The sequence below is a fragment of the Metopolophium dirhodum genome, chromosome 1, assembly GCF_019925205.1.
Source record: "Metopolophium dirhodum isolate CAU chromosome 1, ASM1992520v1, whole genome shotgun sequence".
Classification (NCBI taxonomy): Eukaryota; Metazoa; Arthropoda; class Insecta; order Hemiptera; family Aphididae; genus Metopolophium; species Metopolophium dirhodum.
The window spans coordinates 31,345,830-31,417,918 of NC_083560.1; the positions used below are offsets into that span (position 1 = coordinate 31,345,830).

The 72,089-nt window shown below is 28.1% G+C and overlaps 1 protein-coding gene and 1 long non-coding RNA gene across 2 annotated transcripts; one reads left to right on the forward strand and one right to left on the reverse strand.

Annotated features, from left to right (window-relative positions):
- Positions 1 to 4,513: 4,513 nt before the first annotated feature.
- Positions 4,514 to 11,573, reverse strand: LOC132935186 (staphylococcal nuclease domain-containing protein 1-like). The gene is made up of 15 exons (XM_061001658.1): positions 10,723 to 11,573; positions 9,962 to 10,071; positions 9,075 to 9,250; positions 8,852 to 9,003; positions 7,541 to 7,708; positions 7,226 to 7,369; positions 6,993 to 7,157; positions 6,777 to 6,922; positions 6,492 to 6,701; positions 6,187 to 6,373; positions 5,986 to 6,127; positions 5,541 to 5,842; positions 5,215 to 5,461; positions 4,716 to 5,134; positions 4,514 to 4,648 (listed from the first exon to the last, which is right to left on the reverse strand). Exons 1-15 carry the CDS (start codon positions 10,795 to 10,797, stop codon positions 4,538 to 4,540), a joined length of 2,754 nt encoding a protein of 917 aa, XP_060857641.1. The 5' UTR covers positions 10,798 to 11,573; the 3' UTR covers positions 4,514 to 4,537.
- A 1,146-nt stretch (positions 11,574 to 12,719) lies between these two features.
- On the forward strand, positions 12,720 to 14,165 carry LOC132948702 (uncharacterized). Its single transcript, XR_009665316.1, has 4 exons — positions 12,720 to 12,834; positions 12,916 to 13,041; positions 13,749 to 13,828; positions 13,938 to 14,165. It is a non-coding gene; the product is annotated as an uncharacterized LOC132948702 (long non-coding RNA).
- Positions 14,166 to 72,089: the final 57,924 nt, after the last annotated feature.

Here is a 72,089-nt window from a genome sequence, read left to right on the forward strand (position 1 = left end):
TTGATTTTTTAGTTTGAAATTTTTCCTAATTATTATATTATTTAGAACAGTTATACAAATTATGTCTAGTACCTACCTACTTTATTATGTAAACACATTTTTTTATCAGCATAAATTAAATTACACAGGAATGTACCTACTATTAGCTTTGTTTTATTTGTAAAAAATAAATAAAAAACATTAATTTATTTTTTTTTAATTAGAAGATTTGTTACTATGAATATTGGTTGATTATTATTACTTGAGAGCGAAGCGAGTTAAATGGGGGCAAGTATGTTACTGATACATTTTGTACGAGGCGTTGAGGCCCCTCTTTTAGATTTACCAACTTTATTTGAAACCTTAAATCCGCCACTGAAGTACCCCACGCACTTCATTAAGCCAACTCCTATAAATTATAATATGTTTCAAACTTCGTTGAATTCGTCAGGTATCTAATATTCGGTGTAAGTGTGTAACGGTGTTCAAAACTTAAACGAAATTTCGCGGACAGGTGGGTACCACTCAGCTATATACTGTAGCTATATACTATATATTTTAATTCAATGATAAGTCATTGTATACGAATATATGATAAACGATTCTGAGCACACTTTAATAAATTATCGATAGGAGTCGGTGTATCAGCCTAGCATAGGTACTTAAATAAATAATTTAATTTAATAATTTAAAAAAAATATTAAAAATCAAAAACTTCTCATAGCTATTTTATCGTTATTTTCCGGTAAACTTAAGTTTTTATTAAAGGAAGATAACTAATGAGGAACCTTAAATTAAATTTTCAAACGTTAGCTATGAAAAAAACACTTTTTAACTAAAAAATTATTTGAACATTTTGCAATTTGGCGAATTCTGTCAAAACCTTAGCAATCATAGAAATGTATTGTGGATTTGCGATCAACTTTTAGATTCTGAGTGAAATGAAAATGTATAAAATGTTCAACTTTTGTAGTAAAGGATGGGAAATTTAAACCAAAGTTCCACGTAAGTAAGTTATTCTGGAATCAATAAACTAAAAAATATAAAAACTTTTTTTTTATAGTTATTTTATGTTCAAATTTGGACAAAATTAGATATTTAAACGAATTTAGTTATTTTGTTTTATTTTAAATATATTATTCGCGGGTACTTGAAACCACCATGACAAACCATATTTTGTTACACCTGAAAGATATTGTTAAAATGTCAATAATCTTCATAATATTATATTTTATGTTATATTGTATAGATTCTTAAAATAACAACCAATGTTTTGGAATCATATACCAAAAATGTAATAATATTATATGTCATGTATTATATGTAAAATATATTTATTGATATATATATTATGTACAAAAATGGAGTTAGTAATACTTCCATACGATATAGGTATAAGGTACAAGTCAGTGCTCGGAACATTCACTAAAATACGAACTCGTTCATGTTCACGTTCAGTCCTTAAAAAAAGAACTCGTTCACGTTTACGTTCTTTTAAAAACGAACGCGTTCATTGGGTCGTTCATTTAATTTTTGTTTTATGAATCGTTAGCCTGCAGTTAATATAAAAATTAAAACCCATAAAAATATACGACTCAACCAAACAATAAAAATACGATTTAGACTTTAGAGCATATACAATTTATAAAGTATCTGAATTAATTTTAATATCTGACACGTTATTTGTGTTACATTTTGATAAGGATTTCTAGCGATAAAATTAAGCGAATACTAAGGTACCTACTTATTATGATAAACCGATTAGGTATTTATTACAAATTCGTGGAAACTATAAAATTATTGTTGTTGTATGTCTAGCCGAGGACACTGGAATTTCAGGTATTTAATTTATATATTTTGCAATTAAATAAATATTTTAGGAATAATTATAATGGGAAAAATGAAAATATTATTATTTTAATATAATTAATTAATATATTTTATACATATAATATTTATTAAATGGTAGATAAATTGAACGTCTTAAAAATCGATCAAATTCATTAAAAATATAAACGTCGTTCACATTTACGTTCTATTTGCAAAAAACGAGTGACGTTCACTATTTATGAACAATGAACGTGAACGCGTGAACGACGTTTTTTCCAAATACTGGTACGAGTTTAAATTGTAAATAAAAGCTCAAATAAACTACTACGCACTCATTCAAGTACATCCAAATACCCGAATAAAAAAAAAACCATAGTTATACTGTGATAAGTATATTATTTATTAACGTGATATTAAGAATATTATAGTATTATATTATCAGTTTAAATACTTACTTATGGTTTATAGATAAAGCATAAATGATCAAAAAAAAAAAAAATATGACGATTGTTAAATTTATAAAAATAAGTGATTTTGATCTAAGATATTTCAGTTCTTCAATCCCGACTGAAGGGGAGATTTCACAATCGAAGTTTGTGTACCTTTATCAAAAAAAAAAAAATAAATATTAACTGGAAAGTCAAATTTTAATTTTATGAGTGTTTGAAGTTTCTGAAGAAATTTCTAGTTTCTACAACATCAGATACGCACTCAATTTCTCATGTAACGAATTTCTCATCTTGACGTAATTCAAAAACGAATAACTGTAGATACATGAAATTTACACCATAATAATATATTTACTTTGTACATTTCTTTAGGTAGGTACTTGATAAATTTTAAAAATATTTTTACTTATTTTGAGTTGTTTACGGACAATTTAATTTTTTTTTAGACCTTGACTTTGTTTTAAATGGTAACCACTATATTTTTTGATGGATTCTGGTAAAACTTTTTTTCTGAATATTTTGACAGTCAAAATTTGACATCATTTAATGATCAATTTTGGTTCGCTAGGTTATTAACTATGGTCCTCTAAACTCTAAAGCTTAGTTTAATATGCATTAATATTTTTAACTGAAATACCTAATTTACAAGAGCTAAATATTATTTTCTTATAACTACTTTTTTATACTTAAATAGTTAAATCGGTAATCTAAAATGCTCAAAAAAAAAAAAAAAATAACAAAATTGTTGGCAAACATAGTTCATTATTTATAGTAATTTTTCGTGGTATAAAATGGAGAACAATTTTTATTTTATAATCAAATAATTAAATTATATATAATTTAATTAAATAATTTACCTACTATACCTACCTACTTAAATATTTATTTTTTTTTGAAAATTGTATTGGACGCGTTAAAAAAATATATTTTTGGGATAAAGATGGGTCCCGGGACCGTGCCCCCTCCCATAATCCGGGCTTGTGTAAGCGGGTGTACCCCCCAACTACACTATATACGTTTCAACGCTGTAGAATAAAAATACGTGTAATAATAGTACAGTGCACGCACGACGATTTTCTAAACAATACCGTTGACGTGTCAAACATGTGTATTCGAAGTTGATTAGAATGGATCGGTTAATTATTTATTATAAAAAAAATCAATTGTTTACATCAATCATTGGTATAATGGTATGTGAGTAGGTAGCTGGTGCAATATGAAGCGCACTTCTTACATTTTTACCAGCAAAAAACACGAGACACGTGTTGTGATTGCGGACAAAAACGATTTGGGTGTACCTAAATAAATCACCGCGTTATATTTCTAAGTAATAAGTATAGGTTTACAATTAGGTACGCAAATGTGATATTTTGTTTTCACCGCATTTGTGGTACGCAATATGTATGCATTTTTTTAAATGAATGCGACCATAAATAATTGAAAAATAGTACATTTTCGAAAGCTTAGCAGTAAACTGTGTTGTTGTCATGTTGTTACCTAATAAAATGTAAAACAGATTTTTAGGCGTGATTACCCTATAACATAGCGGTCCTCAACCTTTGTGTAGTTGTGACCCAAGATATTTACCAAATTTTTCATGTGGCCTTTTTATAAATAATGTTCAATGAAACGATTAAATGTGATAACTGATAAGTATTTTACTGAGTACTAATTCTCAATATTCTGAATGACTTTTAATGGTAACTCTTATAAAAGAATTTACAAAAACTATTAATTTATTATTTAAAAAACTATTTCATATAGGTAGCCTGACTCAAAAATATTTTATCAACGTTTTAAATTTTTGCCAACCCATTTCACATTATATGGTTAAGAACTGCTGCTATAACAGGTGACAGATAATTTAATGTGAAAAAAGCGATGTTTTTATAATAAAATCACCACATAATTTATAATAAATAAGCATAATATTATGGTAGATACCCATTAAGTAATATTATTATTTGTTTGTCTGTATGATGCTACGTTTGATATAAATTATGTTATTTATGCAATAATTTTATTTTAGTATCTATTTTATTTGATCTCTAAGTTTTGTTTTATTTAAAGTTGAAATCTTTTTTAATCTGTACTCATTTAATATTAGTAAAAGTAATGAATATATCTTTTGTAATTTATAGTAATTATAATTTAGAAATATTATTAATAAAAAAAAGTCTATAATTTGATACATGATTTATAATAAGTACATAATAATAATAATTGTCAATACTTAGTATAAACATGATGATTAATGATGATTAAAACAAAAGGAACATTTATTTAGGAAAACCAAATTCTTTAGCGTCATCTTCTGTGATGTCACCATACTCCCACATATGTAACCGATTCTTCTTGGCCTTTTCTTGAACCTCAATGTACTCAGACATCTAGATAGAAAAAAGTTGGAATGATTTAATACAAAGAAAATTGATCAATAAATATTATTTCTATTACCATATTGTTCAAATATCTTTCCTGACGTCTTTCAACCAACAAGAATCCTTCTTCGACCAATTTCTTGACGAGATCCTCTTTTTTGTCGGCATCTTTCACAGTAATGTGAGTAAGATTGTCGTAAGTATACTCTTCATTGATGCTGATTCTCTTGTTAATGAACTCATCACGTACAACGGCAATGGAATCTTCTTGATATTCAGGCCACTTAGGTAGTTTCACAAGCGCAAATGCATATTCTTTGGCAAACGGTCGATCATTTTTAAAAGTTGGTGGCAAAATAGCACACTCTTCAGCAATTACGATGTCTCTGTTACCATAATCAATATAGAAGACATGAATACTCGAGCCAGCAACCTTTTCTACTTTGGCACGGTACCACTGTTGATCTTCCTTAAGCTTAGCTGCACACATTTCTCCTAAAATTATATAGAACAAACATGAATATTAATTAACCATCATATAAAAATTAATAAATTACAGATATTCAAAATATTACCTTGTTTTGGACTGTAAGAACCAACAATAGGAGGGTTAGAGTTAAAGTGTTTCCCCAAGTTGTCAGTAAGACTTTCTAATTTGGGTCCTTCTGATACAGGTTGTACGTAGACATGCAACTCAGGACTGACCTCAGATACAAGCACTTCATCATAGTTGGTTTTTCGTTCCTTTACAACTTCTTCATGAACAGGTTTGTTGCTGTTATTGTTTGCCTCCACTGATTCCTCAACATAATTCTTCCATAACTAAAATAAATTGTATAGAACAAGATTAATCAGTGTAAAAGAATAAAATATATTTATCGTTAAGTATTGTTATGTGTACGTTAATTTTCTTATCCTTTGCATATTTTTCTGCTTGTTGCAAAAGCTTGAAGTATTTTGAATGCTCAGCTGACTTGTGTAATCTATACAGTCCTTCTTTTACAAGCGCCACTGATAGATTAACATTTCCCACGAACAGCCATCCAATCATGTTTCCACGATTACTACAGGATTCTACAGTGATTTCTACTTCACGGTGCATTATCTTTTCTTTCGTAAACGCTAATGCTTTTTGATAATATACTTCAGCTGCTGAAGGTGCTTCACCGTGGATAGCTCGTTCGTCACTTAGGCTTGTAATACCTAAAAATTTAAGTTTTAATTAAATAACACATATCAAAATTCATATAAATGTTAATTCAAATAAATATGAGGAATTAATCAACATGAATTATAGATAATATTAAATCAATCAAACGTAAACAAAATGTATACTAATTACTAACCAGCCAAAAGGAAGGTAATAAATGAGTATTCTTTTCGAACGTGAAGACGCATTTTACAACCGCTTGCAACGTATTCAACCACAGCTTCAAACTTCGGAAAACGTTGGAGACTAGGCAAAAGTGCCTTGGCACGAGCAAACTCCTAAACATATAAATAATTATTACATTTATTTCTCCTCGAACAAAATCAATTTTATTTACCGCAGCACTAGAACAATCAGTAATATGTAGTTTAGGGGGAGGGGATTTTGAGTAAAGCCCTTTTTGAGATTGTTTGGCGATTTCTTCTGCCTTCTTTAATTTATAAAAGCACTGGGACATTTGGTCATCCCGTGGGTTGTTCATAACAGTTGCCAAACCTTCTTTTACTAATTCTTCACCAAGGTTTCTAAACAATTAAATAAACAAGCATATTAAATAATAATAATATGCTAAAAAATTAAATTATCCGTTAATTATACTAAACAATACTTTAATTATTGATAAAAAAATAAAAAGAACCTTACATTTCATCAATTGTAACAGTGGCACAGATTTTTTCTTCAAGTTTATCAAATTTGGGTTGTATGTAATCTACAGAAGCATTTACTTTCTTTCCAATGCAACGTGTCCTTAAGAACTCACGAGCTTCATAAGCCCAAGGGATCTCGTAAAAATGTTTACTTAAAGTCCGCGGGGCTTGTGTAGCTGGTGGTTGACCGTTGCCAATTGGTTCACTGAAGAAAACAAATCAAAAATTGTTCACATTTGTGTTATGTATGTAGAGAATTATAAAATGTAGAAATAAATACCCTCTTAGTACTTCAACTCTTAGCCTGGCCGGCTTGATGTTAGAAAAGTATATTCTATGGAGTTTGTTGCTATGGGAAGGCTTAACTATCAGACCTTCTTCTCTTATAATTTCAATTACGGTTCCAATTATTTCCTTTTCAGCAATCTAAGCCAAAAGAACATTCTCAAGTAAACAATAATTCTTAAACACCAACTCTTTGGCTAATTAATAATACCTCTGGCCCCGTGTATGTATACGATTGCCAATGCCTCAATTTATTTTCCTTGGCTTGTCTCTCAGCTGTCCAGAGCTTCTCAGAACTTTCGTGTAAGTACTTCATACTATGTTTTTGACAAGTAGCGAAACCTTGTTTAACCAATTCAACAGCAATTTCACCAGCCTTTTAAAATAAAAAAAGTATAATCTTATAAAAAATAGTTATTACACAAAAATAATTTTAAAATGTACCGGATGATGGATAGTTCCAAAGAATGATGGATCTTTCCTGTTAGAAAGAACTCCTTCCAAAGTAACCTCGACGTCCTTTTGCAGTAAACGAACTTCAACAAAGAACTTTGCTTCATCTCCCAATTCTACATCTTCTGGTAGACACTATATAAAATATATTAGTATTTATATTAGATATAAGTAAATAACCAATTCAACTATTTGTCACATATAATATAAATAATAAAATATTGTGTAATTTAGAGAAATAATTATGTATACACTAAACAATATAATACTGTATTGGCAAGTATTTTATGAATAAAAAAATCTTACCCTGATTCCCGAAAGGTAAAGACGGATCATGTTTCTTTCAGGCAACAACAACAGCTTCATCGTGGTTCCGTCAATAACAGATTCAACAACAGCCTTAATACGTCTTTTAGAATTTTCCTTAAAAAATGATTTAACGTCATCAATGGAACTATATTTCTTTGCAGTGTTCTAGATCAGAGGAAAATATTTTAATAATTTGAAAACACATGCTTTATTAAAATAGTAGGTACAACAATACATTATTATAATACATTTTGTTAAACATAGGTGACAAATCATAATACAACAAAACATGGGCGGATCGAGGAGAAATTTCAGCTTAGGAAAATACAAAAGTACCGACCAATTTAATTTCACCAAATATTAAATTTTAACCGAAATATATAATTGTTATTTTAACATAACTAAAATACATTTTATACATTATTTTTTGAAGATCTGACTATTTTAACAGTTTATGTAGGCACATATTTTACAAGTCTTAATTTATGTATTTGTCCTAAGTATCTATACGACATAAGAAAAGTGACTATAGTCGGGGATATGAAAACTGGCTGCTGATTTCAGCGTCCCCAGTGGTATTTTTTTATTAGGGCTATCTACTACTACAAGTGCTAACAAAAAACAGATAGATGGAGGTTACAAACGGCCGTTGTTGGTCTGCGGCCCAAAAAAAAACTGGTCGCCACCGATTATGTTTCTTAAGAGGACGTTACACAGATATTTGTTGTCTTCATCTTACAAGTTCGTAACATAGAGAATTTACGCACAGCAGATCACCTTTAGCTCTGTTAATTTAAATTTTAGGGTGAATTGACCTAACCTAACCTATTATGAAAATGTAAGGTAAGAACATTATCTGTGTGCATTTTTTAATTTACACTATATTATATACGCATAACTTGTTAAGCAATTGAACTATCATAAACACACATAATTTTCTTACCAACAAGTTTCATGATAGGTAGATTCACTCCAATTTTTAAATAAACAGAGATAAGACATGATCTGCTGAGCGTATATTTTCTATGTTACGCATTTGTAAGACGGAGAAAAAAATAGATGTGTAAGGTCCTCTTTACTTGAACAGAGTATATATACTTCTATAGAAGAAAACAAATGTAAAATTTATCATAATTTTATGATATAAAATGGTTTTTTGAAGAAGCGGCCCACCGTCAAAACTCCCAAATTCCTGATGGCCCAGCAATGAAATAATTTTCATATTATATTGTAATGGAGAGTACATTAAAAAATGTTAATTTGATATTTGCTTTTACTGTAATTTAAGAACATAAAATAACATAATACCTTAGCATTGGGGTCCCATCTTCCTACCATAGCAGCTTTAGCCTTGTTCTGAAGGTCCACTAGGTTTTGAATATCAGGAGTTCGGTTATTTGACTTTACATTTTTTACAGTTACTAGACCATTTTCAACAAGCTCATTTACTATATTGTTGTCTAAAAGCATAAAATATTGGTTTAGTTATTCATTATACATATTATACACATTAAAAACTAAATTTGCTCACCCAATGTTGGGTAAAAGATGTCACCATAGTATCGAGTTGTCTTTCCAACACCACATACTTGACCAGCTGTTTTCAAAAATACCTTTTTTCCAATAAGCTTTTTACGAAGAAACTCACGAGTTTCCCATGAAAACGGCTCATCATCAGTACCTTTGGATGCTGTATCATTTTTTGCTCTAAAAATTATAAAACAGAATATATTATTTATCTCGAGTTTATTCCTTTGTATATTGACACAATATTTTATTTTATATATTGGAAACACCTTACAATTTTTAGCAACAAGCCATTAAGTACATCAATTTTTAGATTTTAAAAATCTAATGATTAAATTACTCAATTTTTTTTTATCACTATCATATCAGTTTTGAACCTTAGTTATACGAAACAACACATATTGACAACAAATTACATATATTATAATGAATAGGTTATTTTTTGGTTTTTTTAAGAGTTCATCAAAAATTACATTAGGAAGTTTCAGAATTTTCATGTAAAAATAGTTAAATAATAGATGATAGGACTTAAAAAAAATATATTAATACATTGGAGATGATCATAAAAATAAGTATATTTATCAAGTGAGTTAAATCATGAGATCTTTGTAACATGTTTATAATTGATTTACAAAAACCATTCACTGTAAAAAAATATCCATTCATTTTGTTAAAAATATGTGTAGGTAATGTTGTTTTAGTCCAAATTTTAAATATAAATTCAAATATACAGAATACTTCAGCTTAGGTATAGAAAAACATTTTGGCTAATAATTTTTAGGCACTTAAAAATAACCAAACGATTTCGGGTTAAATGGAAAATAGAGAACAATTAATAAATTAAATGTCAGTTTAAAATTCTATAAAATATAACTATAATCAAATACTCACGCATAACGGCCAAATTTGGGAGCAATGATGCTGTTTAAAACAATTGTTTTTGTTTTTGGATAACCATTAGACACTTCCTCGCGGATAGTGATAGAATCACTAGAGTTCACCTGTACAGATTAAAATTATAAATGGATAGAAATTATTAGTACCTAATAAAAATTGAAATACTTTTAAAATGTAGGTACCAATACTCTGTTATAAAAGAAAATATACCAGTTTTGAGCACTATTTTTACAATGCCCGGCTAGGTGTCAGTTACGACCAACCGGCAGAATTCTATTTGTAACACAAAAAATATTGTCAGTAAGGGTTATTAGATACTTAACCAGACATTGTAATAACGGCCCCAAATGTATTAAACATTCATCAAGAGTTAACACAGTTGGGCACTATTCATAACATTTTTAATAATTACATTTATAACAAAATTAATATAAAATAATTGCTTACAAACATTGATATAATCTAGCTATTCTAACTGTTTGTCACCCATTGAAATAAAACTTAATAGATAATGTTAGTAGTATGTACCCTTTAAGTACTCAGTGCCTTACTGTAATAAATCAAAACCTCCAGTACCTGGGAATATTTTATGTTAAATAAAACAGAGTAGGTAGGTTAGGTACCCAATTATATCTCAAAATACCAGCTAACACCAATATCAGAACTAAAGTCACAGACGAATCGGTTGGCCGAGAGCGGTCCGCGACACGTGTAAGTATGACACAAGACGTTGTCTTGGTCTTTTGATGACGTACCTGATGGACGATTCCCTCGAAGACCCTAACGGGTTCCTTTGAGGAGGACAAGGCATCGGCTGGCTTTTTCGTCATCGTGGCTGCGATAGACAATATTATTGTTGAGTGAAGATGGTTCGCAAAATGGCGGCGGCGAAACGGTGCGATCCGTCGGGTGTCTTAGCGGCGCCGACAGCTCGCGAGCGCGTTGTTGACGACGACGATTAGGAGATAGTAATAATATTCTGATGGTCTGTATAATACGGAGAGTTGGCGTTGTCGCACTGTACGACGGATGGATGTGATAATCGGTTTACAATTAAACGGGCGATATTAATTGACTGGCGATCAGTAGCGGTATACGATACCGCGGAGTTCGGCATGTGCGGAAAACAATACGTCCGGACGTGCTGGCGGGATCGACGAAAACGGTTAGAAAACACAAGATACGGGACCTGTAGATCGGCAACGGCGTCAACGTTATGGTCTCGGAATGCGGTAGTGGGCGGGGAACTGGCCGGGCAAGCCGCCGACTCACTCTCGCTCGCTTACGGTCGGCGTCCGTCGCTGTTGTAATAATAATAATATGATGGTCTCAGGTCTGTGTAAATATGGTGGTTGGCGTTGTCGTGCGGTCGACGACGGCGGCGGTTTAACACAAGAATCGGTTTATATTAAACGGGTGATATCAACTTACTGTGGGCGGCGATCAGTAGCGGCGTTCGACGTGTTCGGAAAACAATACGTCCAGCCGTCCGACGTTCTGGTGGGATGAGGGTTGAAAAAGTGGAAACAGTATAAAAAAAAGGAAAACTACGCGTCACATTATTTGTGGTTAGCAGCCGATTCTGAAAGTAATTTCAAATACCATGTGATATCACTTGTGGCGACGGGCAACCATTACGTCTTCTTTAATCGTGATACGGATCCAGCGGTTTGTCTGTTGGGAACACTTTTGTATCATTACAAAACTGGTTGGAACTGGTTGGTTAGGTTAACCACTAAAATGTTATCATATTATCAGTTTTCTTTATTTTATTCCTTATCTAAGATTGTGTATTATATAAAATTTTTAAGTTTTTAATTATTATAATTGTTTTTCATAACTTTAATAGCAATTAATACCAATGTGTTTGAGTGCATTTTGAAGTTCACTGTTTGTATTTTTTTATTAATTTATTTTAGTATTAATTAATAAATATGGATAGTAATTTATCAAAATTAGTTTTGTTATTTGGCTTAAACCACCTTCAACGTTTAAACGAATCTTTAGGCTCAAAAAAAAGTAATCGTTTGTCGTTATTTAAAAACATCAAAAGTGCGTATAACAAATTTTATGTTGATACTTGATTACTAGGACTCGGATCTTAAAGCATAAAAAATAAAAGCACAAAATTGTTTTAAAAAAGTAAAATTGAAGCATATTTAATTTTTTAAAAAAGCAAAAAAAAAGCATGACCAAAAATTAATATGAATTAGTTATAAAACTGAATAAAAATTGAAAAATTAATTTAAATTAAAAAAAAGAATTCACTACCATGCATCTGGCAAGGTTTTCGTGTCTTTTAACAGCTTGCACATGTTTTTCTCTCCGTACATGCTGTTGTACATTATATTTTTTTTCACATGACACTTCAATTTCACAAATAACTTAAGGTATTTTTATAAATTATAACTCTATAAAACCTAAATTTTGAACTGGTCGATAACGATGTTATACAAGTACTGAGCGTAGGTTCTACAGACTATATGAAATAGCCGATAAGCTATCGACCTGTCTGTAGATCGATAATGTACAATAAAATCTATATATATAATATTATATTATACATAGATATAAAATCATGCCGATAACAAAAACTATAATAATTCAATACAACCATTTAGTCCGTATTCCGGATTTTCACATTTCTTATTAATTAAACAAACATTTGTTTAAGTGAAAACTCTCACTTCAAATTCTACAGCTAGAATAACTGAAAAAAGCATTTACACAAAAAAAAAAAAACCAAAAATAGCTAAAATTAAATCGTTTAATTAAATCGCTTTAAAATCCGAGCTCTATTGATTACATGTTTATACGATGGCATTGACTTCAAATGTTATTTCAAGCTCACAAGGAGGTCAGTTGTGGTAGGTACCTAAGCAAACTATTAAATATTAGGCACTTTAATTTATTAATTTTACTTTACTATTTTATTATTTGCAATACAGATTTTGATGTGCAAGGTAAAATATTTACAATGGAATGCTCAAGTTGGAAGGCCTCCAGTCGACTACAAAAACGCAACTTTGATGACTGTGTGCTGTATGGTATTTGAGCAATACTGAAAAATTTCGGTAGGTAATTTAAATTAATCAGTTTCTGAACTATATACCTAACCACAAGGTTAAATTTGTATTTATGTGAGGACCGGCTCAAACTAGACAAAATCAAATTTTGCCGCCCCTAACAATATAATATTATCAGTATTTTGAAAATGGCACCCTCTTACTAAATTGCTGCTTAAGTGCCGCCCTAGGCGTGGGCCTATGTAGCCTACCCCTTGAGCTGAGCCTGTTAATGCTTTTGTAAGCTAAAACATCTATGTTATTACTATTATTTAAATTATTAGAATATTCAATATCCGTCATTAACAGCATTTTCGTCTTTGAAAATGATGTCTTTACTTTCTACTAAGTGACACATTGTAATTATCTTTATACCAAATTTGATTTCCTTTTGAAGTTTCTGAATCTCTGACAAAATATTCTTTTCAGTTTTCGGCTTTTTGCATCCCATTTCTTTCGTTGTTGTTTTGGTACTAAACTATATTATGCATTTAATCCAAATTCTAGGAATTTTTCAATCTTAGTAAGTTAACCAAATCATAACTAGTAATCAGATGTACATAATAGTAAGGATAATCATACGATGTACAATAGTGTTATGAGGCGTAATATAAATCAACGACTAACTGTACCTATACCTTAAAAATGTATACTAAACATCTCCTGTACTACAGTGTGGATAAATTACTTATAAACTATATGGTATTATGATGTAGGGTGTCTTGTAATATTCCAACAAGTTTGTTTTTCGCAATGGGAGGATGAAGTTCTCAATCTGGGTACCAGTGGTTGACATGTTAGTGAGTTGAAAAACTTTAATGTATTAAGTGATTGTAATATATATAATAGTTATCCTGATATTTTACTTATTTTGTATTATAAATAAACATAATTTTAAATTTCAGGTTGGTCGACGGAATGGCCTAATGATTTTAATTGTGCAGATGTTTTTGATGAAAGTATTCAAAAATGAAGAATTGTAATTAGTAAGACTACTAACCATGATCAAGTGAACGCTACACAGGCATTAAAAATAAGAGTGAATTGGCCCGTTTTACAATCATAGTTTAAACCTCGGTCACACTTAACCCACTGATTTTACCGGTTGAATTTGGTGGTTTAACCTTAGTTTATCTATTGTAATACAGGCCCTTATAGAATTTAAAGGTAAAATTATTATCTAGGGCATCTCATAAGCTTTTTGTTATATTTTAATTTTAAAGCAAGTTATGAGTATTTTAAGATGTACAATCAATTTACAATTTTGAAATACTCATAACTTGCTTTAAAATTAAAATATAATAAAAAGCCTATTGGATGCCCTACATAATAATATTACTTTTAAATTCTTTAAGAGCTCAATCCACTCTAATTTTTAAACTATTGGAGCTAAACGTGATCTGCTGAATGTAAAATTGTCTATGTTACGCAATTGTTTTAATAGTGTGGATGCCTATATATCAAGTGATGGAGTATGGTCCTTTATTGCTTATATGCATTTATGCTGTAACAAACCTGGTGACTATAATAGTAAATTTTTGATAATAGCCTTTGTAAAAAAATATTGTATTTGTATAACATTTTTATATTAGATTTGTCTTATTGTAGGTTTATTGTACGTTATTTGTGGAGATTCTATAGAAGTTTACAACACCAATAATACCTGGTCCATGGAAATATTGTCAAGAAGTGACAATATCTTTTACAATATCTCAAGTTTTTAGAGGAATAGTCCTTAAAAGCTTATAGGCCACCACATTACTGTTGTAATGTTCTATTTACTATTTATAATGGTCTCATTATTGGTAGTTATAATACACACATATTTTGTAACAAAACATTTATTTATTCTATCAATTTTCGTTTTTGTAAAAAATATTTAATAATAAGATTTTTTATAATTTAAATCAACTATTGTATTCAAATTAAATAAATACAGTTTACAATCAGTGTAATCATTAGTTCATAACAGTATAAATTATAATTGTTTTTTTTTTTTTTGGCAACAATACTTTGTTTTATACTTTATTATATAATCAGAAATAGTAGTACTATACTCCGTGCCACGAGAGAAGTAATCCACTACGTGCATGCAGACTGACGGCAGCGACCGTTCCGAGGCCCTGCTTCCCCCACTTTACAACATGATACATACTAATAGTATTACTATATAACGTTGCCGACCGTTGATGGTCGTGATCGTGCAACGTCAACGTCAAATAAGTGGGGATGCGCGGATTCAACCGCGATTTGGTCTCTCGTGGCATAGAGTATATACACAATAAAATGGAGCTAGCTGCAGCAGGATAGCCAGGATTTTAAAGGGGGCAAAGCTAAATTATTAAAAAAAAGATACTCAACAATAAATAATAATTTATTTTTATGTTGTTTCAATGTTTTGATATGTTTAATGAGGGGCGAGCATGGTGAACTGCTCCCTAGAACCCATAGCTGTTGCTTCTATTATGTTCTATGCCAATCAGCAAGCTGTATAACAAGAAAATGACTGCAACTGCACTTATGTATGATGTATACTTATTCAATGTTGTATTTACTCTTTGTACGATCACCGTAAGAAATAGTGAATATAATAAATAGAAATTAGATATTTATAAAGTATTATTTTCTAACCTTAAACAGTAATAAATTCCTACATTTCAAAAAAATAGGAATAATAAAATGATAGCTATTCAATTTGTTGTACATAAATTTTACATACTTGTAATTCAGTAATTATTAGTAAGTATTTTTCACAATAATTTCAAATTATATAAAAATATTTTTGAAAAATTTATGTTCAACTTAAAAATTGTTATAGGTACTTGTAATGTTACAATAATATAATATTTAGTGTACATTAAAGAGTCCCAACGTACAAAATAGATTTCCTACTTGAAAAGTTATTAAAATTGAAGATGACATAATTTTTATTGCTCCAAGTTTATTTTGATATAATACGGCGGATTAATGTAATCAATTAATATATAGTCCTAACCTAACCTAAACGTACTAAATTCCGACGAATAAAAACCAAATTTAACTCTATTTAAATTAGCCTATCTTCTTCACAGAGATCTGCACACAAACGTGTATATTTTAATATAGGCTATAGCTGATCCTGCACACTTTGTAACCCGTAAAAAATGACAACTCTTAAACAAACTGTGATTGTTCATCTCCTTTTTGGTGTAACTCACTGCAGTAAGTACAACTCAGCCACCCTGGTAGGCAATGTGTGAAAATTCGATTTGATGCATGCTTGTACCTGATCTGCCCGATTAACCAATAGCAACCAATATTAAATAAATGCTATTAATTATTTCTCCTATAACCAATAGCAATCATTTATAAACAAATATTTCCATCATAAATCTCAAAACCTCTGTTTGAGCACTTCTATTAATTGAATGTAGCGTGATGTTATATAGCCTCTGACCTTCCTCAATGAATGGACTATCCGACAAAAAAATAATTTTTCAATTCGAACAGTATAGCACCTTACAGCCTTTTTTTAGTAATAAAAAGTAGCCTATGTTTTTTCTCAGTGTCTAAACTATCTATGTACCAAATTTCATTTAAATCGGTTCTGTAGTTTCGGAGCCTATTCAATACAAACAATCAAATCTTTCCTCTTTATAATATTAAGTATAGAAGTATAGATTATGGTGATGATTATTTCATTCATTCATTTATTTAATTATTTTTTTTGTAATATTATAATACACCATCTCTAAATTATACTTTAACAATAAGATGTGAGAGTGATTTATTTTCCTATATAGTATAATATTTAAATATTTTTTAAACATCAGTTCATCAGTCGATAACAAAAACTTGTACCATTCGTGTATAATATTTTTATGTATATTTTTTGAATAATATTCTTTGATAATTGATTTGATTATTTGATAATTATTCTTTGAATAATATGGGACATGCAAAAGTACTTTCCCGTTATTTTTTAAGTAGGAATTAGGTGTCTATATAATAAGTTAATTTCTAAAAAATGTAACAATCAAAATCTATATTAAAGCATTTAACATTTGTTAACTCTGATCAGAATAAGTCGGTGATCTGTTTAGATGGGTCTTTCGCAGCGGTTAAACTACTATTTTGGGTATTTAAATTGGAACGTTTGATTGATTATACGATGACATTTACACAATGTATTATGTAAGTATGACTTTTTATGTCCTAGAAAACATTCCGTTTTGAGAAAATTAAAATAGTATAAGTAGATTTATTTTACTATATAGTATAATATTTAAATATTTTTTAAACATCAGTTCATCAGTCGATAACAAAAACTTGTACCATTTGTGTTTAATATTTTTATGTATATTTTTTTTTTTTACATATTTTTACATATTTTCCGCCCAATTCCGTGTAAAAAAACGCTAATTATAAAAAAAAAGTCTCTAAGAGTTGTGATATCATTTTGTAGCTAAGTCCACGAACTATAATAGATATCGTTTATGTTTAAATAATCAGCTAAATAACATAGCTTGGTTTGACTTAAGTTAAAAATTTAATAGTACTATAGCATAATGAGTACATAGGTGATAACTCATCAGCAATACATTAAGTCAATTTTAGTTGAACAAATTATTATTAATCAATAAGTAAAATACAGTAAACGGCCGTAATGTTTTTTGGTAGGTAGTGTATTATACCAACGAAGTAGCGACAGAAATAATCTTAGTCTTGTATACCACTTTTAACAATTAACAAAATGTATAAAATGTATTTATCTATTATCAAAAACAGAACATTTTACCATTTACGGGACGCGCTTGGTATCACTAATGACTAGGTAATTGGTTAAATGAACAATAGGTATAATAATTTAAATTAGTCATACCCTATGTAAAATGTGTATTTTAAAAGCAATATATAGGTACAATATCATCTATAACTACTGCTACTTAAGGGCGCTGGAGCGTGATTCATTTTCGGTCGAAAACGTCATAGCTCACGACTTCAATCACTACGGCCAATAAAATGTTCCGATATTAATTTTGAAAGCATATTTGAATTTGTCAGTAAATTATCCATGCTTTGACAATTTCATTTTTCTGATTTTTATTTTTTTTTTCCTTAGAAATTTACTAACAAAAAGAGTGAAAATAGATCATATTCATAATTCAAATTTAAATACATTGATATAGAATATTAAAAATGTACGACAACTAAATCATAGCAAATTTAGAGGAGAATTCAAATCTGCTTTTAAAATTTAAATTGAAACATGCTACAGAGTGTAGTGATTGAAGTCACTGGCATCCAGTCAATATGATGCCCCTGTACAACGTGATTACTGTACTACGAATTACACACACTAATGTTCATTCACAAGACCTATATAGTCTGAAATATAAAATGCCTAGTTTTTACTCTTTAGAATGCATTATGCTCCAGCCCTCTTAAGTGAATGAAGTCTATTATTTTTACACAGAACATAAAATGTTCTAATAAAACGTATAATACTTATAAAAAATATTAAAAAAATTAAAATAGGTACCTAACCTATTTATAATAAAAAATTTAGATTTCGATAGTTCTCAAAACCAATAATTTGATTATTCTGCAGTGTAATTAAAGAATATTGCATTTCCATAATATATAAGAATATAACAAGTTTCAAACCCTGCTTATAAGCGTTTTTAAATATTGTCATTTTTTATCGACATTTTTGATTGACGTCATAACAACAAAGGTTAACTAGGTTATGTATGATATGGATTTTCGATTTTTAGTATTGTTTAATTAATATAATACAAATTAGTTTAGCATTTATATATAGGGTGTAACAGAAAGAACTGACCAAAAAAAAAAAAATGATGCTACTTAAACGTATGACAAAAATTGATAAAATTATATGATTAGTAAATAGTTTAAGAAATATACCCATGTTAGCAAATTTCCAAAAATAGTATTTTTAAAACAGTTATTGCGTTCCAAATAAATTTAATCAAAAAAATATAGATATTTTAAAAAATTCTAAAAATTAAACTACTTAACTTAGATAAATGTTTTTACCATTCAAATCGTTCATATAGTCAGATTCACATTTTTTTTACACGTGTAGCGCAAGTGTCTATAAATTATATATAAACAAAACAATTTTAAAATATTGATTACAACAAAAGTTATTCCAAAAGTCAGTTCTTTCTGTTACACTCTGTATATGTATATTTTTATTTTCCAAATTCTTTACTTTCACGTTTCAAAAAAATAAAAACAGTGTAATTATTTCCTAAAAAAAAATCATCTATCACGAACTAAACAAGATAATAATAACTGTATAAACAATAACGGCACCCAAATACAACTATATGGCAGGGCTATAGCCTATAACAAACATGGGTGGCGGGGAGATACATTTTTCTACGGTGTACTGGCCGAGTAATAACGAACAAGTACCCACGCTCTTAAAGAGTTTTGATAAAATACGTTTTAGTGAAATAATGAGAAATATCGTGTCGTAGGCTGTAATCAGTGGCGTATCCAGGAATTTTGTATGGGGGGGGCTAAGTATACAAATACAATATGTCTTTTATTTAAACTTTTTATTTATTTATTAATCTTGATAAAATTCTAAGGTCAACACAGTTGATGGGGGGGGGGGGGGGGGGGCTAGCCACTGCCTGTAATTAATTATTTATTTATTTTTTTATAACTAAAAAAAAATATTGAAGTTTTCAAAACATCGAAATAACTTATTTTAATTGGTTAAATTGGTTATAAATGGAGAAATGGGAATAAATAAATTGAAATGCATACCTACCTTTTACACCCTAATGGTTTTGGTTCACATAGTTCTAACCAATTATGAATGTGATTGTTTACTTTATTTTTTTCATGATTTTCTCCAATATTATCTTCATTAAAAGATCTTATTGTTATCTTGATAAATTTTCAAAATATTTTGATTTATATTGAAATGTATACGGACATTTTCAGTTTCTATTTTTTTAGTTTTTATTTCTATGAATGTCCATAACATTTTATTTGTTGGGTAAAAATCTTGAAAATTTAATACAAGGCTTCTAGAAATTAACAAAAGCGTCGAAAAACAAAAAAATAATAAATTAAAGAAAATTGGGAATTTTTACGAAAAATCTATTTTTTAATAAAATTGACTTTGTTTATTTTGTGTACCTAAGTAAACAAAGAACCGTATCTAATAATTTGTAATTTGTTCACCCAATGTTTAGATTATCATTTTATATGCACAGTTTTAAAATAATCATTAACTTGCTTTGAAATTAAAATATAAAAAAAAATTCTTAGAGGTTCATTAGAAATATTCTTACTTCTAAATGTTATAATTTTTTTTATATGTTCAAAATATCTTAAATCGTTTAAAGTTTTTCTCTATTAAATTTTGTTCGTTTTTTTTTGTATAAATGTCAATACAATTTTATTTATTGTGTCAAAATAGTGAATATTTAATACAAGGCTCCTGATATATTGTTAAAATAATAGTCGAAAAATATTGAAAATACATATGCACCATTATTTTTAAAAGTATTTAAAGATCAAATTTTGACAAAATGTATAAAGTTTAATTAACATTTTAAAATAATTTAGTAGTTAAAATTTTAAAAATGTTCAACTTTTATAACTTAGGACTGAACATTTAAAACAGTGTTCATGTAAGTAGTAAATTCTGTAACCATAAGACTTATATCATAATATACTATAATAGTGATAAAAATAACTATAAAAAAGGTGGATAAGTGGATGTCGCTCTGCTGTACAGTAGGTTACAAGTGGGTCACTATAATGGATGGTGTTAAATTTGAATTCAATGATATAATATCATTGTATAAGAAAAACGATTCTGAGCGAAAACGGTCAGTCTGCCTATGATATTACTAAGTATATTTGATGATATTATTGTGAATAAAGTAATTTATATATAACCTATTTACGTGAAGCCTTGTTTTAAATTTTCAATCCTTAGCCATAAAAGTTAAACATTTTATACATTTTTAACTACAAAATAATTAATAAATTATAAATTTGATAAATGTTGTCAAAATTTGAACTTAAAATGCTTATGAAAAAAAATTGTGCGTATGTATTTTTAATATTTTTCAACTGCTATTAGAACGATATAATAATTATCAGAGGAGCCTTATATTAAATATTCACGCTTTTTTACCCAACAAATAAAAGTGTATTGATATTTATAGAAAAAAAAGCTAAAAAAATTGAAAACTGACAATGTCCGTAAAAAGCTTCAAAAGAGTCAAAATATTTTCAAAATTTTATCGTGTATAGAAAATGCTAATATAAACATTCAGTGAAATTTTCAAGTATCTACAGTCATTCGTTTTTTAATTACAATAAAATAAGAAAATTGTTACATGAGAAATCGAGTAAATATCAAATGTTGTAATAATATAAATTTCAGACGCTCATAAAAATTTAATTTAAGTTTCTTGTAGACATTTTTTTTTGATAAAGGTAGACAAACTTATGAGTAATCTTATATTACATTTTCAAATCTTAGATTTAAAAAGAAACATTTTTATGAATTCTCAACTCAAAATAATTTGCTAATTTTCGTGATTTTTCCGTATTTTGTCAAAATTTGAACTTTAGATGCTTATAAATAAAAACTGTGTCTAAAGATTTTTAATTTTTTTCATCTGCCTTTGAAAAAATAACCTATGAGCCTTCTATTAAATTTTCAAATTTTTTTACTCAACAGATAAAATTTTATTGACATTTATAGAAAAAAAACTAAAAAAATTGAAAACTGACAATGTCCGTAAACAGCTCAAAAAGTGTCAAAATATTTTCAAAACATTCAGTCAAAATATCATGTCCCTAGGGTCATTTGTTTTAGAGTTACACCAAAAACTAAAATCGATTTTCTCAAAAACAGATTTTGCGTAAAAATTCGCGTTTTTCCTTAATTTTTCTTTTGTTTTTCACGTCACTTTTGAAAACTACTGGGAAATTTGATCCCTGAAAGTACCAACTAGATTCACTTTCCTATCAGAAAAGGTACTGATGAAGAATATCCAAGCACTTTTACTGTCCTAAAAGGTGATGACAGACACAAAAATAAAAAAAAAATAAAAAATAAAAAAAAAACACACATTATTGTAAAATCAATACATTTATCGCTTCGCTCTTAATCTAAAAACTGTGTTTATGTAAATGTTTTAGATTTTTTGGTTTAGGTCATAAACAATACGTAGTATAATAATTATACTATTATACTATTATTACTAACTATTATACTACGTTATTGTTTATGACCTAACTACCTAAGCCAAAAAATCTAAAACATATACACAGTATACACATATACACAGTTTTTTATAGTTATTTTCAAAGTTTATAATAGTTATTTTATGTGCACATTTGACGAAATTACATTTTAAAGAACCAAGAATAACGATTTTAGTTGTTTTTTTGTAATTTTATAAAATTAATTCAACATCCGACTACCTTATTAACAATAAGTCATAAGTAGGTAATTACAATATAAATATAATATAACATATCCTAGACTGACAAACCAACTCCACTCAGAATCGTTTTTTGTATACAATGATATTATATCATTGAATTCAAATTTAATACCATCCATTATAGTGACCCACTTTTAACCTACTTTACAGCAATACGACATATCCACTTAGCCGCTTTTTAAATTTATATTTGTATCTGTCATCACCTTTTGGATAGGTAGTAAAAATCTTTTCTGGTAGGAAAGTGAATCTAGTTGTTTTTTACCTTATATTTTTACGCAAAACCAGTTTTTGAAAAAAATCAATTTTGTTTTTTAGTGTAATTTTATTCTAAAAAAATTTGCGTATTTAGAATTTAGATGGAATTTTCACTGAATTTTTAAAACTAACGCATGTTTAAAACAATATTTCTTATGGTGAAATGTCTTTGATTGGCCATGAACATGCGAATACAATTTCAAAATGATCCATTGGCAAGAATATTTTCTGAGCAATTGCTGGATATTGGAAACTGAAAAATGGAACTTCATCAAAATACATTATGCATCAAATTGACAGACAATTTTTGCACTGTTTTGCAGACAAAGAATGAGAGTGTCTTCCCGGATATACTGAATTGGATCAAAATTGGATTAGTGAACGTGCTATTTTAGCAGCAAAAAATTATGATGTTGACAAAATTAACTTTCAGATACAACAGTTATTACCAAGTTTTTTGATGTCTTTTAAATCAATTGACACTACCGTCGACGAAAACGAAATAGTTAATTTTCCTACTGAATTTTTAAATTCTATGGATATACCAGAAATGCCACCACACAATCTTTGATTGAAGATTGGTTCACCAGTTATTCTTCTGCGTTATTTGTATCCACCAAGATTATGCAACGGTACACGTTTGGTGATCAAAAGGATAACCGAAAATGTTCTTGAAGCAACTATTTTGAGTGGAAAGTTTAAAGGAGAAATTGTCCAGTTGTCACGTATTCCAATGATACCATCCGAATCTCCTATACCAATTAAAAGACTTCAATTTCCTATTCGTTTGGCATTTGCAATGAAAAAAACAAATCTCAGGGATAAATAATGTCCATTTGCGGCTTGGACTTGAAACATCCATGTTTTTCCAATGGGCAACTATATATTGCATGCTTACGTGTGGGGAAGCCATCAAATCTATTTATTTTAGCAAAAGACAGGTTAACCAAAAATATTGTGCACCAATTAGTTCTGAGTTGAATTAGAATTATTGTAATTCCTATAAATTGTTATAATTCAAAATATTATGTCATTATTAAAATAATTAAAAATGTATATCATTTATAAAATTATATTTAAAATTAAATGCCAAAAAAATAATACGCGGGCAAATAACGAATTGAACAAAGTTTGAGTCATATAGAGTTGGTACATTTAATGGGCAACGAAGTGCACGGGATCAGCTATAGTGTTTATATATTATTAATAATAATTATTAGGTATTTTATATTATATTATCTTTATTATGCACCTTATGTATAATTTATAATACCTTATTAATTAATTTAAAAAGTTCTTGATATACCATATGAGTATGGCATTTCAATATAAACAATAACATAAAATAAATAGTTGAATAAACCTAACTTTTCAGATATTAACATTATGTTATTATTATACTCGATCAACGATTGTTGGTGGTTTTTGGTAGTCTCACAAACTACCAGATTCTCACATATGGTGACCTTGACAGGACTCGATGTCCCAAAATCAAAAGTACTTTCCCGTTAGTTTTTAAGTAGGAATTTCGTTGTCTATATAATAAGTTAATTTCTAAAAAATGTAACAATCAAAATCTATATTAAAACATTTAACATTTGTTCACTCTAATCAGAATAAGTCGGTGATCTGTTTAGATGGGTTTTTCGCGGCAGTTTAACTACTATTTTGGGTATTTGAATTGGAACGTTTGATTGAATATACGATGTCATTTAGACTATGTATTATGTAAGTATGATTTTTTTATGTCCTAGAAAACATTCCGTTTTGATATAATTATTATATTATTAGTGGATATAATGTTATAGTAATATTTTAATATGGAAATATGTTTCTGGGGTAGTGAGTAGGTAATTAAGGATACATTTTAGACAATACTCATAAAAAATCACAACTATTTGTAAATACTTTTTTAAGTTGAATAATTTGGGACATGCAAAAGTACTTTCCCGTTAGTTTTTAAGTAGGAATTTCGTTGTCTATATAATAAGTTAATTTCTAAAAAATGTAACAATCAAAATCTATATTAAAGCATTTAACATTTGTTCACTCTAATCAGAATAAGTCGGTGATCTGTTAAGATGGGTATTTCGCGGCAGTTTAACTACTATTTTGGGTATTTGAATTGGAATGTTTGATTGGTTATACGATGACATTTACACAATGTATTATGTAAGTATGACTTTTTTATATCCTAGAAAACATTCCGTTTTGAAAAAATGAAAATAATATTAGGGATTATAATGTTGTAGTAATATTTTAATATGAAAATATTATTTCCGCGGTAGGAAGTAGGTTATTAAGGATTCATTTTAGACAATACTCATAAAAAATAACAACTATTTGTAATGACTTTTTTAAATTGAATAATTAGGGACATGCATAAGTACTGTCCCGTTAACTTTTAGGTAGGAATGAGGTGTCTATATGCTAAAGTAAGTTATAAAAAATGTAACCTTCAAAATCTATATAGAAGTATTTAACATTTGTTCACTCTAACCAGAATAAGTCGCTGTTTAGATGGGTTTTTCGTGGCAGTTTAACTACTATTTTGGGTATTTGAATTGGAACGTTTGATTGGTTATACGATGACATTTACACAATGTATTATGTAAGTATGACTTTTTTATATCCTAGAAAACATTCCGTTTTGATAAAATTATTATATTATTAGTGATTATAATGTTATAGTAATATTTTAATATGGACATATGTTTCTGGGGTAGGGAGTAGGTAATTAAGGGTAAATTTTAGACAATAATCATAAAAAATCACAACTATTCGTAATGACTTTTTTAAATTGAATAATTACGGACATGCAAAAGTACTGTCCCGATAACTTTTAGGTAGGAATGAGGTGTCTATATGCTAAAGTAAGTTCTAAAAAATGTAACCTTCAAAATCTATATTGAAGCATTTAACATTTGTTCACTCTAATCAGAATAAGTCGGTGATCCGTTAAGATGGGTTTTTCGCGGCAGTTTAACTACAATTTTGGGAATTTGAATTGGAACGTTTGATTGGTTATACGATGACATTTACACAATGTACTATGTAAGTACGACTTTTTATGTCCTAGAAAACATTCCGTTTTGATAAAATTATTATATTATAGTAATATTTTAATATGGACATATGTTTCTGGGGTAGGGAGTAGGTAATTAAGGGTAAATTTTAGACAATACTCATAAAAAATAACAACTATTTGTAATGACTTTTTTAAATTGAATAATTAGGGACATGCAAAAGTACTTTCCCATTATTTTTTGAGTAGGAATTTCGTTGTCTATATAATAAGTTAATTTCTAAAAAATGTAACAATCAAAATCTATTTTTAAGCATTTAACATTTGTTCATTCTAATCAGAATAAGTCGCTGATCTGTTTAGATGGGTTTTTCGCTGCAGTTTAACTACTATTTTGGGTATTTGAATTGGAACGTTTGATTGAATGTACGATGTCATTTAGACTATGTATTATGTAAGTATGACTTTTTTATGTCCTAGAAAACATTCCGTTTTGAAAAAATGAAAATAATATTAGGGATTATAATGTTGTAGTAATATTTTAATATGAAAATATTATTTCCGCGGTAGGGAGTAGGTTATTAAGGATTCATTTTAGACAATACTCATAAAAAATCACAACTATTCGTAATGACTTTTTTAAATTGAATAATTAGGGACATGCAAAAGTACTGTCCCGATAACTTTTAGGTAGGAATGAGGTGTCTATATGCTAAAGTAAGTTCTAAAAAATGTAACCTTCAAAATCTATATTGAAGCATTTAACATTTGTTCACTCTAATCAGAATAAGTTGTTGGTCTGTGTAGATGGGTCTTTCGCAGCGATTAAACTACTATTTTGGGTATTTGAATTGGAACGTTTGATTGATTATACGATGACATTTACACAATGTATTATGTTAGGATGATTTTTTGTGTCCTAGAAAACATTCCGTTTTGATAAAATTACTATAGTATTAGTGATTATAATGTTATAGTAATATTTTAATATGGAAATATGTTTCTGGGGTAAGGAGTAGGTAATTAAGGATACATTTTAGACAATACTCATTAAAAATAACAACTATTTGTAATGACTTTTTTAAATTGAATAATTAGGGACATGCAAAAGTACTGTCCCGTTAACTTTTAGGTAGGAATGAGGTGTCTATATGCTAAAGTAAGTTCTAAAAAATGTAACCTTCAAAATCTATATTGAAGCATTTAACATTTGTTCACTCTAATCAGAATAAGTTGTTGGTCTGTGTAGATGGGTCTTTCGCAGCGATTAAACTACTATTTTGGGTATTTGAATTGGAACGTTTGATTGATTATACGATGACATTTACACAATGTATTATGTTAGGATGATTTTTTGTGTCCTAGAAAACATTCCGTTTTGATAAAATTACTATAGTATTAGTGATTATAATGTTATAGTAATATTTTAATATGGAAATATGTTTCTGGGGTAAGGAGTAGGTAATTAAGGATACATTTTAGACAATACTCATTAAAAATAACAACTATTTGTAATGACTTTTTTAAATTGAATAATTAGGGACATGCAAAAGTACTGTCCCGTTAACTTTTAGGTAGGAATGAGGTGTCTATATGCTAAAGTAAGTTCTAAAAAATGTAACCTTCAAAATCTATATTGAAGCATTTAACATTTGTTCAATCTAATCAGAATAAGTCAGTGATCTGTAAAGATGGGTTTTTCGCGGCAGTTTAACTACTATTTTGGGAATTTGAATTGGAACGTTTGATTGGTTATACGATGACATTTACACAATGTATTATGTAAGTATGACTTTTTATGTCCTAGAAAACATTCCGTTTTGAAAAAATGAAAATAATATTAGGGATTATAATGTTGTAGTAATATTTTAATATGAAAATATTATTTCCGCGGTAGGGAGTAGGTAATTAAGGATTCATCTTAGACAATACTCATAAAAAATCACAACTATTCGTAATGACTTTTTTAAATTGAATAATTAGGGACATGCAAAAGTACTTTCCCATTATTTTTTAGGTAGGAATTTCGTTGTCTATATAATAAGTTAATTTCTAAAAAATGTAACAATCAAAATCTATATTTAAGCATTTAACATTTGTTCACTCTAATCAGAATAAGTCGCTGATCTGTTTAGATGGGTTTTTCACTAAAGTTTAACTACTATTTTGGGTATTTGAATTGGAACGTTTGATTGAATATACGATGTCATTTAGACTATGTATTATGTAAGTATGACTTTTTTATGTCCTAGAAAACATTCCGTTTTGAAAAAATGAAAATAATATTAGGGATTATAATGTTGTAGTAATATTTTAATATGAAAATATTATTTCCGCGGTAGGGAGTAGGTAATTAAGGATTCATCTTAGACAATACTCATAAAAAATCACAACTATTCGTAATGACTTTTTTAAATTGAATAATTAGGGACATGCAAAAGTACTGTCCCGTTAACTTTTAGGTAGGAATGAGGTGTCTATATGCTAAAGTAAGTTCTAAAACATGTAACCTTCAAAATCTATATTGAAGCATTTAACATTTGTTCACTCTAATCAGAATAAGTCAGTGATCTGTAAAGATGGGTTTTTCGCGGCAGTTTAACTACTATTTTGGGAATTTGAATTGGAACGTTTGATTGGTTATACGATGACATTTACACAATGTATTATGTAAGTATGACTTTTTATGTCCTAGAAAACATTCCGTTTTGAAAAAATGAAAATAATATTAGGGATTATAATGTTGTAGTAATATTTTAATATGAAAATATTATTTCCGCGGTAGGGAGTAGGTAATTAAGGATTCATCTAATCAATACTCATAAAAAATCACAACTATTCTTAATGACTTTTTTAAATTGAATAATTAGGGACATGCAAAAGTACTTTCCCATTATTTTTTAGGTAGGAATTTCGTTGTCTATATAATAAGTTAATTTCTAAAAAATGTAACAATCAAAATCTATATTTAAGCATTTAACATTTGTTCACTCTAATCAGAATAAGTTGTTGGTCTGTGTAGATGGGTCTTTCGCAGCGGTTAAACTACTATTTTGGGTATTTGAATTGGAACGTTTGATTGATTATACGATGACATTTACACAATGTATTATGTAAGGATGATTTTTTCTGTCCTAGAAAACATTCCGTTTTGATAAAATTATTATATTATAGTAATATTTTAATATGGACATATGTTTCTGGGGTAGGGAGTAGGTAATTAAGGGTAAATTTTAGACAATACTCATAAAAAATAACAACTATTTGTAATGACTTTTTTAAATTGAATAATTAGGGACATGCAAAAGTACTTTCCCATTATTTTTTGAGTAGGAATTTCGTTGTCTATATAATAAGTTAATTTCTAAAAAATGTAACAATCAAAATCTATATTTAAGCATTTAACATTTGTTCATTCTAATCAGAATAAGTCGCTGATCTGTTTAGATGGGTTTTTCGCTGCAGTTTAACTACTATTTTGGGTATTTGAATTGGAACGTTTGATTGAATGTACGATGTCATTTAGACTATGTATTATGTAATTATGACTTTTTTATGTCCTAGAAAACATTCCGTTTTGAAAAAATGAAAATAATATTAGGGATTATAATGTTGTAGTAATATTTTAATATGAAAATATTATTTCCGCGGTAGGGAGTATGTTATTAAGGATTCATTTTAGACAATACTCATAAAAAATCACAACTATTCGTAATGACTTTTTTAAATTGAATAATTAGGGACATGCAAAAGTACTGTCCCGATAACTTTTAGGTAGGAATGAGGTGTCTATATGCTAAAGTAAGTTCTAAAAAATGTAACCTTCAAAATCTATATAGAAGTATTTAACATTTGTTCACTCTAACCAGAATAAGTCGCTGTTTAGATGGGTTTTTCGTGGCAGTTTAACTACTATTTTGGGTATTTGAATTGGAACGTTTGATTGGTTATACGATGACATTTACACAATGTATTATGTAAGTATGACTTTTTTATATCCTAGAAAACATTCCGTTTTGATAAAATTATTATATTATTAGTGATTATAATGTTATAGTAATATTTTAATATGGACATATGTTTCTGGGGTAGGGAGTAGGTAATTAAGGGTAAATTTTAGACAATAATCATAAAAAATCACAACTATTCGTAATGACTTTTTTAAATTGAATAATTACGGACATGCAAAAGTACTGTCCCGATAACTTTTAGGTAGGAATGAGGTGTCTATATGCTAAAGTAAGTTCTAAAAAATGTAACCTTCAAAATCTATATTGAAGCATTTAACATTTGTTCACTCTAATCAGAATAAGTCGGTGATCCGTTAAGATGGGTTTTTCGCGGCAGTTTAACTACAATTTTGGGAATTTGAATTGGAACGTTTGATTGGTTATACGATGACATTTACACAATGTACTATGTAAGTACGACTTTTTATGTCCTAGAAAACATTCCGTTTTGATAAAATTATTATATTATAGTAATATTTTAATATGGACATATGTTTCTGGGGTAGGGAGTAGGTAATTAAGGGTAAATTTTAGACAATACTCATAAAAAATAACAACTATTTGTAATGACTTTTTTAAATTGAATAATTAGGGACATGCAAAAGTACTTTCCCATTATTTTTTGAGTAGGAATTTCGTTGTCTATATAATAAGTTAATTTCTAAAAAATGTAACAATCAAAATCTATATTTAAGCATTTAACATTTGTTCATTCTAATCAGAATAAGTCGCTGATCTGTTTAGATGGGTTTTTCGCTGCAGTTTAACTACTATTTTGGGTATTTGAATTGGAACGTTTGATTGAATGTACGATGTCATTTAGACTATGTATTATGTAAGTATGACTTTTTTATGTCCTAGAAAACATTCCGTTTTGAAAAAATGAAAATAATATTAGGGATTATAATGTTGTAGTAATATTTTAATATGAAAATATTATTTCCGCGGTAGGGAGTAGGTTATTAAGGATTCATTTTAGACAATACTCATAAAAAATCACAACTATTCGTAATGACTTTTTTAAATTGAATAATTAGGGACATGCAAAAGTACTGTCCCGATAACTTTTAGGTAGGAATGAGGTGTCTATATGCTAAAGTAAGTTCTAAAAAATGTAACCTTCAAAATCTATATTGAAGCATTTAACATTTGTTCACCCTAATCAGAATAAGTTGTTGGTCTGTGTAGATGGGTCTTTCGCAGCGATTAAACTACTATTTTGGGTATTTGAATTGGAACGTTTGATTGATTAAACGATGACATTTACACAATGTATTATGTTAGGATGATTTTTTGTGTCCTACAAAACATTCCGTTTTGATAAAATTACTATAGTATTAGTGATTATAATGTTATAGTAATATTTTAATATGGAAATATGTTTCTGGGGTAAGGAGTAGGTAATTAAGGATACATTTTAGACAATACTCATTAAAAATAACAACTATTTGTAATGACTTTTTTAAATTGAATAATTAGGGACATGCAAAAGTACTGTCCCGTTAACTTTTAGGTAGGAATGAGGTGTCTATATGCTAAAGTAAGTTCTAAAAAATGTAACCTTCAAAATCTATATTGAAGCATTTAACATTTGTTCACTCAAATCAGAATAAGTCAGTGATCTGTAAAGATGGGTTTTTCGCGGCAGTTTAACTACTATTTTGGGAATTTGAATTGGAACGTTTGATTGGTTATACGATGACATTTACACAATGTATTATGTAAGTATGACTTTTTATGTCCTAGAAAACATTCCGTTTTGAAAAAATGAAAATAATATTAGGGATTATAATGTTGTAGTAATATTTTAATATGAAAATATTATTTCCGCGGTAGGGAGTAGGTAATTAAGGATTCATCTTAGACAATACTCATAAAAAATCACAACTATTCGTAATGACTTTTTTAAATTGAATAATTAGGGACATGCAAAAGTACTTTCCCATTATTTTTTGAGTAGGAATTTCGTTGTCTATATAATAAGTTAATTTCTAAAAAATGTAACAATCAAAATCTATATTTAAGCATTTAACATTTGTTCACTCTAATCAGAATAAGTCGCTGATCTGTTTAGATGGGTTTTTCACTAAAGTTTAACTACTATTTTGGGTATTTGAATTGGAACGTTTGATTGAATATACGATGTCATTTAGACTATGTATTATGTAAGTATGACTTTTTTATGTCCTAGAAAACATTCCGTTTTGAAAAAATGAAAATAATATTAGGGATTATAATGTTGTAGTAATATTTTAATATGAAAATATGTTTCTGGGGTAAGGAGTAGGTAATTAAGGATACATTTTAGACAATACTCATAAAAAATAACAACTATTTGTAATGACTTTTTTAAATTGAATAATTAGGGACATGCAAAAGTACTGTCCCGATAACTTTTAGGTAGGAATGAGGTGTCTATATGCTAAAGTAAGTTCTAAAAAATGTAACCTTCAAAATCTATATTGAAGCATTTAACATTTGTTCACTCTAATCAGAATAAGTCGGTGATCCGTTAAGATGGGTTTTTCGCGGCAGTTTAACTATTATTTTGGGAATTTGAATTGGAACGTTTGATTGGTAATACGATGACATTTACACAATGTATTATGTAAGTATGACTTTTTATGTCCTAGAAAACATTCCGTTTTGATAAAATTATTATATTATTAGTGATTATAATGTTATAGTAATATTTTAATATGGACATATGTTTCTGGGGTTGGGAGTAGGTAATTAAGGGTAAATTTTAGACAATACTCATAAAAAATAACAACTATTTGTAATGACTTTTTTAAATTGAATAATTAGGGACATGCAAAAGTACTGTCCCGTTAACTTTTAGGTAGGAATGAGGTGTCTATATGCTAAAGTAAGTTCTAAAAAATGTAACCTTCAAAATCTATATTGAAGCATTTAACATTTGTTCACTCTAATCAGAATAAGTCAGTGATCTGTAAAGATGGGTTTTTCACGGCAGTTTAACTACTATTTTGGGAATTTGAATTGGAACGTTTGATTGGTTATACGATGACATTTACACAATGTATTATGTAAGTATGACTTTTTATGTCCTAGAAAACATTCCGTTTTGAAAAAATGAAAATAATATTAGGGATTATAATGTTGTAGTAATATTTTAATATGAAAATATTATTTCCGCGGTAGGGAGTAGGTAATTAAGGATTCATCTTAGACAATACTCATAAAAAATCACAACTATTCGTAATGACTTTTTTAAATTGAATAATTAGGGACATGCAAAAGTACTTTCCCATTATTTTTTGAGTAGGAATTTCGTTGTCTATATAATAAGTTAATTTCTAAAAAATGTAACAATCAAAATCTATATTTAAGCATTTAACATTTGTTCACTCTAATCAGAATAAGTCGCTGATCTGTTTAGATGGGTTTTTCACTAAAGTTTAACTACTATTTTGGGTATTTGAATTGGAACGTTTGATTGAATATACGATGTCATTTAGACTATGTATTATGTAAGTATGACTTTTTTATGTCCTAGAAAACATTCCGTTTTGAAAAAATGAAAATAATATTAGGGATTATAATGTTGTAGTAATATTTTAATATGAAAATATGTTTCTGGGGTAAGGAGTAGGTAATTAAGGATACATTTTAGACAATACTCATAAAAAATAACAACTATTTGTAATGACTTTTTTAAATTGAATAATTAGGGACATGCAAAAGTACTGTCCCGATAACTTTTAGGTAGGAATGAGGTGTCTATATGCTAAAGTAAGTTCTAAAAAATGTAACCTTCAAAATCTATATTGAAGCATTTAACATTTGTTCACTCTAATCAGAATAAGTCGGTGATCCGTTAAGATGGGTTTTTCGCGGCAGTTTAACTATTATTTTGGGAATTTGAATTGGAACGTTTGATTGGTAATACGATGACATTTACACAATGTATTATGTAAGTATGACTTTTTATGTCCTAGAAAACATTCCGTTTTGATAAAATTATTATATTATTAGTGATTATAATGTTATAGTAATATTTTAATATGGACATATGTTTCTGGGGTTGGGAGTAGGTAATTAAGGGTAAATTTTAGACAATACTCATAAAAAATAACAACTATTTGTAATGACTTTTTTAAATTGAATAATTAGGGACATGCAAAAGTACTGTCCCGTTAACTTTTAGGTAGGAATGAGGTGTCTATATGCTAAAGTAAGTTCTAAAAAATGTAACCTTCAAAATCTATATTGAAGCATTTAACATTTGTTCACTCTAATCAGAATAAGTCAGTGATCTGTAAAGATGGGTTTTTCACGGCAGTTTAACTACTATTTTGGGAATTTGAATTGGAACGTTTGATTGGTTATACGATGACATTTACACAATGTATTATGTAAGTATGACTTTTTATGTCCTAGAAAACATTCCGTTTTGAAAAAATGAAAATAATATTAGGGATTATAATGTTGTAGTAATATTTTAATATGAAAATATTATTTCCGCGGTAGGGAGTAGGTAATTAAGGATTCATCTTAGACAATACTCATAAAAAATCACAACTATTTGTAATGACTTTTTTAAATTGAATAATTAGGGACATGCAAAAGTACTGTCCCGTTAACTTTTAGGTAGGAATGAGGTGTCTATATGCTAAAGTAAGTTCTAAAAAATGTAACCTTCAAAATCTATATTGAAGCATTTAACATTTGTTCACTCTAATCAGAATAAGTCAGTGATCTGTAAAGATGGGTTTTTCGCGGCAGTTTAACTACTATTTTGGGAATTTGAATTGGAACGTTTGATTGGTTATACGATGACATTTACACAATGTATTATGTAAGTATGACTTTTTATGTCCTAGAAAACATTCCGTTTTGAAAAAATGAAAATAATATTAGGGATTATAATGTTGTAGTAATATTTTAATATGAAAATATTATTTCCGCGGTAGGGAGTAGGTAATTAAGGATTCATCTAATCAATACTCATAAAAAATCACAACTATTCGTAATGACTTTTTTAAATTGAATAATTAGGGACATGCAAAAGTACTTTCCCATTATTTTTTAGGTAGGAATTTCGTTGTCTATATAATAAGTTAATTTCTAAAAAATGTAACAATCAAAATCTATATTTAAGCATTTAACATTTGTTCACTCTAATCAGAATAAGTCGCTGATCTGTTTAGATGGGTTTTTCACTAAAGTTTAACTACTATTTTGGGTATTTGAATTGGAACGTTTGATTGAATATACGATGTCATTTAGACTATGTATTATGTAAGTATGACTTTTTTATGTCCTAGAAAACATTCCATTTTGAAAAAATGAAAATAATATTAGGGATTATAATGTTGTAGTAATATTTTAATATGAAAATATGTTTCTGGGGTAAGGAGTAGGTAATTAAGGATACATTTTAGACAATACTCATAAAAAATAACAACTATTTGTAATGACTTTTTTAAATTGAATAATTAGGGACATGCAAAAGTACTGTCCCGTTAACTTTTAGGTAGGAATGAGGTGTCTATATGCTAAAGTAAGTTATAAAAAATGTAACCTTCGAAATCTATATAGAAGTATTTAACATTTGTTCACTCAAACCAGAACAAGTCGCTTTTTAGATGGGTTTTTCGTGGCAGTTTAACTACTATTTTGGGTATTTGAATTGGAACGTTTGATTGGTTATACGATGACATTTACACAATGTATTATGTAAGTATGACTTTTTTATATCCTAGAAAACATTCCGTTTTGATAAAATTATTATATTATTAGTGATTATAATGTTATAGTAATATTTTAATATGGACATATGTTTCTGGGGTAGGTAGTAGGTAATTAAGGGTAAATTTTAGACAATAATCATAAAAAACCACAACTATTCGTAATGACTTTTTTAAATTGAATAATTAGGGACATGCAAAAGTACTGTCCCGATAACTTTTAGGTAGGAATGAGGTGTCTATATGCTAAAGTAAGTTCTAAAAAATGTAACCTTCAAAATCTATATTGAAGCATTTAACATTTGTTCACTCTAATCAGAATAAGTCGGTGATCCGTTAAGATGGGTTTTTCGCGGCAGTTTAACTATTATTTTGGGAATTTGAATTGGAACGTTTGATTGGTTATACGATGACATTTACACAATGTATTATGTAAGTATGACTTTTTATGTCCTAGAAAACATTCCGTTTTGATAAAATTATTATATTATTAGTGATTATAATGTTATAGTAATATTTTAATATGGACATATGTTTCTGGGGTTGGGAGTAGGTAATTAAGGGTAAATTTTAGACAATACTCATAAAAAATAACAACTATTTGTAATGACTTTTTTAAATTGAATAATTAGGGACATGCAAAAGTACTGTCCCGTTAACTTTTAGGTAGGAATGAGGTGTCTATATGCTAAAGTAAGTTCTAAAAAATGTAACCTTCAAAATCTATATTGAAGCATTTAACATTTGTTCACTCTAATCAGAATAAGTCAGTGATCTGTAAAGATGGGTTTTTCGCGGCAGTTTAACTACTATTTTGGGAATTTGAATTGGAACGTTTGATTGGTTATACGATGACATTTACACAATGTATTATGTAAGTATGACTTTTTATGTCCTAGAAAACATTCCGTTTTGAAAAAATTAAAATAATATTAGGGATTATAATGTTGTAGTAATATTTTAATATGAAAATATTATTTCCGCGGTAGGGAGTAGGTAATTAAGGATTCATCTTAGACAATACTCATAAAAAATCACAACTATTCGTAATGACTTTTTTAAATTGAATAATTAGGGACATGCAAAAGTACTTTCCCATTATTTTTTAGGTAGGAATTTCGTTGTCTATATAATAAGTTAATTTCTAAAAAATGCAACAATCAAAATCTATATTTAAGCATTTAACATTTGTTCACTCTAATCAGAATAAGTCGCTGATCTGTTTAGATGGGTTTTTCACTAAAGTTTAACTACTATTTTGGGTATTTGAATTGGAACGTTTGATTGAATATACGATGTCATTTAGACTATGTATTATGTAAGTATGACTTTTTTATGTCCTAGAAAACATTCCGTTTTGAAAAAATGAAAATAATATTAGGGATTATAATGTTGTAGTAATATTTTAATATGAAAATATTATTTCCGCGGTAGGGAGTAGGTAATTAAGGATTCATCTTAGACAATGCTCATAAAAAATCACAACTATTCGTAATGACTTTTTTAAATTGAATAATTAGGGACATGCAAAAGTACTGTCCCGTTAACTTTTAGGTAGGAATGAGGTGTCTATATGCTAAAGTAAGTTATAAAAAATGTAACCTTCGAAATCTATATAGAAGTATTTAACATTTGTTCACTCTAATCAGAATAAGTTGTTGGTCTGTGTAGATGGGTCTTTCGCAGCGATTAAACTACTATTTTGGGTATTTGAATTGGAACGTTTGATTGATTATACGATGACATTTACACAATGTATTATGTTAGGATGATTTTTTGTGTCCTAGAAAACATTCCGTTTTGATAAAATTACTATAGTATTAGTGATTATAATGTTATAGTAATATTTTAATATGGAAATATGTTTCTGGGGTAAGGAGTAGGTAATTAAGGATACATTTTAGACAATACTCATAAAAAATAACAACTATTTGTAATGACTTTTTTAAATTGAATAATTAGGGACATGCAAAAGTACTGTCCCGTTAACTTTTAGGTAGGAATGAGGTGTCTATATGCTAAAGTAAGTTCTAAAAAATGTAACCTTCAAAATCTATATTGAAGCATTTAACATTTGTTCACTCTAATCAGAATAAGTCAGTGATCTGTAAAGATGGGTTTTTCGCAGCAGTTTAACTACTATTTTGGGAATTTGAATTGGAACGTTTGATTGGTTATACGATGACATTTACACAATGTATTATGTAAGTATGACTTTTTATGTCCTAGAAAACATTCCGTTTTGAAAAAATGAAAATAATATTAGGGATTATAATGTTGTAGTAATATTTTAATATGAAAATATTATTTCCGCGGTAGGGAGTAGGTAATTAAGGATTCATCTAATCAATACTCATAAAAAATCACAACTATTCGTAATGACTTTTTTAAATTGAATAATTAGGGACATGCAAAAGTACTTTCCCATTATTTTTTAGGTAGGAATTTCGTTGTCTATATAATAAGTTAATTTCTAAAAAATGTAACAATCAAAATCTATATTTAAGCATTTAACATTTGTTCACTCTAATCAGAATAAGTCGCTGATCTGTTTAGATGGGTTTTTCACTAAAGTTTAACTACTATTTTGGGTATTTGAATTGGAACGTTTGATTGAATATACGATGTCATTTAGACTATGTATTATGTAAGTATGACTTTTTTATGTCCTAGAAAACATTCCGTTTTGAAAAAATGAAAATAATATTAGGGATTATAATGTTGTAGTAATATTTTAATATGAAAATATGTTTCTGGGGTAAGGAGTAGGTAATTAAGGATACATTTTAGACAATACTCATAAAAAATAACAACTATTTGTAATGACTTTTTTAAATTGAATAATTAGGGACATGCAAAAGTACTGTCCCGTTAACTTTTAGGTAGGAATGAGGTGTCTATATGCTAAAGTAAGTTATAAAAAATGTAACCTTCGAAATCTATATAGAAGTATTTAACATTTGTTCACTCTAACCAGAACAAGTCGCTTTTTAGATGGGTTTTTCGTGGCAGTTTAACTACTATTTTGGGTATTTGAATTGGAACGTTTGATTGGTTATACGATGACATTTACACAATGTTTTATGTAAGTATGACTTTTTTATATCCTAGAATACATTCCGTTTTGATAAAATTATTATATTATTAGTGATTATAATGTTATAGTAATATTTTAATATGGACATATGTTTCTGGGGTAGGTAGTAGGTAATTAAGGGTAAATTTTAGACAATAATCATAAAAAATCACAACTATTCGTAATGACTTTTTTAAATTGAATAATTAGGGACATGCAAAAGTACTGTCCCGATAACTTTTAGGTAGGAATGAGGTGTCTATATGCTAAAGTAAGTTCTAAATAATGTAACCTTCAAAATCTATATTGAAGCATTTAACATTTGTTCACTCTAATCAGAATAAGTCGGTGATCCGTTAAGATGGGTTTTTCGCGGCAGTTTAACTATTATTTTGGGAATTTGAATTGGAACGTTTGATTGGTTATACGATGACATTTACACAATGTATTATGTAAGTATGACTTTTTATGTCCTAGAAAACATTCCGTTTTGATAAAATTATTATATTATTAGTGATTATAATGTTATAGTAATATTTTAATATAGACATATGTTTCTGGGGTTGGGAGTAGGTAATTAAGGATACATTTTAGACAATACTCATAAAAAATAACAACTATTTGTAATGACTTTTTTAAATTGAATAATTAGGGACATGCAAAAGTACTGTCCCCTTAACTTTTAGGTAGGAATGAGGTGTCTATATGCTAAAGTAAGTTATAAAAAATGTAACCTTCAAATTCTATATTGAAGCATTTAACATTTGTTCACTCTAATCAGAATAAGTCAGTGATCTGTAAAGATGGGATTTTCGCGGCAGTTTAACTACTATTTTGGGAATTTGAATTGGAACGTTTGATTGGTTATACGATGACATTTACACAATGTATTGTGTAAGTATGACTTTTTATGTCCTAGAAAACATTCCGTTTTGATAAAATTATTATATTATTAGTGATTATAATGTAATAGTAATATTTTAATATGGACATATGTTTCTGGGGTAGGGAGTAGGTAATTAAGGGTAAATTTTAGACAATATTCATAAAAAATCACAACTATTCGTAATGACTTTTTTAAATTGAATAATTAGGGACATGCAAAAGTACTGTTTCGTCAACTTTTAGGTAGGAATGAGGTGTCTATATGCTAAAGTAAGTTCTAAAAAATGTAACCTTCAAAATCTATATTGAAGCATTTAACATTTGTTCACTCTAATCAGAATAAGTCGGTGATCCGTTAAGATGGGTTTTTCGCGGCAGTTTAACTATTATTTTGGGAATTTGAATTGGAACGTTTGATTGGTTATACGATGACATTTACACAATGTATTATGTAAGTATGACTTTTTATGTCCTAGAAAACATTCCGTTTTGAAAAAATGAAAATAATATTAGGGATTATAATGTTGTAGTAATATTTTAATATGAAAATATTATTTCCGCGGTAGGGAGTAGGTAATTAAGGATTCATCTTAGACAATACTCATAAAAAATCACAACTATTCGTAATGACTTTTTTAAATTGAATAATTAGGGACATGCAAAAGTACTTTCCCATTATTTTTTAGGTAGGAATTTCGTTGTCTATATAATAAGTTAATTTCTAAAAAATGCAACAATCAAAATCTATATTTAAGCATTTAACATTTGTTCACTCTAATCAGAATAAGTCGCTGATCTGTTTAGATGGGTTTTTCACTAAAGTTTAACTACTATTTTGGGTATTTGAATTGGAACGTTTGATTGAATATACGATGTCATTTAGACTATGTATTATGTAAGTATGACTTTTTTATGTCCTAGAAAACATTCCGTTTTGAAAAAATGAAAATAATATTAGGGATTATAATGTTGTAGTAATATTTTAATATGAAAATATTATTTCCGCGGTAGGGAGTAGGTAATTAAGGATTCATCTTAGACAATACTCATAAAAAATCACAACTATTCGTAATGACTTTTTTAAATTGAATAATTAGGGACATGCAAAAGTACTGTCCCGTTAACTTTTAGGTAGGAATGAGGTGTCTATATGCTAAAGTAAGTTATAAAAAATGTAACCTTCGAAATCTATATAGAAGTATTTAACATTTGTTCACTCTAATCAGAATAAGTTGTTGGTCTGTGTAGATGGGTCTTTCGCAGCGATTAAACTACTATTTTGGGTATTTGAATTGGAACGTTTGATTGATTATACGATGACATTTACACAATGTATTATGTTAGGATGATTTTTTGTGTCCTAGAAAACATTCCGTTTTGATAAAATTACTATAGCATTAGTGATTATAATGTTATAGTAATATTTTAATATGGAAATATGTTTCTGGGGTAAGGAGTAGGTAATTAAGGATACATTTTAGACAATACTCATAAAAAATAACAACTATTTGTAATGACTTTTTTAAATTGAATAATTAGGGACATGCAAAAGTACTGTCCCGTTAACTTTTAGGTAGGAATGAGGTGTCTATATGCTAAAGTAAGTTCTAAAAAATGTAACCTTCAAAATCTATATTGAAGCATTTAACATTTGTTCACTCTAATCAGAATAAGTCAGTGATCTGTAAAGATGGGTTTTTCGCGGCAGTTTAACTACTATTTTGGGAATTTGAATTGGAACGTTTGATTGGTTATACGATGACATTTACACAATGTATTATGTAAGTATGACTTTTTATGTCCTAGAAAACATTCCGTTTTGAAAAAATGAAAATAATATTAGGGATTATAATGTTGTAGTAATATTTTAATATGAAAATATTATTTCCGCGGTAGGGAGTAGGTAATTAAGGATTCATCTAATCAATACTCATAAAAAATCACAACTATTCGTAATGACTTTTTTAAATTGAATAATTAGGGACATGCAAAAGTACTTTCCCATTATTTTTTAGGTAGGAATTTCGTTGTCTATATAATAAGTTAATTTCTAAAAAATGTAACAATCAAAATCTATATTTAAGCATTTAACATTTGTTCACTCTAATCAGAATAAGTCGCTGATCTGTTTAGATGGGTTTTTCACTAAAGTTTAACTACTATTTTGGGTATTTGAATTGGAACGTTTGATTGAATATACGATGTCATTTAGACTATGTATTATGTAAGTATGACTTTTTTATGTCCTAGAAAACATTCCGTTTTGAAAAAATGAAAATAATATTAGGGATTATAATGTTGTAGTAATATTTTAATATGAAAATATGTTTCTGGGGTAAGGAGTAGGTAATTAAGGATACATTTTAGACAATACTCATAAAAAATAACAACTATTTGTAATGACTTTTTTAAATTGAATAATTAGGGACATGCAAAAGTACTGTCCCGTTAACTTTTAGGTAGGAATGAGGTGTCTATATGCTAAAGTAAGTTATAAAAAATGTAACCTTCGAAATCTATATAGAAGTATTTAACATTTGTTCACTCTAACCAGAACAAGTCGCTTTTTAGATGGGTTTTTCGTGGCAGTTTAACTACTATTTTGGGTATTTGAATTGGAACGTTTGATTGGTTATACGATGACATTTACACAATGTATTATGTAAGTATGACTTTTTTATATCCTAGAAAACATTCCGTTTTGATAAAATTATTATATTATTAGTGATTATAATGTTATAGTAATATTTTAATATGGACATATGTTTCTGGGGTAGGTAGTAGGTAATTAAGGGTAAATTTTAGACAATAATCATAAAAAATCACAACTATTCGTAATGACTTTTTTAAATTGAATAATTAGGGACATGCAAAAGTACTGTCCCGATAACTTTTAGGTAGGAATGAGGTGTCTATATGCTAAAGTAAGTTCTAAAAAATGTAACCTTCAAAATCTATATTGAAGCATTTAACATTTGTTCACTCTAATCAGAATAAGTCGGTGATCCGTTAAGATGGGTTTTTCGCGGCAGTTTAACTATTATTTTGGGAATTTGAATTGGAACGTTTGATTGGTTATACGATGACATTTACACAATGTATTATGTAAGTATGACTTTTTATGTCCTAGAAAACATTCCGTTTTGATAAAATTATTATATTATTAGTGATTATAATGTTATAGTAATATTTTAATATAGACATATGTTTCTGGGGTTGGGAGTAGGTAATTAAGGATACATTTTAGACAATACTCATAAAAAATAACAACTATTTGTAATGACTTTTTTAAATTGAATAATTAGGGACATGCAAAAGTACTGTCCCCTTAACTTTTAGGTAGGAATGAGGTGTCTATATGCTAAAGTAAGTTATAAAAAATGTAACCTTCAAAATCTATATTGAAGTATTTAACATTTGTTCACTCTAATCAGAATAAGTCGCTGTTTAGATGGGTTTTTCGCGGCAGTTTAACTACTATTTTGGGTATTTGAATTGGAACGTTTGATTGGTTATACGATGACATTTATACAATGTATTATGTAAGTATGACTTTTTTATATCCTAGAAAACATTCCGTTTTGAAAAAATGAAAAGAATATTAGGGATTATAATGTTGTAGTAATATTTTAATATGAAAATATTATTTCCACGTTAGGGAGTAGGTAATTAAGGGTAAATTTTAGACAATACTCATAAAAAATAACAACTATTTGTAATGACTTTTTTAAATTGAATAATTAGGGACATGCAAAAGTACTGTCCAGTTAACTTTTAGGTAGGAATGAGGTGTCTATATGCTAAAGTAAGTTATAAAAAATGTAACCTTCAAAATCTATATTGAAGTATTTAACATTTGTTCACTCTAAACAGAATAAGTCGCTGTGTAGATGGGTTTTTCGCGGCAGTTTAACTACTATTTTGGGTATTTGAATTGGAACGTTTGATTGGTTATACGATGACATTTACACAATGTATTAAGTAAGTATGACTTTTTTATATCCTAGAAAACATTCCGTTTTGAAAAAATGAAAATAATATTAGGGATTATAATGTTGTAGTAATATTTTAATATGAAAATATTATTTCCGCGGTAGGGAGTAGGAAATTAAGGATTCATTTTAGACAATACTCATAAAAAATCACAACTATTCGTAATGACTTTTTTAAATTGAATAATTAGGGACATGCAAAAGTACTGTCCCGATAACTTTTAGGTAGGAATGAGGTGTCTATATGCTAAAGTAAGTTCTAAAAAATGTAACCTTCAAAATCTATATTGAAGCATTTAACATTTGTTCACTCTAATCAGAATAAGTCGGTGATCTGTTAAGATGGGTTTTTCGCGGCAGTTTAACTACTATTTTGGGTATTTGAATTGGAACGTTTGATTGGTTATACGATGACATTTACACAATGTATTAAGTAAGTATGACTTTTTTATATCCTAGAAAACATTCCGTTTTGAAAAAATGAAAATAATATTAGGGATTATAATGTTGTAGTAATATTTTAATATGAAAATATTATTTCCGCGGTAGGGAGTAGGAAATTAAGGATTCATTTTAGACAATACTCATAAAAAATCACAACTATTTGTAAAGACTTTTTTAAATTGAATAATTAGAGACATGCAAAAGTACTGTCCCGTTAACTTTTATGTAGGAATGAGGTGTCTATATGCTAAAGTGATTTCTAGAAAATGTGACAATCAAAATGAATATTGAAGCATTTAACATTTGTCCACTCTAATCAGAATAAGTTGTTGGTCTATGTAGATGGGTTTTTCGTGGCAGTTTAACTACTATTTTGGGTATTTGAATTGGAACGTTTGATTGAATATACGATGTCATTTAGACTATGTATTATGTAAGTATGACTTTTTTATGTCCTAGAAAACATTCCGTTTTGAAAAAATGAAAATAATATTAGGGATTATAATGTTGTAGTAATATTTTAATATGAAAATATGTTTCTGGGGTAAGGAGTAGGTAATTAAGGATACATTTTAGACAATACTCATAAAAAATAACAACTATTTGTAATGACTTTTTTAAATTGAATAATTAGGGACATGCAAAAGTACTGTCCCCTTAACTTTTAGGTAGGAATGAGGTGTCTATATGCTAAAGTAAGTTATAAAAAATGTAACCTTCAAAATCTATATTGAAGCATTTAACATTTGTTCACTCTAATCAGAATAAGTCAGTGATCTGTAAAGATGGGTTTTTAGCGGCAGTTTAACTACTATTTTGGGAATTTGAATTGGAACGTTTGATTGGTTATACGATGACATTTACACAATGTATTGTGTAAGTATGACTTTTTATGTCCTAGAAAACATTCCGTTTTGATAAAATTATTATATTATTAGTGATTATAATGTAATAGTAATATTTTAATATGGACATATGTTTCTGGGGTAGGGAGTAGGTAATTAAGGGTAAATTTTAGACAATATTCATAAAAAATCACAACTATTCGTAATGACTTTTTTAAATTGAATAATTAGGGACATGCAAAAGTACTGTTTCGTCAACTTTTAGGTAGGAATGAGGTGTCTATATGCTAAAGTAATTTCTAGAAAATGTGACAATCAAAATTAATATTGAAGCATTTAACATTTGTCCACTCTAATCAGAATAAGTTGTTGGTCTATGTAGATGGGTTTTTCGTGGCAGTTTAACTACTATTTTGGGAATTTGAATTGGAACGTTTGATTGATTATACGATGACATTTACACAATGTATTATGTAAGGATGATTTTTTGTGTCCTAGAAAACATTCCGTTTTGATAAAATTATTATAGTATTAGTGATTTTAATGTTATAGTAATATTTTAATATAGAAATATGTTTCTGGGGTAAGGAGTAGGTAATTAAGGATACATTTTAGACAATACTCATAAAAAATCACAACTATTTGTAAATTCTATTTTTTGTTGAATAATTTGGGAAATGCAAAAGTACTTTCCCATTATTTTTTAAGTAGGAATTTCGTTGTCTATATAATAAGTTTATTTCTAAAAAATGTAACAATCAAAATCTATATTTAAGCATTTAACATTTGTTCACTCTAATCAGAATAAGTCGCTGATCTGTTTAGATGGGTTTTTCGCTGCAGTTTAACTACTATTTTGGGTATTTGAATTGGAACGTTTGATTGAATATACGAAGTCATTTAGACTATGTATTATGTAAGTATGACTTTTTTATGTCCTAGAAAACATTCCGTTTTGAAAAAATGAAAATAATATTAGGGATTATAATGTTGTAGTAATATTTTAATATGAAAATATTATTTCCGGGGTAGGGAGTAGGTAATTAAGGAAACATTTTGACAATACTCATAAAAAATCACAACTATTTGTAAAGACTTTTTTAAATTGAATAATTAGGGACATGCAAAAGTTCTGTCCCGTTAACTTTTAGGTAGGAATGAGGTGTCTATATTCTAAAGTAATTTCTAGAAAATGTGACAATCAAAATGAATATTGAAGCATTTAACATTTGTTCACTCTAATCAGAATAAGTTGTTGGTCTGTGTAGATGGGTCTTTCGCAGCGGTTAAACAACTATTTTGGGTATTTGAATTGGAACGTTTGATTGATTATACGATGACATTTACACAATGTATTATGTAAGGATGATTTTTTGTGTCCTAGAAAACATTCCGTTTTGATAAAATTACTATAGTATTAGTGATTATAATGTTATAGTAATATTTTAATATGGAAATATGTTTCTGGGGTAAGGAGTAGGTAATTAAGGATACATTTTAGACAATACTCATAAAAAATAACAACTATTTGTAAATTCTATTTTTTGTTGAATAATTTGGGACATGCAAAAGTACTATCCCGATAACTTTTAGGTAGGAATGAGGTGTCTATATGCTAAAGTAAGTTCTAAAAAATGTAACCTTCAAAATCTATATTGAAGCATTTAACATTTGTTCACTCTAATCAGAATAAGTCGCTGATCTGTTTAGATGGGTTTTTCGCTGCAGTTTAACTACTATTTTGGGTATTTGAATTGGAACGTTTGATTGATTATACGATGACATTTACACAATGTATTATGTAAGGATGATTTTTTGTGTCCTAGAAAACATTCCGTTTTGATAAAATTACTATAGTATTAGTGATTATAATGTTATAGTAATATTTTAATATGGAAATATTTTTCTGGGGTAAGGAGTAGGTAATTAAGGATACATTTTAGACAATACTCATAAAAAATAACAACTATTTGTAATGACTTTTTTAAAATTGAATAATTAGGGACATGCAAAAGTACTGTCCCCTTAACTTTTAGGTAGGAATGAGGTGTCTATATGCTAAAGTAAGTTATAAAAAATGTAACCTTCAAAATCTATATTGAAGTATTTAACATTTGTTCACTCTAATCAGAATAAGTCGCTGTTTAGATGGGTTTTTCGCGGCAGTTTAACTACTATTTTGGGTATTTGAATTGGAACGTTTGATTGGTTATACGATGACATTTATACAATGTATTATGTAAGTATGACTTTTTTATATCCTAGAAAACATTCCGTTTTGAAAAAATGAAAAGAATATTAGGGATTATAATGTTGTAGTAATATTTTAATATGAAAATATTATTTCCACGTTAGGGAGTAGGTAATTAAGGGTAAATTTTAGACAATACTCATAAAAAATAACAACTATTTGTAATGACTTTTTTAAATTGAATAATTAGGGACATGCAAAAGTACTGTCCAGTTAACTTTTAGGTAGGAATGAGGTGTCTATATGCTAAAGTAAGTTATAAAAAATGTAACCTTCAAAATCTATATTGAAGTATTTAACATTTGTTCACTCTAAACAGAATAAGTCGCTGTGTAGATGGGTTTTTCGCGGCAGTTTAACTACTATTTTGGGTATTTGAATTGGAACGTTTGATTGGTTATACGATGACATTTACACAATGTATTAAGTAAGTATGACTTTTTTATATCCTAGAAAACATTCCGTTTTGAAAAAATGAAAATAATATTAGGGATTATAATGTTGTAGTAATATTTTAATATGAAAATATTATTTCCGCGGTAGGGAGTAGGAAATTAAGGATTCATTTTAGACAATACTCATAAAAAATCACAACTATTCGTAATGACTTTTTTAAATTGAATAATTAGGGACATGCAAAAGTACTGTCCCGATAACTTTTAGGTAGGAATGAGGTGTCTATATGCTAAAGTAAGTTCTAAAAAATGTAACCTTCAAAATCTATATTGAAGCATTTAACATTTGTTCACTCTAATCAGAATAAGTCGGTGATCTGTTAAGATGGGTTTTTCGCGGCAGTTTAACTACTATTTTGGGTATTTGAATTGGAACGTTTGATTGGTTATACGATGACATTTACACAATGTATTAAGTAAGTATGACTTTTTTATATCCTAGAAAACATTCCGTTTTGAAAAAATGAAAATAATATTAGGGATTATAATGTTGTAGTAATATTTTAATATGAAAATATTATTTCCGCGGTAGGGAGTAGGAAATTAAGGATTCATTTTAGACAATACTCATAAAAAATCACAACTATTTGTAAAGACTTTTTTAAATTGAATAATTAGAGACATGCAAAAGTACTGTCCCGTTAACTTTTATGTAGGAATGAGGTGTCTATATGCTAAAGTGATTTCTAGAAAATGTGACAATCAAAATGAATATTGAAGCATTTAACATTTGTCCACTCTAATCAGAATAAGTTGTTGGTCTATGTAGATGGGTTTTTCGTGGCAGTTTAACTACTATTTTGGGTATTTGAATTGGAACGTTTGATTGAATATACGATGTCATTTAGACTATGTATTATGTAAGTATGACTTTTTTATGTCCTAGAAAACATTCCGTTTTGAAAAAATGAAAATAATATTAGGGATTATAATGTTGTAGTAATATTTTAATATGAAAATATGTTTCTGGGGTAAGGAGTAGGTAATTAAGGATACATTTTAGACAATACTCATAAAAAATAACAACTATTTGTAATGACTTTTTTAAATTGAATAATTAGGGACATGCAAAAGTACTGTCCCGTTAACTTTTAGGTAGGAATGTGGTGTCTATATGCTAAAGTAAGTTATAAAAAATGTAACCTTCGAAATCTATATAGAAGTATTTAACATTTGTTCACTCTAACCAGAACAAGTCGCTTTTTAGATGGGTTTTTCGTGGCAGTTTAACTACTATTTTGGGTATTTGAATTGGAACGTTTGATTGGTTATACGATGACATTTACACAATGTATTATGTAAGTATGACTTTTTTATATCCTAGAAAACATTCCGTTTTGATAAAATTATTATATTATTAGTGATTATAATGTTATAGTAATATTTTAATATGGACATATGTTTCTGGGGTAGGTAGTAGGTAATTAAGGGTAAATTTTAGACAATAATCATAAAAAATCACAACTATTCGTAATGACTTTTTTAAATTGAATAATTAGGGACATGCAAAAGTACTGTCCCGATAACTTTTAGGTAGGAATGAGGTGTCTATATGCTAAAGTAAGTTCTAAAAAATGTAACCTTCAAAATCTATATTGAAGCATTTAACATTTGTTCACTCTAATCAGAATAAGTCGGTGATCCGTTAAGATGGGTTTTTCGCGGCAGTTTAACTATTATTTTGGGAATTTGAATTGGAACGTTTGATTGGTTATACGATGACATTTACACAATGTATTATGTAAGTATGACTTTTTATGTCCTAGAAAACATTCCGTTTTGATAAAATTATTATATTATTAGTGATTATAATGTTATAGTAATATTTTAATATAGACATATGTTTCTGGGGTTGGGAGTAGGTAATTAAGGATACATTTTAGACAATACTCATAAAAAATAACAACTATTTGTAATGACTTTTTTAAATTGAATAATTAGGGACATGCAAAAGTACTGTCCCCTTAACTTTTAGGTAGGAATGAGGTGTCTATATGCTAAAGTAAGTTATAAAAAATGTAACCTTCAAAATCTATATTGAAGCATTTAACATTTGTTCACTCTAATCAGAATAAGTCAGTGATCTGTAAAGATGGGTTTTTCGCGGCAGTTTAACTACTATTTTGGGAATTTGAATTGGAACGTTTGATTGGTTATACGATGACATTTACACAATGTATTGTGTAAGTATGACTTTTTTATGTCCTAGAAAACATTCCGTTTTGAAAAAATGAAAATAATATTAGGGATTATAATGTTGTAGTAATATTTTAATATGAAAATATTATTTCCGGGGTAGGGAGTAGGTAATTAAGGAAACATTTTGACAATACTCATAAAAAATCACAACTATTTGTAAAGACTTTTTTAAATTGAATAATTAGGGACATGCAAAAGTTCTGTCCCGTTAACTTTTAGGTAGGAATGAGGTGTCTATATTCTAAAGTAATTTCTAGAAAATGTGACAATCAAAATGAATATTGAAGCATTTAACATTTGTTCACTCTAATCAGAATAAGTTGTTGGTCTGTGTAGATGGGTCTTTCGCAGCGGTTAAACAACTATTTTGGGTATTTGAATTGGAACGTTTGATTGATTATACGATGACATTTACACAATGTATTATGTAAGGATGATTTTTTGTATCCTAGAAAACATTCCGTTTTGATAAAATTACTATAGTATTAGTGATTATAATGTTATAGTAATATTTTAATATGGAAATATGTTTCTGGGGTAAGGAGTAGGTAATTAAGGATACATTTTAGACAATACTCATAAAAAATAACAACTATTTGTAAATTCTATTTTTTGTTGAATAATTTGGGACATGCAAAAGTACTATCCCGATAACTTTTAGGTAGGAATGAGGTGTCTATATGCTAAAGTAAGTTCTAAAAAATGTAACCTTCAAAATCTATATTGAAGCATTTAACATTTGTTCACTCTAATCAGAATAAGTCGCTGATCTGTTTAGATGGGTTTTTCGCTGCAGTTTAACTACTATTTTGGGTATTTGAATTGGAACGTTTGATTGATTATACGATGACATTTACACAATGTATTATGTAAGGATGATTTTTTGTGTCCTAGAAAACATTCCGTTTTGATAAAATTACTATAGTATTAGTGATTATAATGTTATAGTAATATTTTAATATGGAAATATTTTTCTGGGGTAAGGAGTAGGTAATTAAGGATACATTTTAGACAATACTCATAAAAAATAACAACTATTTGTAATGACTTTTTTAAAATTGAATAATTAGGGACATGCAAAAGTACTGTCCCCTTAACTTTTAGGTAGGAATGAGGTGTCTATATGCTAAAGTAAGTTATAAAAAATGTAACCTTCAAAATCTATATTGAAGTATTTAACATTTGTTCACTCTAATCAGAATAAGTCGCTGTTTAGATGGGTTTTTCGCGGCAGTTTAACTACTATTTTGGGTATTTGAATTGGAACGTTTGATTGGTTATACGATGACATTTATACAATGTATTATGTAAGTATGACTTTTTTATATCCTAGAAAACATTCCGTTTTGAAAAAATGAAAAGAATATTAGGGATTATAATGTTGTAGTAATATTTTAATATGAAAATATTATTTCCACGTTAGGGAGTAGGTAATTAAGGGTAAATTTTAGACAATACTCATAAAAAATAACAACTATTTGTAATGACTTTTTTAAATTGAATAATTAGGGACATGCAAAAGTACTGTCCAGTTAACTTTTAGGTAGGAATGAGGTGTCTATCTGCTAAAGTAAGTTATAAAAAATGTAACCTTCAAAATCTATATTGAAGTATTTAACATTTGTTCACTCTAAACAGAATAAGTCGCTGTGTAGATGGGTTTTTCGCGGCAGTTTAACTACTATTTTGGGTATTTGAATTGGAACGTTTGATTGGTTATACGATGACATTTACACAATGTATTAAGTAAGTATGACTTTTTTATATCCTAGAAAACATTCCGTTTTGAAAAAATGAAAATAATATTAGGGATTATAATGTTGTAGTAATATTTTAATATGAAAATATTATTTCCGCGGTAGGGAGTAGGAAATTAAGGATTCATTTTAGACAATACTCATAAAAAATCACAACTATTCGTAATGACTTTTTTAAATTGAATAATTAGGGACATGCAAAAGTACTGTCCCGATAACTTTTAGGTAGGAATGAGGTGTCTATATGCTAAAGTAATTTCTAGAAAATGTGACAATCAAAATTAATATTGAAGCATTTAACATTTGTCCACTCTAATCAGAATAAGTTGTTGGTCTATGTAGATGGGTCTTTCGCAGCGGTTAAACTACTATTTTGGGTATTTGAATTGGAACGTTTGATTGGTTATACGATGACATTTACACAATGTATTAAGTAAGTATGACTTTTTTATATCCTAGAAAACATTCCGTTTTGAAAAAATGAAAATAATATTAGGGATTATAATGTTGTAGTAATATTTTAATATGAAAATATTATTTCCGCGGTAGGGAGTAGGAAATTAAGGATTCATTTTAGACAATACTCATAAAAAATCACAACTATTTGTAAAGACTTTTTTAAATTGAATAATTAGAGACATGCAAAAGTACTGTCCCGTTAACTTTTATGTAGGAATGAGGTGTCTATATGCTAAAGTGATTTCTAGAAAATGTGACAATCAAAATGAATATTGAAGCATTTAACATTTGTCCACTCTAATCAGAATAAGTTGTTGGTCTATGTAGATGGGTTTTTCGTGGCAGTTTAACTACTATTTTGGGTATTTGAATTGGAACGTTTGATTGAATATACGATGTCATTTAGACTATGTATTATGTAAGTATGACTTTTTTATGTCCTAGAAAACATTCCGTTTTGAAAAAATGAAAATAATATTAGGGATTATAATGTTGTAGTAATATTTTAATATGAAAATATGTTTCTGGGGTAAGGAGTAGGTAATTAAGGATACATTTTAGACAATACTCATAAAAAATAACAACTATTTGTAATGACTTTTTTAAATTGAATAATTAGGGACATGCAAAAGTACTGTCCCGTTAACTTTTAGGTAGGAATGTGGTGTCTATATGCTAAAGTAAGTTATAAAAAATGTAACCTTCGAAATCTATATAGAAGTATTTAACATTTGTTCACTCTAACCAGAACAAGTCGCTTTTTAGATGGGTTTTTCGTGGCAGTTTAACTACTATTTTGGGTATTTGAATTGGAACGTTTGATTGGTTATACGATGACATTTACACAATGTATTATGTAAGTATGACTTTTTTATATCCTAGAAAACATTCCGTTTTGATAAAATTATTATATTATTAGTGATTATAATGTTATAGTAATATTTTAATATGGACATATGTTTCTGGGGTAGGTAGTAGGTAATTAAGGGTAAATTTTAGACAATAATCATAAAAAATCACAACTATTCGTAATGACTTTTTTAAATTGAATAATTAGGGACATGCAAAAGTACTGTCCCGATAACTTTTAGGTAGGAATGAGGTGTCTATATGCTAAAGTAAGTTCTAAAAAATGTAACCTTCAAAATCTATATTGAAGCATTTAACATTTGTTCACTCTAATCAAAATAAGTCGGTGATCCGTTAAGATGGGTTTTTCGCGGCAGTTTAACTATTATTTTGGGAATTTGAATTGGAACGTTTGATTGGTTATACGATGACATTTACACAATGTATTATGTAAGTATGACTTTTTATGTCCTAGAAAACATTCCGTTTTGATAAAATTATTATATTATTAGTGATTATAATGTTATAGTAATATTTTAATATGGACATATGTTTCTGGGGTAGGTAGTAGGTAATTAAGGGTAAATTTTAGACAATAATCATAAAAAATCACAACTATTCGTAATGACTTTTTTAAATTGAATAATTAGGGACATGCAAAAGTACTGTCCCCTTAACTTTTAGGTAGGAATGAGGTGTCTATATGCTAAAGTAAGTTATAAAAAATGTAACCTTCAAAATCTATATTGAAGCATTTAACATTTGTTCACTCTAATCAGAATAAGTCAGTGATCTGTAAAGATGGGTTTTTCGCGGCAGTTTAACTACTATTTTGGGAATTTGAATTGGAACGTTTGATTGGTTATACGATGACATTTACACAATGTATTGTGTAAGTATGACTTTTTATGTCCTAGAAAACATTCCGTTTTGATAAAATTATTATATTATTAGTGATTATAATGTAATAGTAATATTTTAATATGGACATATGTTTCTGGGGTAGGGAGTAGGTAATTAAGGGTAAATTTTAGACAATATTCATAAAAAATCACAACTATTCGTAATGACTTTTTTAAATTGAATAATTAGGGACATGCAAAAGTACTGTTTCGTCAACTTTTAGGTAGGAATGAGGTGTCTATATGCTAAAGTAATTTCTAGAAAATGTGACAATCAAAATTAATATTGAAGCATTTAACATTTGTCCACTCTAATCAGAATAAGTTGTTGGTCTATGTAGATGGGTTTTTCGTGGCAGTTTAACTACTATTTTGGGAATTTGAATTGGAACGTTTGATTGATTATACGATGACATTTACACAATGTATTATGTAAGGATGATTTTTTGTGTCCTAGAAAACATTCCGTTTTGATAAAATTATTATAGTATTAGTGATTTTAATGTTATAGTAATATTTTAATATAGAAATATGTTTCTGGGGTAAGGAGTAGGTAATTAAGGATACATTTTAGACAATACTCATAAAAAATCACAACTATTTGTAAATTCTATTTTTTGTTGAATAATTTGGGACATGCAAAAGTACTTTCCCATTATTTTTTAAGTAGGAATTTCGTTGTCTATATAATAAGTTTATTTCTAAAAAATGTAACAATCAAAATCTATATTTAAGCATTTAACATTTGTTCACTCTAATCAGAATAAGTCGCTGATCTGTTTAGATGGGTTTTTCGCTGCAGTTTAACTACTATTTTGGGTATTTGAATTGGAACGTTTGATTGAATATACGATGTCATTTAGACTATGTATTATGTAAGTATGACTTTTTTATGTCCTAGAAAACATTCCGTTTTGAAAAAATGAAAATAATATTAGGGATTATAATGTTGTAGTAATATTTTAATATGAAAATATTATTTCCGGGGTAGGGAGTAGGTAATTAAGGAAACATTTTGACAATACTCATAAAAAATCACAACTATTTGTAAAGACTTTTTTAAATTGAATAATTAGGGACATGCAAAAGTTCTGTCCCGTTAACTTTTAGGTAGGAATGAGGTGTCTATATTCTAAAGTAATTTCTAGATAATGTGACAATCAAAATGAATATTGAAGCATTTAACATTTGTTCACTCTAATCAGAATAAGTTGTTGGTCTGTGTAGATGGGTCTTTCGCAGCGGTTAAACAACTATTTTGGGTATTTGAATTGGAACGTTTGATTGATTATACGATGACATTTACACAATGTATTATGTAAGGATGATTTTTTGTGTCCTAGAAAACATTCCGTTTTGATAAAATTACTATAGTATTAGTGATTATAATGTTATAGTAATATTTTAATATGGAAATATGTTTCTGGGGTAAGGAGTAGGTAATTAAGGATACATTTTAGACAATACTCATAAAAAATAACAACTATTTGTAAATTCTATTTTTTGTTGAATAATTTGGGACATGCAAAAGTACTATCCCGATAACTTTTAGGTAGGAATGAGGTGTCTATATGCTAAAGTAAGTTCTAAAAAATGTAACCTTCAAAATCTATATTGAAGCATTTAACATTTGTTCACTCTAATCAGAATAAGTCGCTGATCTGTTTAGATGGGTTTTTCGCTGCAGTTTAACTACTATTTTGGGTATTTGAATTGGAACGTTTGATTGATTATACGATGACATTTACACAATGTATTATGTAAGGATGATTTTTTGTGTCCTAGAAAACATTCCGTTTTGATAAAATGAAAATAATATTAGGGATTATAATGTTGTAGTAATATTTTAATATGAAAATATTATTTCCGCGGTAGGGGAGTAGGAAATTAAGGATTCATTTTAGACAATACTCATAAAAAATCACAACTATTCGTAATGACTTTTTTAAATTGAATAATTAGGGACATGCAAAAGTACTGTCCCGATAACTTTTAGGTAGGAATGAGGTGTCTATATGCTAAAGTAAGTTCTAAAAAATGTAACCTTCAAAATCTATATTGAAGCATTTAACATTTGTTCACTCTAATCAGAATAAGTCGGTGATCTGTTAAGATGGGTTTTTCGCGGCAGTTTAACTACTATTTTGGGTATTTGAATTGGAACGTTTGATTGGTTATACGATGACATTTACACAATGTATTATGTAAGTATGACTTTTTTATATCCTAGAAAACATTCCGTTTTGAAAAAATGAAAATAATATTAGGGATTATAATGTTGTAGTAATATTTTAATATGAAAATATTATTTCCGCGGTAGGGAGTAGGAAATTAAGGATTCATTTTAGACAATACTCATAAAAAATCACAACTATTCGTAATGACTTTTTTAAATTGAATAATTAGGGACATGCAAAAGTACTGTTTCGTCAACTTTTAGGTAGGAATGAGGTGTCTATATGCTAAAGTAATTTCTAGAAAATGTGACAATCAAAATTAATATTGAAGCATTTAACATTTGTCCACTCTAATCAGAATAAGTTGTTGGTCTATGTAGATGGGTCTTTCGCAGCGGTTAAACTACTATTTTGGGTATTTGAATTGGAACGTTTGATTGATTATACGATGACATTTACACAATGTATTATGTAAGGATGATTTTTTGTGTCCTAGAAAACATTCCGTTTTGATAAAATTATTATAGTATTAGTGATTTTAATGTTATAGTAATATTTTAATATAGAAATATGTTTCTGGGGTAAGGAGTAGGTAATTAAGGATACATTTTAGACAATACTCATAAAAAATCACAACTATTTGTAAATTCTATTTTTTGTTGAATAATTTGGGACATGCAAAAGTACTTTCCCATTATTTTTTAAGTAGGAATTTCGTTGTCTATATAATAAGTTAATTTCTAAAAAATGTAACAATCAAAATCTATATTTAAGCATTTAACATTTGTTCACTCTAATCAGAATAAGTCGCTGATCTGTTTAGATGGGTTTTTCGCTGCAGTTTAACTACTATTTTGGGTATTTGAATTGGAACGTTTGATTGAATATACGATGTCATTTAGACTATGTATTATGTAAGTATGACTTTTTTATGTCCTAGAAAACATTCCGTTTTGAAAAAATGAAAATAATATTAGGGATTATAATGTTGTAGTAATATTTTAATATGAAAATATTATTTCCGGGGTAGGGAGTAGGTAATTAAGGAAACATTTTGACAATACTCATAAAAAATCACAACTATTTGTAAAGACTTTTTTAAATTGAATAATTAGGGACATGCAAAAGTTCTGTCCCGTTAACTTTTAGGTAGGAATGAGGTGTCTATATGCTAAAGTAATTTCTAGAAAATGTGACAATCAAAATTAATATTGAAGCATTTAACATTTGTTCACTCTAATCAGAATAAGTTTTTGGTCTGTGTAGATGGGTCTTTCGCAGCGGTTAAACTACTATTTTGGGTATTTGAATTGGAACGTTTGATTAATTATACGATGACATTTACACAATGTATTATGTAAGTATGACTTTTTTATATCCTAGAAAACATTCCGTTTTGATAAAATTATTATAATATTAGTGATTATAATGTTATAGTAATATTTTAATATGGACATATGTTTCTGGGGTTGGGAGTAGGTAATTAAGGGTAAATTTTAGACAATACTCATAAAAAATAACAACTATTTGTAATGACTTTTTTAAATTGAATAATTAGGGACATGCAAAAGTACTGTCCCGTTAACTTTTAGGTAGGAATGAGGTTAAGATGGGTTTTTCGCGGCAGTTTAACTACTATTTTGGGTATTTGAATTGGAACGTTTGATTGGTTATACGATGACATTTACACAATGTATTATGTAAGTATGACTTTTTATGTCCTAGAAAACATTCCGTTTTGAAAAAATTAAAATATTATTAGTGATTTTAATGTTATAGTAATATTTTAATATGGAAATATGTTTCTGGGGTAGGGAGTAGGTAATTAAGGGTAAATTTTAGACAAAATTCATAAAAAATCACAACTATTCGTAATGACTTTTTTAAATTGAATAATTAGGGACATGCAAAAGTACTGTTTCGTCAACTTTTAGGTAGGAATGAGGTGTCTATATGCTAAAGTAATTTCTAGAAAATGTGACAATCAAAATTAATATTGAAGCATTTAACATTTGTCCACTCTAATCAGAATAAGTTGTTGGTCTATGTAGATGGGTCTTTCGCAGCGGTTAAACTACTATTTTGGGTATTTGAATTGGAACGTTTGATTGATTATACGATGACATTTACACAATGTATTATGTAAGGATGATTTTTTGTGTCCTAGAAAACATTCCGTTTTGATAAAATTATTATAGTATTAGTGATTTTAATGTTATAGTAATATTTTAATATAGAAATATGTTTCTGGGGTAAGGAGTAGGTAATTAAGGATACATTTTAGACAATACTCATAAAAAATCACAACTATTTGTAAATTCTATTTTTTGTTGAATAATTTGGGACATGCAAAAGTACTTTCCCATTATTTTTTAAGTAGGAATTTCGTTGTCTATATAATAAGTTAATTTCTAAAAAATGTAACAATCAAAATCTATATTTAAGCATTTAACATTTGTTCACTCTAATCAGAATAAGTCGCTGATCTGTTTAGATGGGTTTTTCGCAGCGGTTAAACTACTATTTTGGGTATTTGAATTGGAACGTTTGATTGGTTATACGATGACATTTACACAATGTATTATGTAAGTATGACTTTTTTATATCCTAGAAAACATTCCGTTTTGAAAAAATGAAAATAATATTAGGGATTATAATGTCGTAGTAATATTTTAATATGAAAATATTATTTCCGCGGTAGGGAGTAGGTTATTAAGGATTCATTTTAGACAATACTCATAAAAAATCACAACTATTCGTAATGACTTTTTTAAATTGAATAATTAGGGACATGCACAAGTACTTTCCCGTTATTTTTTAAGTAGGAATTTCGTTGTCTATAAAATAAGTTAATTTCTAAAAAATATAACAATCAAAATCTATATTATAGCATTTAACATTAGTTCACTCTAATCAGAATAAGTCGGTGATCTGGTAAGATGGGTTTTCGCGGCAGTTTAACTACTGTTTTGGGTACTTGAATTGGAACGTTTGATTGAATATACGATGTCATTTAGACCAGTGTTTCTCAACCTTTTTACTGTGGCGACCCCTTTTTTAAATTTAAATTTTTTAGTGACCTCTACATATATATTTTTACATACTCGCTTAGATTATCATTATAAATAATCTAGAGTCTATAGTTACTACAAATATTGTACACGAGAAATATAAAAGATACATATTATAATATTATATTTATTTAAAATTAAAAAAAACGTACATTAAATATTTCATTTTATTATATAAATATATTTTTATATTAAGATTTTTAATGGCTTGGTTGTTGCTGTTGATGTGATATTATTTCGTCAATTCTTGGTTTAATTGACTTCGTCAAGCTAATTCTCATAGCCGATGAAATTTCCAGACGGTTTCTAGTTTTATTTTTTATTGTTGTTAATGTGGAAAAACCATTTTCACACAAATATGTAGTAGAAAATGGAATAAGTAATTTTAATGCTTCTTCAGCCAAACTAGGATATTCTTTTTGAACCTTTATCCAAAATTGACCTATATTTTTGTTGCTTCTGAAAATCTCGTGTAAGCCCACATCTGCACTCAATTCAATCAACTTTTCTTCATTTGTTAATGATAGTATATTTTGATCAGATTGTACGAATGGATTTATTACCCAATTACAATTTTTACGAATGTCTTTTGTGGGGTCGAAATATTTGGACATTTTTTCTCTTAATCTACCTAAGTGTTCTTCTATGATAATACACATTTCATTTATTTCATTTTTTGTTAATATCTTTTCCTGAGTCATGTTAAAAAAATTTGGAAACATATCAAATGTGTAGTTTTTTTATTCGATTTGTCCATAGTCTTATTTTTTTTAGGAATGCGTCAATTTTATTGTACGATATAAAAAGATTAGTATGTGGACCTTGCATACTTATATTTAATTCATTAAGAATTGAAAATATATCGGAAAGATATGCAAGTTTGGCTAACCACACATTATTTTCGAAATAATCACTAAGTGGTGATTTGTTGTCTCTCAAAAATACTTCTACTTCCGTTTTCAGTTCAAATAACCTAGTCACAACTTTTCCTCGCGACAACCATCGAACATGAGTGTGTAATAGCAAATTTTTAAAACCTGAACCCATTTCTTCACACATCACTTTAAAAATGCGAGTGTTTACGGCACTAGCTCGAATAAAATTTACTATTTTTATGCATATATTTAGAACGTCAAATAGGTTTTCGTTCATATCTTTAGCGGCTAATTGCTCACGATGGATGAAACAGTGTGTTGATATAATGTTTTTATGAGCAATTTGTTGAACGCGTGTGACAAGACCATTAAATTTTCCGGTCATAGCTGCAGCTCCATCAGTACAAATACCGATACAGTTAGAAAATTGTAAATTAATTTTTTGGAAATGAGATGAAATGGTTTTGAAAATTTCTTCAGAAGTACAGTATGTTTTTAAATTTAAGCAACAGAAAAACTCTTCTTGTATATCGTTCAGATCAGTATCTACATACCTCACATACATCAATAATATAGCTTCATTATTTATATCAGTAGATTCGTCGAGCTGTATTGCGTAAAAAATTGATTTTTTGATTTTTTCACTAAGCTGATTTTCAATATCATTAGACATAGTATTTATTCTTCTACTTATCGTATCATTAGACATAGGTATTTTTTTAATCTTTGTCACGTGCTCATTACTAAATAATTCTGTACAAATATCAATCATACACGGTTTTAACAATTTTTCCCCAATTGAGTATGGTTTTTTTGATTTAGCTATGTGTAAGGCTGCCAAATAAGAACATTTTAGGTAGATTTTGTCTTCGACCGTATAAGTATTTATCATTTTTTATTTTTTTTTAATTCTTCGAATTTTCTTAAAAAAAAGTCCCTTGTATTATTTTTATACTGAGCATGACTAGTTCCCATGTGCCTAATGAGCTTATTTGGTTTTAGTGATGCATTTGCTAATGTCATACCACAAATAACACATTGAGGAACATCCTTTCCATTCTCGTTTAAGTATGTAAAGCCATATTCAATGTAACTATCTTTATATTTTAATATTTTTACCTTTTTGAGTGATGGTTCATCAACATTTTGAGTAGTATCCAAATTATGTTTTTTTGTAATATTTGAGTTTTGATTATCAGAAGTCGATGTATTGTGCGGTTGTTTGAAAAAGTTCGTCATTTGCGACTGTTTACTCATATGAGAAATATTTTATAATAATACATAAAGTCAAATAAAGATAAAGTGTATAAAAATGTGAAAAACAATATAAAAATGCAACTTATTAATCTATATTTTACAACGGATCACGACACAGCGATGTTAACGATGAACTGTGACATAAATATATAATAATATAATATGTGCAGTGTGCACTGCGGCCGCGGCGGTGGCCTTATCTTAGGTTGATACTTGATAATCTATATTCGACGTTTATTATAGATTCTTTAATAGACGTCATAGAGTAATATCGCTTTAAAAATGATAATAGTGTGTTTTCCATTTTAATATAAATAATCTATACTCGTAATAGGTATGTAATATAATAATATTTTATTGATTTTATTATTTTATTATTTGAGCTTTTAATTTTCGCATTGATTTAAATCATTCGATTGCGACCCTAAATAATAAGTTGGCGACTCCCAAAGGGGTCACGACCCCCAGGTTGAGAAACACTGATTTAGACTATGTATTATGTAAGTATGACTTTTGTATGTCCTAGAAAACATTCCGTTTTGAAAAAATGAAAATATTATTAGTGATTTTAATGTTATAGTAATATTTTAATATGAAAATATTATTTCCGGGGTAGAGAGTAGGTAATTAAGGATAAATTTTAGACAATACTCATAAAAAATCACAACTATTTGTAAGGACTTTTTTAAATTGAATAATTAGGGACATGCAAAAGAACTGTTTCGTTAACTTTTAGGTAGGAATGAGGTGTCTATATGCTAAAGTAAGTTCTAAAAAATGTAACCTTCAAAATCTATATTGAAGCATTTAACATTTGTTCACTCTAATCAGAATAAGTCGGTGATCTGTGTAGATGGGTTTTTCGCAGCGGTTTAACTACTATTTTGGGTATTTGAATTGGAACGTTTGATTGATTATACGATGACATTTACACAATGTATTATGTAAGGATGATTTTTTGTGTCCTAGAAAACATTCCGTTTTGATAAAATTATTATAGTATTAGTGATTATATTGTTATAGTAATATTTTCAAATGGAAATATGTTTCTGGGGTAAGGAGTAGGTAATTAAGGATACATTTTAGACAATACTGATAAAAAATCACAACTATTTGTAAATTCTTTTTTAAGTTGAATAATTTGGGACATGCAAAAGTACTTTCCCATTATTTTTTAAGTAGGAATTTCGTTGTCTATATAATAAGTTAATTTCTAAAAAATGTAACAATCAAAATCTATATTAAAACATTTAACATTTGTTCACTCTAATCAGAATAAGTCGGTGATCTGTTTAGATGGGTTTTTCGCGGCAGTTTAACTACTATTTTGGGTATTTGAATTGGAACGTTTGATTGAATATACGATGTCATTTAGACTATGTATTATGTAAGTATGATTTTTTTATGTCCTAGAAAACATTCCGTTTTGAAAAAATGAAAATAATATTAGGGATTATAATGTTGTAGTAATATTTCAATATGAAAATATTATTCCCGGGGTAGGGAGTAGGTAATTAAGGATACATTTTAGACAATACTCATAAAAAATCACAACTATTTGTAAAGACTTTTTTAAATTGAATAATTAGGGACATGCAAAAGTACTGTCCCGTTAACTTTTAGGTAGGAATGAGGTGTCTATATGCTTAAGTAAGTTCTAAAAAATGTAACCTTCAAAATCTATATTGAAGCATTTAACATTTGTTCACTCTAATCAGAATAAGTCAGTGATCTGTTAAGTTGGGTTTTTCGCGGCAGTTTAACTACTATTTTGGGAATTTGAATTGGAACGTTTGATTGGTTATACGATGACATTTACACAATGTATTATGTAAGTATGACTTTTTTATGTCCTAGAAAACATTCCGTTTTGAAAAAATGAAAATATTATTAGTGATTTTAATGTTATAGTAATATTTTAATATGAAAATATTATTTCCGGGGTAGAGAGTAGGTATCTAAGGATAAATTTTAGACAATACTCATAAAAAATCACAACTATTTGTAAGGACTTTTTTAAATTGAATAATTAGGGACATGCAAAAGAACTGTTTCGTTAACTTTTAGGTAGGAATGAGGTGTCTATATGCTAAAGTAAGTTCTAAAAAATGTAACCTTCAAAATCTATATTGAAGCATTTAACATTTGTTCACTCTAATCAGAATAAGTTGTTGGTCCATGTAGATGGGTCTTTCGCAGCGGTTAAACTACTATTTTGGGTATTTGAATTGGAACGTTTGATTGATTATACGATGACATTTACACAATGTATTATGTAAGGATGATTTTTTGTGTCCTAGAAAACATTCCGTTTTGATAAAATTACTATAGCATTAGTGATTATAATGTTATAGTAATATTTTAATATGGAAATATGTTTCTGGGGTAAGGAGTAGGTAATTAAGGATACATTTTAGACAATACTCATAAAAAATCACAACTTTTTGTAAATACTTTTTGAAGTTGAATAATTTGGGACATGCAAAAGTTGTTTCCCGTTATTTTTTAAGTAGGAATTTCGTTGTCTATATAATGAGTTAATTTCTAAAAAATGTAACAATCAAAATCTATATTAAAACATTTAACATTTGTTCACTCTAATCAGAATAAGTCGGTGATCTGTTTAGATGGGTTTTTCGCGGCAGTTTAACTACTATTTTGGGTATTTGAATTGGAACGTTTGATTGAATATACGATGACATTTACTCAATGTATTATGTAAGGATGATTTTTTTATGTCCTAGAGAACATTCCGTTTTGAAAAAATGAAAATAATATTAGGGATTATAATGTTGTAGTAATATTTTAATATGAAAATATTATTCCCGGGGTAGGGAGTAGGTAATTAAGGATACATTTTAGACAATACTCATAAAAAATCACAACTATTTGTAAAGACTTTTTTAAATTGAGTAATTAGGGACATGCAAAAGTACTGTCCCGTTAACTTTTATGTAGGAATGAGGTGTCTATATGCTAAAGTAATTTCTAGAAAATGTGACAATCAAAATAAATATTGAAGCATTTAACATTTGTTCACTCTAATCAGAATAAGTCGGTGATCTGTTAAGATGGGTTTTTCGCGGCAGTTTAACTACTATTTTGGGTATTTGAATTGGAACGTTTGATTGATTATACGATGACATTTACACAATGTATTATGTAAGGATGATTTTTTGTGTCCTAGAAAACATTCCGTTTTGATAAAATTATTATAGTATTAGTGATTATATTGTTATAGTAATATTTTCAAATGGAAATATGTTTCTGGGGTAAGGAGTAGGTAATTAAGGATACATTTTAGACAATACTGATAAAAAATCACAACTATTTGTAAATTCTTTTTTAAGTTGAATAATTTGGGACATGCAAAAGTACTTTCCCATTATTTTTTAAGTAGGAATTTCGTTGTCTATATAATAAGTTAATTTCTAAAAAATGTAACAATCAAAATCTATATTAAAACATTTAACATTTGTTCACTCTAATCAGAATAAGTCGGTGATCTGTTTAGATGGGTTTTTCGCGGCAGTGTAACTACAATTTTGGGTATTTGAATTGGAACGTTTGATTGAATATACGATGTCATTTAGACTATGTATTATGTAAGTATGATTTATTTATGTCCTAGAAAACATTCCGTTTTGAAAAAATGAAAATAATATTAGGGATTATAATGTTGTAGTAATATTTTAATATGAAAATATTATTCCCGGGGTAGGGAGTAGGTAATTAAGGATACATTTTAGACAATACTCATAAAAAATCACAACTATTTGTAAAGACTTTTTTAAATTGAATAATTAGGGACATGCAAAAGTACTGTCCCGTTAACTTTTATGTGGGAATGAGGTGTCTATATGCTAAAGTAATTTCTAGAAAATGTGACAATCAAAATGAATATTGAAGCATTTAACATTTGTCCACTCTAATCAGAATAAGTTGTTGGTCCATGTAGATGGGTCTTTCGCAGCGGTTAAACTACTTTTTGGGTATTTGAATTGGAACGTTTGATTGATTATATGATGACATTTACACAATGTATTATGTAAGGATGATTTTTTGTGTCCTAGAAAACATTCCATTTTGATAAAATTACTATAGCATTAGTGATTATAATGTTATAGTAATATTTTAATATGGAAATATGTTTCTGGGGTAAGGAGTAGGTAATTAAGGATACATTTTAGACAATAATCATAAAAAATCACAACTTTTTGTAAAAACTTTTTGAAGTTGAATAATTTGGGACATGCAAAAGTTGTTTCCCGTTATTTTTTAAGTAGGAATTTCGTTGTCTATATAATGAGTTAATTTCTAAAAAATGTAACAATCAAAATCTATATTAAAACATTTAACATTTGTTCACTCTAATCAGAATAAGTCGGTGATCTGTTTAGATGGGTTTTTCGCGGCAGTTTAACTACTATTTTGGGTATTTGAATTGGAACGTTTGATTGAATATACGATGACATTTACTCAATGTATTATGTAAGGATGATTTTTTTATGTCCTAGAAAACATTCCGTTTTGAAAAAATGAAAATAATATTAGGGATTATAATGTTGTAGTAATATTTTAATATGAAAATATTATTCCCGGGGTAGGGAGTAGGTAATTAAGGATACATTTTAGACAATACTCATAAAAAATCACAACTATTTGTAAAGACTTTTTTAAATTGAGTAATTAGGGACATGCAAAAGTACTGTCCCGTTAACTTTTATGTAGGAATGAGGTGTCTATATGCTAAAGTAATTTCTAGAAAATGTGACAATCAAAATAAATATTGAAGCATTTAACATTTGTTCACTCTAATCAGAATAAGTCGGTGATCTGTTAAGATGGGTTTTTCGCGGCAGTTTAACTACTATTTTGGGTATTTGAATTGGAACGTTTGATTGGTTATACGATGACATTTACACAATGTATTATGTAAGTATGACTTTTTTATGTCCTAGAAAACATTCCGTTTTGAAAAAATGAAAATATTATTAGTGATTTTAATGTTATAGTAATATTTTAATATGAAAATATTATTTCCGGGGTAGAGAGTAGGTAATTAAGGATAAATTTTAGACAATACTCATAAAAAATCACAACTATTTGTAAGGACTTTTTTAAATTGAATAATTAGGGACATGCAAAAGAACTGTTTCGTTAACTTTTAGGTAGGAATGAGGTGTCTATATGCTAAAGTAAGTTCTAAAAAATGTAACCTTCAAAATCTATATTGAAGCATTTAACATTTGTTCACTCTAATCAGAATAAGTCGGTGATCTGTGTAGATGGGTTTTTCGCAACGGTTTAACTACTATTTTGGGTATTTGAATTGGAACGTTTGATTGATTATACGATGACATTTACACAATGTATTATGTAAGGATGATTTTTTGTGTCCTAGAAAACATTCCGTTTTGATAAAATTATTATAGTATTAGTGATTATATTGTTATAGTAATATTTTCAAATGGAAATATGTTTCTGGGGTAAGGAGTAGGTAATTAAGGATACATTTTAGACAATACTGATAAAAAATCACAACTATTTGTAAATTCTTTTTTAAGTTGAATAATTTGGGACATGCAAAAGTACTTTCCCATTATTTTTTAAGTAGGAATTTCGTTGTCTATATAATAAGTTAATTTCTAAAAAATGTAACCTTCAAAATCTATATTGAAGTACTTAACATTTGTTCACTCTAATCAGAATAAGTCAGTGATCTGTTATGATGGGTTTTTCGCGGCAGTTTAACTACTATTTTGGGTATTGAATTGGAACGTTTGATTGAATATACGATGTCATTTAGACTATGTATTATGTAAGTATGACTTTTTTATGTCCTAGAAAACATTCCGTTTTAAAAAAATTAAAATATTATTAGTGATTTTAATGTTATAGTAATGTTTTAATATGAATATATTTTTTCCGGGGTAGAGAGTAGGTAATTAAGGATAAACTTTAGACAATACTCATAAAAAATCACAACTATTTGTAAAGACTTTTTTAAATTGAATAATTAGGGACATGCAAAAGTACTGTCCCGTTAACTTTTATGTAGGAATGAGGTGTCTATATGCTAAAGTAATTTCTAGAAAATGTGACAATCAAAATAAATATTGAAGCATTTAACATTTGTCCACTCTAATCAGAATAAGTTGATGGTCCGTGTAGATGGGTCTTTCGCAGCGGTTAAACTACTATTTTGGGTATTTGAATTGGAACGTTTGATTGATTTTACGATGACATTAACACAATGTATTATGTAAGGATGATTTTTTGTGTCCTAGAAAATATCCCGTTTTGATAAAATTATTATAGTATTAGTGATTATAATGTTATAGTAATATTTTAATATGGAAATATGTTTCTGGGATAAGGAGTAGGTAATTAACCCAGACAGCATTTTGTAATGATAATATTATAATAGTATTACAATAACGTTATACTAATATTATTTGTTATTACAATGTTATAATAAAATTATTTATCAACAAATTGCTGTCTGGAAGGATACATTTTAGACAATACTCATAAAAAATCACAACTATTTGTAAATACTTTTTTAAGTTGAATAATTTGGGACATGCAAAAGTAGTTTCCCGTTATTTTTTAAGTAGGAATTTTGTTGTCTATATAATAAGTTAATTTCTAAAAAATGTAACAAACAAAATCTATATTAAAACATTTAACATTTGTTCACTCTAATCAGAATAAGTCGGTGATCTGTTAAGATGGGTTTTTCGCGGCAGTTTAACTACTATTTTGGGTATTTGAATTGGAACATTTGATTGGTTATTCGATGACATTTACACAATGTATTATGTAAGGATGATTTTTTGTGTCCTAGAAAATATCCCGTTTTGATAAAATTATTATAGTATTGGTGATTATAATGTTATAGTAATATTTTAATATGGAAATATGTTTCTGGGGTAAGGAGTAGGTAATTAAGGATACATTTTAGACAATACACATAAAAAATCACAACTATTTGTAAAGACTTTTTTAAATTGAATAATTAGGGACATGCAAAAGTACTGTCCCGTTAACTTTTATGTAGGAACAAGGTGTCTATATGCTAAAGTAATTTCTAGAAAATGTGACAATCAAAATAAATATTGAAGCATTTAACATTTGTCCACTCTAATCAGAATAAGTTGTTGGTCCGTGTAGATGAGTCTTTTGCAGCGGTTAAACTACTATTTTGGATATTTGAATTGGAACGTTTGATTGGTTATACGATGACATTTACACAATGTATTATGTAAGTATGACTTTTTATGTCCTAGAAAACATTCCGTTTTGATAAAATTATTATATTATTAGTGATTATAATGTTATAGTAATATTATAATATAGACATATGTTTCTGGGCTAGGGAGTAGATAATTAAGGGTAAATTTTAGACCATACTCATAAAAAATCACAACTATTTGTAAATTCTTTTTTAAGTTGAATAATTTGGGACATGCAAAAGTACTTTCCCGTTATTTTTTAAGTATGAATTTCGTTGTCTATATAATAAGTTAATTTCTAAAAAATGTAACCTTCAAAATCTATATTGAAGTACTTAACATTTGTTCACTCTAATCAGAATAAGTCAGTGATCTGTTATGATGGGTTTTTCGCGGCAGTTTAACTACTATTTTGGGTATTTGAATTGGAACGTTTGATTGAATATACGATGTCATTTAGACTATGTATTATGTAAGTATGACTTTTTTATGTCCTAGAAAACATTCCGTTTTGAAAAAATGAAAATATTATTAGTGATTTTAATGTTATAGTAATATTTTAATATGAATATATTTTTTCCGGGGTAGAGAGTAGGTAATTAAGGATACATTTTAGACAATACTCATAAAAAATCACAACTATTTGTAAAGACTTTTTTAAATTGAATAATTAGGGACATGCAAAAGTACTGTCCCGTTAACTTTTATGTAGGAATGAGGTGTCTATATGCTAAAGTAATTTCTAGAAAATGTGACAATCAAAATAAATATTGAAGCATTTAACATTTGTCCACTCTAATCAGAATAAGTTGTTGGTCCGTGTAGATGAGTCTTTTGCAGCGGTTAAACTACTATTTTGGATATTTGAATTGGAACGTTTGATTGGTTATACGATGACATTTACACAATGTATTATGTAAGTATGACTTTTTATGTCCTAGAAAACATTCCGTTTTGATAAAATTATTATATTATTAGTGATTATAATGTTATAGTAATATTATAATATAGACATATGTTTCTGGGCTAGGGAGTAGATAATTAAGGGTAAATTTTAGACCATACTCATAAAAAATCACAACTATTTGTAAATTCTTTTTTAAGTTGAATAATTTGGGACATGCAAAAGTACTTTCCCGTTATTTTTTAAGTATGAATTTCGTTGTCTATATAATAAGTTAATTTCTAAAAAATGTAACCTTCAAAATCTATATTGAAGTACTTAACATTTGTTCACTCTAATCAGAATAAGTCAGTGATCTGTTATGATGGGTTTTTCGCGGCAGTTTAACTACTATTTTGGGTATTTGAATTGGAACGTTTGATTGAATATACGATGTCATTTAGACTATGTATTATGTAAGTATGACTTTTTTGTGTCCTAGAAAACATTCCGTTTTGATAAAATTATTATAGTATTAGTGATTATATTGTTATAGTAATATTTTCAAATGGAAATATGTTTCTGGGGTAAGGAGTAGGTAATTAAGGATACATTTTAGACAATACTGATAAAAAATCACAACTATTTGTAAATTCTTTTTTAAGTTGAATAATTTGGGACATGCAAAAGTACTTTCCCATTATTTTTTAAGTAGGAATTTCGTTGTCTATATAATAAGTTAATTTCTAAAAAATGTAACCTTCAAAATCTATATTGAAGTACTTAACATTTGTTCACTCTAATCAGAATAAGTCAGTGATCTGTTATGATGGGTTTTTCGCGGCAGTTTAACTACTATTTTGGGTATTGAATTGGAACGTTTGATTGAATATACGATGTCATTTAGACTATGTATTATGTAAGTATGACTTTTTTATGTCCTAGAAAACATTCCGTTTTAAAAAAATTAAAATATTATTAGTGATTTTAATGTTATAGTAATGTTTTAATATGAATATATTTTTTCCGGGGTAGAGAGTAGGTAATTAAGGATAAACTTTAGACAATACTCATAAAAAATCACAACTATTTGTAAAGACTTTTTTAAATTGAATAATTAGGGACATGCAAAAGTACTGTCCCGTTAACTTTTATGTAGGAATGAGGTGTCTATATGCTAAAGTAATTTCTAGAAAATGTGACAATCAAAATAAATATTGAAGCATTTAACATTTGTCCACTCTAATCAGAATAAGTTGATGGTCCGTGTAGATGGGTCTTTCGCAGCGGTTAAACTACTATTTTGGGTATTTGAATTGGAACGTTTGATTGATTTTACGATGACATTAACACAATGTATTATGTAAGGATGATTTTTTGTGTCCTAGAAAATATCCCGTTTTGATAAAATTATTATAGTATTAGTGATTATAATGTTATAGTAATATTTTAATATGGAAATATGTTTCTGGGATAAGGAGTAGGTAATTAACCCAGACAGCATTTTGTAATGATAATATTATAATAGTATTACAATAACGTTATACTAATATTATTTGTTATTACAATGTTATAATAAAATTATTTATCAACAAATTGCTGTCTGGAAGGATACATTTTAGACAATACTCATAAAAAATCACAACTATTTGTAAATACTTTTTTAAGTTGAATAATTTGGGACATGCAAAAGTAGTTTCCCGTTATTTTTTAAGTAGGAATTTTGTTGTCTATATAATAAGTTAATTTCTAAAAAATGTAACAAACAAAATCTATATTAAAACATTTAACATTTGTTCACTCTAATCAGAATAAGTCGGTGATCTGTTAAGATGGGTTTTTCGCGGCAGTTTAACTACTATTTTGGGTATTTGAATTGGAACATTTGATTGGTTATTCGATGACATTTACACAATGTATTATGTAAGGATGATTTTTTGTGTCCTAGAAAATATCCCGTTTTGATAAAATTATTATAGTATTGGTGATTATAATGTTATAGTAATATTTTAATATGGAAATATGTTTCTGGGGTAAGGAGTAGGTAATTAAGGATACATTTTAGACAATACACATAAAAAATCACAACTATTTGTAAAGACTTTTTTAAATTGAATAATTAGGGACATGCAAAAGTACTGTCCCGTTAACTTTTATGTAGGAACAAGGTGTCTATATGCTAAAGTAATTTCTAGAAAATGTGACAATCAAAATAAATATTGAAGCATTTAACATTTGTCCACTCTAATCAGAATAAGTTGTTGGTCCGTGTAGATGAGTCTTTTGCAGCGGTTAAACTACTATTTTGGATATTTGAATTGGAACGTTTGATTGGTTATACGATGACATTTACACAATGTATTATGTAAGTATGACTTTTTATGTCCTAGAAAACATTCCGTTTTGATAAAATTATTATATTATTAGTGATTATAATGTTATAGTAATATTATAATATAGACATATGTTTCTGGGCTAGGGAGTAGATAATTAAGGGTAAATTTTAGACCATACTCATAAAAAATCACAACTATTTGTAAATTCTTTTTTAAGTTGAATAATTTGGGACATGCAAAAGTACTTTCCCGTTATTTTTTAAGTATGAATTTCGTTGTCTATATAATAAGTTAATTTCTAAAAAATGTAACCTTCAAAATCTATATTGAAGTACTTAACATTTGTTCACTCTAATCAGAATAAGTCAGTGATCTGTTATGATGGGTTTTTCGCGGCAGTTTAACTACTATTTTGGGTATTTGAATTGGAACGTTTGATTGAATATACGATGTCATTTAGACTATGTATTATGTAAGTATGACTTTTTTATGTCCTAGAAAACATTCCGTTTTGAAAAAATGAAAATATTATTAGTGATTTTAATGTTATAGTAATATTTTAATATGAATATATTTTTTCCGGGGTAGAGAGTAGGTAATTAAGG

Excerpts from the sequence above, each read along its gene's own strand:
- LOC132935186 (XM_061001658.1), bottom strand. The coding sequence starts at position 10,797 with ATGACGAAAAAGCCAGCCGATGCCTTGTCCTCCTCAAAGGAACCCGTT. Across the intron at positions 9,004-9,074 it reads CATCTTTTACCCAACATTGG|ACAACAATATAGTAAATGAG; the intron begins GTGAGCAAATTT and ends TTATGCTTTTAG. Across the intron at positions 5,462-5,540 it reads CAAAGGATAAGAAAATTAAC|TTATGGAAGAATTATGTTGA; the intron begins GTACACATAACA and ends AATTTATTTTAG.